At 36.7% G+C, this 72,089-nt stretch overlaps 1 long non-coding RNA gene across 1 annotated transcript; it reads right to left on the bottom strand.

Moving 5' to 3' along the window:
- Positions 1-28,166: 28,166 nt before the first annotated feature.
- On the bottom strand, positions 28,167-56,207 carry LOC104147468 (uncharacterized). Its single transcript, XR_694899.2, has 6 exons — positions 56,140-56,207; positions 43,567-43,639; positions 40,901-41,177; positions 39,915-39,948; positions 29,794-29,869; positions 28,167-28,551 (listed from the first exon to the last, which is right to left on the bottom strand). It is a non-coding gene; the product is annotated as an uncharacterized lncRNA (long non-coding RNA).
- Positions 56,208-72,089: the final 15,882 nt, after the last annotated feature.

The following is a 72,089-nucleotide window of genomic DNA, read 5'->3' as shown; positions in this document are numbered from 1 at the left end:
TCCTAGGCTTTTCTTGGCACATAGTATGTGCCCACAATGAGTAAAAACAATAATGAGAAGGATTAGTAATATTTTAGAATAGAGTGTGAGAACATTCTTAACTAAACATGGGTTGTAAAGAGCTAATAAGTGCAGTGAATCAGAAACAGTGCATACTCAAACACAATCCCACTGTCTCACCTAGAAATCTTGAGGTAAGTGCAAGTCACTCAGAAATGTTGCTATTTGCTGATCCCTACAGCCAGTTACATGCCATTGAAAAGATCAAAGATCTCCAGGAAATAGTAAATGCAAGGGCACATCACTTAAAAATACCATAGAAGAATCACAGAGACACATTCTGTGCTCGAGTACCTGCTTCTAATAGCAGAGGAACTGTGTGCAACCGTGATATATTTGGCCCATATTAGTGACAGAAACCACTTATTAAGCTACGTAAAACAATACATCTCACAGAATTTTGTCCAATCTACTTTTTAATGTCCCAAGTGAAAAAGCTTCCCTTGGAAGATAGCCTAATAGAGACGATTGGCAGGAAATATACCTGGTTATTTTGCCTGCATTTATCTACTTTTTTCAGTTTTAGCTTAGCTGTGCCAAGATTTGTATCAGCCAATTCTCTTCCATCCCCAGCAGTTCCAGTACATTCTTAATGTGTTATGTTCTTCCTTTAAGCATTGCTACCTGTGTCTTCATATTTAGCTTACTAATTTCCACTCCCACCACCCAGTGTCAATATTTTCTTGTTTCCTAATTACTTTGGCTCTTCCTAAACTGTAATTCTGATAATGAGATATCCAGGAAGGAATGCAGCCCCTTAGATGGGATCTCACCAGAGTCCTAGTGAAAAGGAGTACTATCTTCATATTCTGCGGTGAGACGCTTCATTCCGAAATGGGGATGGCATTTTTTACTTATCACATCACAGTTCAAGTTCGTGTTTAATGTGCTGCTTCACCCCACATAAAAGCTTTTCATTTCTATCTTGCGTTTGGTGTTGGCATTTCCGATTATTTTCCTTTGGTTAATTCACACCAGCTCAGCATGTAACTGACTTTGCTGTTTCCTATCCTAATCTCTCTGGGATCCCTTTTATTATTCTTCTGTCCTTGTCATTAATCTCCTCAATGAATTTACTGTCTCTTCCAAATTATTAATGTAAAGTTAGACAGAAAACTGAGCCTAAAACCCACCAGTGTTCCATGAGGTATTTCCTCATATTAGGAAAAAAACAATATCAGTTAGTTGTCTCTCGTATAATTTTCATACAGATCATAATTCACATCGTAATGCTCATACTGGAAAATATTTTCTATGCTATTGTTTGTATCTGAAGTCATAATTTGCATGCATTTCATCTACTGGTCTCTTTTCTTTCCTTCGGACCATTTCCATAGCACTACAATATTTCTCTGTGATTACGCTGCATGTGTGACCTCGAGCAACCTACCACTGTTGTTTCCAAATTAGGACACAGGCAGGCACATGTCTCGGAGGAAGGCAGCAGGCACTGAATTTGCCTCTCACCTGGTAACTGCTGCCTCCCAGGTGAGCCTAGTGCCAACCGAGTAGTATTTGTTTTCTTCCAGAGAAGTTTTTGTGCAGAGAGGCACAGTCACAGTTGAACAGCCGTGCTTTTAGTTGCCACCTCCTAGCCGAGCCTGCTGCGTGGTTGTGTGAGGGCTTCTCATCGTCCGCTCCAGGTTGACGCTCACTCGTCTGACCTTGCACTGCAGTGGAGCAGAGGAGCTGCTCAAGTAGCCAATACTGATCTCATCTGAGGGAAATGGAAACTAACAGCAGCATGTTTCATAACCCTGTTCACACTGAATAAATATCGATATAAAATTCAGCTCATTTTACACAATAGAGATTTTTTGAGTGTAGGGCCCAAAAACATTTCAGGATCCTAGCAAAGGGTCACTATGCCTTGGATTTAGGACCTGATACTCGCATATGCAAATAAAAATTCATGCAGTATACCTGTACCTTAATAACGTTTGGCATTTATAAACTGCAGCAAGCTGCCTCCACTCCCTGTGTCAGTACTAACAGGAATATCTGTCTGTATAAAAATTTAATCCCATTTGGTCACAGAATTGCATGCTCATGACTAGGTACAGGGAGCTGTTAGGACATATCTAGCTTCCCCTTATATACTAGTGGACCTGCTTTCTCTATAGAATATCTTTTCTTAATACACTTTAAAAAACTTTGTATTACTGTTGAAATTACCAAACTAGTATGAACACGTTGTGTGCATTTGGTTTCAGCTCTCCTTTTTATGTTCTTGTTAAGTGTCATGGACTGTCTCACGAGAGCTAAGCCAGCAGTTTTAAATTGTCTCCTCCTGTATGGTGGTCTGCAGCAGAAGTTCATTGTCGTTATTTATTTTTTATTATTTATTTGCTGCTAATAACTTTATGTAAAATATGTTGCTGTCTCAGCAGTCTTCCCATCTGAAATCGTGGCATTAGCGCTGTGTTTCGAATTACAGTGTTGCTTTCCCACATCTTCTTGTCTTTTCACCTCTCCACTGCGGGGTACACCTTCACTTTTATTTCAGCTATGAGAATCACTCCAATTTAGTTCAGCTATGCCCAATTTTTTAATGGACTTAGTGTTTCTTTTCTGTTTCTTACAGATATTTATAAATAGTTCAGTTTATTGATACTTTATATGTTTCAGGGTAATTCCATCTTCTTCCATACTTTCTTAGGTGGGGGTCTTACACTGGATATAACGGGACTCCTTGCAGAGGTCAAATCTGAGTTTAGGACACCTTTCTTCTAAAAGCAAACCAAACCTAATCAAACAAAAATGCTTTCACAAAAATCTCAAACTTGATACCCGTTTCTTTTTATCATTTGCTTAAAGCAAAGCTTAAATAAATGAAGCAAATTTCCTCTCCATCCATAACTCTGTTGTCTACCTTTTACAGTTTTCAGCGTTGGCTTACCCCTTTTCTTACCCACACCTAATACTGGAAGAAAAATTGTGATCCTTAGTATTGCACTATTTTCAGTTCTCTTCTATGACTCCTGAACTCTTTCTGTTTATACTCCACAAAGCACAGTCATCTGTGTCAGAGCTGTCCTGGAAATTCCCTGGTATTACTTAGGAAACCTGACATTTTTATTAGAACATCATTAATTTTGTATCCTGCAGTGGATGATGCTACCCTTTCCTGCCCTCGTTCTTATTTGTTGGCCCTGTATCTGAAGGGCCAACAAAATGACTAGAGCTTTCTGTCTTGTTTCAATATTTGTCTTTAAACTATTTGTTGAGGTTTCCATTTTCTCACAAGGTTGCCTCAGTCTGATTATCTCCTACCTTTTCAATTACAAAGTATCTACAGGAATTACCAAGTTTAAAATGTTCTGCATATGTTCTCTTAATTTCTCTTTTTTGCATGTGTCCTCTCTCATTTCCTAACTCGCAGCCTGCGTTATGCCTTTTGCTCATCATCATACCACTTGCCTGGTCTGGCTTTCTTTACCTTTCCCGTATTCAACTATCTTGTAAGGGTCTGAATGATTTTCCTCTCCGAGGAAACCAAACAACAGATACAGGTGAGGGCAGTAATGACATTAACTTTGTCTCATCATAAAGTTAGGTGTTTAGTCTAATTGAACTGTCTTGATTTCCTGTGGTGTTACCCCAGAAAGAGTGGCACTTCCAGCTAATAATCCGTTCTTAAACAAGTTTCTAAACCAGGTGGTGCAAATCAACTTCTGAGGCAATTTCCTCTGGAGATATTCAGCTCTTTCTATTACTCTTGAGTGAGACTGGATAGTGATTTTATCTAGATGTTTCCTATACATACAACTGAATTTAGAAGAGGCAACTTGTATGCTTCCCATTTTCCTTACAACTTGACATTCAGCAAAACTTACCGAATATAGTAAGATACAAATATGTCCTTTCATGCTTTTAAAATCTTCTGTCAGTCGTTTGACATATGTATTAAAAAATACTAGATGGTTGTGATGCTATCCGCCAGATGAACATCAGTGTTCATTAATTCACCTTTGCGATTCTCATTCTTTTCCTCACTTCCAGCCTACACTGCCTGCCTCCTGGAAGCAGGGCATCTTGCAACAAAATAGAAATATTAACTCAGACACTACACAACTTAGCTTTTGGAAGATGACAAGTGTCAGACATGATGGATCTCATATGGGCACCTGGGGTGGAATTCATCTGAGTGGGAGACATGTAGAGTAGGCTAGAGAGGTCTTAAGACACTGATGCTCTCTACATGCTGAACAAACATTTTTTACATGTATAGCACCCTAATGCTTTTAAAAAATGTAAATAGTAATTCAGTTGTCCCAGTAAGTGGCATTCAATGTATCTAACTTTAGCCATTTAAATGTTAGAGCTTATAAGACTAGGTTAGTCTAGATGCCTATCTATAATGAATAGATAAAACATTCAAAAGACCACAGACACCATGCATGGCAAGGTGAGATGGATCATCTTCTGGAGATTCTGTGCTCTCTGCTGAAGATGAAAAGATCCAACTTTTAAATATCCAAAGTTAGAGGGAATAAAATCACTCTATTAAAAAAAACCCAACAACTAAAAAAACAACTTAAATGTCTAAGCAGGGAAGGTGAGTTTTGTCTTAATGTTTCAGTTTCATGCACACACGTGCTCCACGACTGTAAAAAGGTCCCTTAAACTAGAAGAGATACAAGATTTCATGTACCCTTGCAATGTTCTCCGCTGGCTGCCCTGGGAATCCTCCTGCACAGTGTTTTTACTGCAGGACTTGCACATCATCCTCTCCAGCACGTCAGCTACTAGGAAGCTTCTGTTCCAGGGTAGTGCTCTTGAAGCCAGATACTGAAGTTTTAGGCCTTGCAGCGCCCAAGAGAAAAGAGACACAATGCAGTTGCTGGTCCCAATGAGCAAATGAAAAAGTTTAACAAACACTCATTAGGCAGGGAGGTAAGCCTATTATAGAGCTTGTGAATATTTCAACACTACCACTAGACCTAAGCGAATCTTCTGTTTCAGCCCTAGTGAGCTGCCAGTGACCATGAATGACATTAAGTGAGGAATCGGAAGTGATTCAGTGTTACACGAGGACAGCCATTGGGAAGAAAAGTCCTTCCTTGTCATGCTCATGAGACTTAACCAAGGTTAGAGACAGTACAGCACCAGCGATTGACACCGAGTCATTGTTCCTTTGCTTTTATAATGGATCTCCTCTAGACAGGCAGCGGCTCCTAACATTGTGCTGCAGGTAGAAAAATGCAGTTGCTTGAGAATGGAACTAGTAGTAATATAGACATCTCTTTGGTTGGGTCTAATGAAAGGTCTTTACAAGCCCTTTGGAAGGCATATCCAAGCCTTGAGCACGTATTTCACTGCTGTATCCAAGTGACATCTAAAGATTCAAAACAGAGAGTGAAGTACCTTGGACTGAGAAATACCTCAGCAGCATTTGTTTATAACTCAGGCATAATGTATGATGCAGTTTCTGAGCTGTGTGATTTATCCAAACATCTAAAAGAAAGACATAACATTGCCAGAAGCTTATTCTGCAGTGTCAAAGCAGATTCAAGTTTTTGCATCAATGGCTGACAATCCTGGCTCTTTTGCTGAAGAGGCTGTCAGTGCTTTTCAGAACAAATTCTTAAAAAAAAAAAAATTTCTCTGCACTAGGGGAAACGTCTTAAAAGCAGTTACAAAGAATTTTCTAGGAGTCTTGAAAATAACGTATATTGCGAAATGCTGTTCACAAGAGCACTGAAAATTAGCACTGCTCTGTACAGTGTTCCTTGCAGAAAATCACACAACATGATTACGCACTTCTTGACAGAAGGTGTCAGCTCCTGTGTTTTGGCCAATTCTAACCAGGATAATTATCTTCTGCTTATCTAAATTACCCTCACAACTTCAGCTGAATAAGATCTATTGTTTTCCCTCACACCCGAAAATACTGAGAAGTGCAGCGTTAGTGTACTTCTAACTAATGTTGCTACAATTTGGTGATTACTTTTGTGACAATTTTCACTTTCAGAGAATATTGGGTAGACTATCTTCATATAGAAACTTGATGTAGAGTTTTTTATAATGGCAAAAATGAGAGTACTTTTAGCTAATGGAGGGCACTATTAGATAGAAAACCCAGCGAGCCTAAGGTCACTCAAGAATGTAGAAATGGCAATGATATATGTTTATATATGTGTGTATATATTCTATATGCATTCAGAACAGAACTGAACTTCCTTAAAAAATTCTTTTTGTCTGAAGTAGACTAAAAAGTAGGAAAGGAGTTTGCATTACTGTTTCATCTCTCCTTTTTGTTTTTCAGATAGGGAAAAACTCAGAACTACTTTCCATGCAGTCAAGGCTACAATTACTGATATATATTCATAATTTACCGCTTATGAGCCAATTTTATGATTTCCAGGTAAATTCAGAGCATTGATACATATAAGAAAGAATAATATGCATTTTTGAATTTTTACGGCTAAAATATCTCTCTTGTCCTTTGGATGAGAAAGAAAGAAATTAGCTATCTTAAAGAATATAATTGCAGTATTGCCAAAGGGGAAACAGATACCCAGGAAATTGCTAGCAATTGCTCTCCAAATGTCAGAATGGAATGTGCTTAGTAGAATGGAGTCACACTCCTCTGCCAGTTACGCCATCCCATAGAGCTACTTATTAGAAGGGAAAGGTAGACGCATAACTGAGGACAAAGCTTTTTAGAGCCTTCTGCTGCTATACACCTGGCTAATTAAGTATTATGCCTATATGCTCAGAGATGTACAGATGAAACAGGTAAGACCTATGCTTTACCAGCCAATCATGTCAATTAAGTTATATATACTGCTAGACTTAATCTAGAACTTCTTAACTCAGTACACATTTATGTTATGAACTTGAATGCAAACAACTTGTTGCCTCCTAGCTTTTTTTTTAAAGAAAACATATTTCACAGAAATTTAATTTGTAGTTGCGATTTGAAGTAATCATATACAAGCATAAATCCTGCAGATAAATTTGAAATATTATTTCTTAACACAATTATTTTACTCTTAAAAATATGCACAAAAAGAGATAAATAGTTCTATAGAAAACAACAGATATACTTGGGTTTTTTTGCAGTTGCACTGTGTAACCTGGGTTAGGCCTTTTCCAGTTTTCTGACATCTAGCAACAAATCCCCATTTATACATACTTTCTTCCTTCATCCTCATAGAATTCAAAATCACAGTTAGTTTCTCTATTCCAGTTCAAAAAGATTGGAGGTTCTCTTATGAAAAAGAGGATGTAGGCAAAAAAGGCAATGAGAAATGTAAAAAAAAACCTTATGAAAAGCAGCGGAATTTTGGATGCAGATGTAGCCTTTATTTTGGCACTTCTGTGCTTTACTTCACAATTTAGCCATTGCTTTCAACAAACTTCTTGAACTGTTACACATGTGATGCTGAATCCCAGTTCTTAGCCATGTTAACATAACAAAATATTGCATTGATTTCAGTATTAACCACAACATTTCTGTATAAGAACAGGCAGGATATAGCACTAAGAATGTTTTAGTGAATTTTGTTGTGGCAGTCCGTATAACAGTTCTGATCAACAATAATTTTGAACTCATGAATTCAGGTCAATGAAAAAATTAACACACACATACACACACACATGCACACACACACACACAAATCTAAGTTTTTCTGTAAGGAAAATAGTCTCAGACTGGGCAGGAAAAATTCTGAAAATTAGTATTAAAGTCATGTGTTGACGGCTATAACTACTGGTTATAAAACAGTTATCTTAATGCACTTATCGTAATAAGAACATGCCTCAGAATTATGAGCTTAACCCATAAAAGGTCTGCTTCAAAGTTCAAAACACATGCTCTTTCTTCCTCACACGTGTTGTGGAGAGCACTGTTTTGGAACAGAATTTATGTTACGTGAACTTCATTTAGCCTAACTACAATACTCAAGTCAAGTCTCCAAAGACAAATTTAAACTTTACACATCTTCCTCACTTGACTTTGTTATACAGTTGAGTTTGTTAGTAATTAAATGCTGACAAGAACATCCAATTTAAATGCAAAGGACCAGAGTGTAAGTAGCTACTGAATATGCAAAAAGTGGCAAGCAAAAAAGAGAAAACATTTAGGTACATTTTAAGGTATTAATTTAGCAACAAATGAGCTACTCTGTGTAGGCCATAGGCCACTGCCCCTTGATTCTGGCATAAATTCATAAACCTGTATTATTATTTTACGATCTTTGTGTGATGGAACAACTCCTCCCATTGCTACTCTAACAAGCCAACTGTTAGTGGTAGGTTTGGTCTCCTGGATACACCTACCTGTTTGAGACAACAAGGCAATGCAGCAAGGAACATATGGAAGGGAACTACTTGTGCGTATACAGTTTACTCTTAAAAGCTCACCCGGAAGAGAGAAAACACAATCACTTCCCTAAATATTCTCCTGCTGAGATTGTTCCTACTTTGAGTCTGGACCTATCCAAATTTTCAGTACAGCTCTTTTGTGCATTCTCTGCACAATACTCTAAATTCTATCAATAGAGTAGTTTCCCTTGAGTCCTTTTAAAATAATAGTAATAAAAATAACCTAGCCATCTAGTACCTATGTTCTTAACTGGTCATGGGATAGGTTCCAGCCCCTAGCTTCTCATGACTGTGTGTAAAGAGACAAAGTTAATGATATTGCTACAAGGCTAAGTCAGGAGAACAACTTTATGTTCAGTTCTCCAGCTGTAACATATTTCTTTACCTTATTGGGAATATTGTATGGATAAATTAATTAAAAACCTGTGAAATGCTCAGAAAGTACAGTGACAAGTTCCACAAAAAGGCCAATTAAATAAACAAGTTGAGTATATGAACCACTGCTGAATGATACTTCTTATACCACTCCACTACCACTTCAAAACAGAAAGTAAAACTGAACTGGGGTGAAGAAGAACCTGCTGTGTCTGTGCCCTTTGCAGACACTTAAACAAAGATCTCAAGCTCCAACAGAACTGAAGTGTTCTCATTTCCACAGTTCCTATAGGGTCAAAGTGGTTTTGCACAGTTCTTAATGACAGATTCATACCCAAACGAACCGACCTAGGCATCCCAGAATGATGGGTGGGTTGTGACTCAGTAGTTATGGGTTTCAGTAACTCCTAAGTGAAACACTGTTTGTTGTTTGTAGTTACTTTTCTATTAAATGGAAAATTATGTATACCCTCCCAAAAAGACTGAGTTAGTGGTATTATTCCAATACTGTAGTGACTGACATATGCCAATTTACTTGTCATCATATTCAGCATGCCAGTATTATCATTTTCCTAACCGAATTAGAATTTTTCTCACAAACCAAGTTTAATAACATCACTTTAGTGCTATGAACATGTGTTAACTACTTGATAGGATGAAAAAATAAAAATAAAAGAAAAACCGTAGTTCTTCGTTATCATATACAGAATTTAGGTTAGGTAAGCTGGAAAATGCTTTCAAGAATCAGCAAATATGAAAAATTAACATATATTGGATAAATACAAATCCTTTTTAGAATTTATATTCTATTTTTCCAGATTTCTGCAACATGTTCTGGCTTGTATCAGACTATATTATGGTTTAAATAGAAAAATGTTTTTAAAACTAATCATACAAACCTATACTAAGTGAAATCCTCTAAAAAAGATAAGAAGCCATTCAAATATAAAATGAAAATGTTCAGAATTTTAACTGTAAGAACAGAAAATTGGAAGTAAGTATATTTTATTTCCAGGTTTCAGTAGCAGAAAAGAGGGATTGTATTTGCACTCATTTCCTAAGTATTCTAGTCTGTCATCCATACACTCAGTGCATCAGACCAGCAAGTAGTTAAAAGATCAATAGAAATTTAGAAGCCTAACTGCTCTCTTGAATATGGAGTAATGCACTCAATGGTTTTAAAAAGATGGAGGCGATAAAAGTAAAGGGAGAGCAAAAGGACTCTGAACAAGCATACGCGTTTGCACATTATCGTTCTTTTGACTGCTTTGTAAGGTGCAGCGGCTGAAATACTGTCATTTGACTTGTATTTGGGAAGGGCAAGAACACTTTTTGTTATGGTCAGCTATCTTTGGGAGCAGCAGCAAAACATCCACGTTTCTGGGCTTTACCTCGGTCTAGTGGAAAGCTTTGAATCAGCCATTGTCAAAGCAACTTGATTGGCTGGTCAGTGTAACCTCACCTCTTGGTTACATGCAGCAGTGTGTGGCCAGCCAATCATAATGCAAAATATTAACAAGGTCATAGTAGTATAACACGCTACTATAACTCAGGGATTACAAAAGACATTAAAATTCTGATACCCCATTCATAAGGAAAAGATTGTAATGAGAACAGAAAATGGCACAACATTAATTCATTGTGTGACAAAGAATATAATGAGAATGGGAAATAGTATAAACATAACTCATTCTTGTTACAGCTTTAAGATTGTAATGTCATGGTTCATATCACATACTTAGGAAGAAAGGTTTGGCAGAAGAGCTGCAATATTCAACTTAGTTAATCTGAATTCAGTACACATTATTATATACGCAATATTATGCAAAAATTAAGCACTACTTAGAAATTGTTTGTTAAAATTGCTATAATTTCTCAATACATTTTTGTTAACATTTTATTAATACCATTGATATGAAAGGTTGTGCATATTTATTAACATAGAACTTTGCTCAAAATTGTTTTAGTCATATATATCTTTAGCAAACCAATTAGTATTAAAAATAAAAATATTGAGGACAGCATCCGTATCTTTTGTGACTTTATGAATCTGCCAGCACAAAGACAGTCATATTTAGTCATTTTGCCTCCAATAGTCAAGTGAAATAAGTCATAAAACAAGTGATATATTTACCTCCTGAAATTATTGAATAATTTTAGTTATTGCTCATCTACTACTCACTTAGTGATGTGCAATATCCTACCTAATGTAGTAGACTTTATTGAAGCATTTAACCTATAAGACATTAAAAATGCTTGACCATCCATCTGAGTATATGCCAAAGCAACTTGTTTCATTCATTAGGCCCTATACAAGATCGCCAAATCAATACATTTTATTTTGGTTTTTAAAGTAAATCATTAACTCTGTGGTCATTTCTGTTAACTGAAAAAGGAAATGTTCTCAAAGACACTCCCAGTATATTAAAATTCAGTGCCAAGAGGCGATTTTAATACAGCAGTGATACTGCTAGCCATTATCTACTTACTTGCCTTGAAATCTTGTTCTTTGCCCCCATATATTTTCTCTAAGTGGATACATCCAATACCAGCAAGTAGGACTTCAGCACAAGGTTTATAAATGTTTACTCCAAATTCACTACCGATTGTTTGTAAGGCGAATACTTTCAAACCCAGATAGTCTTCCATTCCCAGTTCAGGGACTAGAACAGATCCTGTCACCGCTGTAGCTTTGGCAATGTGCTGCTCCTACTGAACGCGGTCACAATTTTAAGAAATGTCTTGATCATCATTATATAAAGGTTTCTGATCATCATTATATAAAGGTTTCTCAGACAATAAGTGTCCCATAGTTTGCAGGGCAGATATTGCACTTCTGGTGTAGACAGCCCACGGTCATCTGAAGGGACTTGGGGTCAGATCCAAAGAAAAGGTATTAAAAGTCAGCTTTGGCAGAAACCAAGTATCTTTATCCAGGAGTATGGTTCATAAAATCAATGACAAATCTAATTCTGGTCTAATATCTCTTAAGTTTTTCAAATAAAGTTGCTTTGGTGACTACATTTGGGTTACTATGGGACATCTGATTTCTGATGATCACCCTGGCACGTACCTGACACTTCAAGCCATTTGAGAGGCATTACCTTGACATAACTGATGAAAACTCTAGGACGGTCCATTCCAATAAAGGTATTTAGTCCACTCCTGATATATGATGGTAACACTAGGTTCAGCACAAAGCATAGCAGTTAAGGCTACCTTCAAGAAAGAACACTCAGCGGTTGGCCCTATGCAGGTATCCTAAAAGAGTCAGTATGCTGTTTCTGTGTTTTATCAAGATACCATTCCCTGCAAAATGCATAAGCAATCTTGTGGAAGGAAGGAGGGACAACATTTTTCCCCCACCTCTCTTCCTTTAGAGAAATGTCCACATCACCAGGTTCAGAGCCATTATTCTCCTTACTACTCCATCTCTTTAACTTATGTATTCTCGATGGCACAGCAGTCTACCTACAGTGTAAGAGGTAGGAAAGGCTTTTACCCATTGCAACTCTAGCTTAGTATTTAAGGCAGCCCTCTGGAGGTGTTTGACTTCTGTCAAGCTGATGAAAATGCAGCATCTCAACTTCTCACCTCCTGGACAATTGATCTAGTTAAAAGTTATTCTGATCATGGATACCTTTCTCCTTTTAAAAGCAGAGGCTGTGGTGTTAGTACCACAGCCTCTGCTTTTAAAGAAAATGATATCCATGATTAAAATACCAGTTTAGGGATCCGAGAGGAGGAAGAAATTTGTAACTGTGAATCCCTATTGATAACTATAGACTAAGCCTGTTCTTCAGTTCTAAGGCCTGAACATAGGTATATAAATTCAGTCTTCAGAAACACTCTTTGCAGCTTTGGGGAGTGGTGGTGGTGGTGGGGAGGGGATTGTTTCATGCAGCTCCTCCACTCAACACTCAGCATACAGGCTCCCAGAAATGACACCAAAATTCTTGAAGTAGTAGTTGAAGAGAATTACATATCTACTCAGATTTGCAATGTCAGCCAACACCTAAAACATCACCATACTTGCATATCTTTCTGGGTATTGGCTGCTGTTAAACCCACTGTGGTACAAACATCAAAACAGAATATGCAGACAATAAATAACCACATATCTGTACAACAACCAATGACTATGTTCTAGAAAAAACATTTCCTGTATTGCTTGGGAGCATTTTAGTATCCACATTACAACCAGGTGCATTGTCAAAATGAGATAAGTGTAAAGACCATGAGCAGAGGAAAAATGTGATTGTGTGAGGGATGTTATGACAGTTCTGTATGCATAATACATTCATCCCAGGAGGCAATTGTGCATCTGTTACATATATTTATGGTTTTTTACTTGTACTTTTGGAGGTATTTAAGATTTATGATGATGGATTCTTTCCCCTTGAAGATTATAAAAGAAAAACATGCAACAAGGGTATGATTTTGTTAGTAAGTGAAGTGAGTTGAGTGTGAAAGTTATGCACATGGTAGGCTCTGTGAAGGTTAGGAAATTTCTATATTGAAGACTTAGTAGCCATTCTGCAGTGACTTGCAAAATACTTTGAAAACAAGTCTAATAGGTTTGATCTATGTGCAGCTAAAGTATCTTTCTGTTCATTATAGTGACTGAAAGAGGGTAAGAAAACAATCGGTAGATGTTAAAGACTAACACAGAAATGATGAAGGCTTTTCATGAGTGGAGAGGAAAGAAAAAACCTAAAGTCTCAGAGAATGAAGAAAGTGATGATAGATGAATACAGCAACACAAGGGTAAAGAGACAGAAAAGATAAAATGGCTAAAGAGACAGATGATTTCATACAACTTACTGTTTGAAGAAACAACATGCTGTGCTGTGCTATAATAACATCTCCTGACCACTGAATTTTCTATGAAGAGATAGATGAGCCTTCTACCAGCTTCCATTACACAGCACATATTTCTTAGTCTCTGTTACATGGCAGACTTGAAAAACAACTCTCTTCAGAAAATTCTTGTATTCATTTGCAGGGTAAAGGATAATATTTCTACTGTTTAATTTTCAGTCTTTGAAACAGTGACTTCTGTGTGGCCTTTTTTGAGATTAAAAGGACATCTATAGAAAGAAACAAAAAGAAAGGCGTGCCTCAAGGCACGAACCAAAAAGTTCCTGCAACTTCCAGGTGGATGTTGTTCTACAATTGTCACTTATATGGTTTCTTGAAGTTACTTCTAAGGTATCTTCTATCAGTCACTGTCAGAGACAGGCTATTACACTAGATGAACTGCTCATCTTATCTAGTATGTCAATTGCTTTATACAAAACTAAGAAACTTTAAAGGTAGAGATGTGGAACAAACCCTGAAAGTGAAAATATAAATTTGATGGACAATGTATTCTCTTTCCACCCTTATTTTTGAAGCAATTTTCATTCACCTCAATAAAAAAAGAAACTGAAATTCTTCAAGGAACTTAAGATATTCCAGAAATGTAAGTAAAAAAAGTATTTTTACTATGTTATAAAAGCATATTTTCATACACTATCAATAAAAATTCTCTACTATCTAATAGTTACCAAATATTACATTGTTGACAACAATGTAATACAGTTTGTAAGAGAGAGCTATATTAAAATATAGCAGAACTCTTATCAATGACTTTGCACTGCATTAGTTTTTTAGTAACTAATTAATGTATATAATAGCATATTTTTCAGTTTAAATTTCCAGTACTGGTCTGCCCTTAATTTCTTAGTTATTTCCAGAAATGACATGCTAACAATTTCCTATATAAAGCTAATAATACCTTCCTTATCAAGAAACAGCAATCAAAATACATTATCTCAAAACCTGGTGATAGGTGATAACCAGCTACCAAGTACAACCCTTGAAAAAAAATGTTTGGAATGACAAAAAACAAAATACTGACAAGAAACGTTACAGAATCCTGTGAGTTAAAGGCAAATGCATTATCTTGAGCTGAGACAGACATTTACTTGCACTTTTTGTGAGCTGCAGTCCTAGGCGTTGACAGAGACCCAGTCCAGTCTTATTTTGTCGTTAATGAGGAGTTTGCATCAAAGCCTATTTTATGAATACAGGTAAATTCACAAATATTTGAGGAGTGAACTGGAGAGGGAGGGGAGAGACAAGCACATGCCTTCTTCTGGTTGCCAATCAGATTTCTGTGTCTGTAGCAAAACTGATTCCACTAGAATGCTCAGAAAGGTTTCAGCGCAAGCCCTAGAAGGCCAGATATTCTTACACAAAGTGCATAGCTTGTTTCTTATGTTATTGCAATAAGAGCTTAGGTGATCTTAAGGTAGCTTAAAAATGGCACAATAGGAAAAATAGAGCCTTGTAGCTTGACAACTTTTTAAAACAATTTTCCAGATATATTTGCTTTGGGTATAGTATAATAGCACAATATTTTCTGAAGGTCCCAGATGTTTCCTAGTAGGAGAAAAGAAAAAACTAATTTTACCCATTAAAGTAGCCTCATAAGCAGATTAAAGTTAATTTTGTTAATTTTGAAACCTTGATTTTTCCCAGCATTTTTGTTGAACTGCTTCATTCATCAGTAGAAGATAAATCAATGGGTTGTGGTTGAAGACAGCTATTTAAGATGTTTAAACCTTACACTTAATTGGCATGTTAAAAGTTAGAGTCAGAGTCAACTCCAGTATATAAAAATGTATAAGCACATAAACTATAGCACTCTGTTCCATGGCTCAAGAGGCATCATGCCACCCACTTCATTAATCAAGGGTATGTCCCATGTTTCAGTAGTTGATGATTTGCAGTTGTCCTTTGTACTTGTTCAACTGTGAGAGGACAAAGGTCTCTCTACAGTGAAGTAAACTTAAGATACTGACCTCAAATTTGAAACACTCATTTTAAACCACTAGCCTGCCTATTTTAGTGGTTTCATGGCTTCTTATATCAAGGACAGAGCTGCAGTCCCTGTTGTAGTACAAGCCACAGTGGAGGAAGATAATTCTGGCACTCAGAACAATTTTCTCTCTCTTACTGACAACAGTGTCAAGTATGATGGCTCCTTTTGAAGGAAGGCACCTCTTCTTTAGAAAATGGATTAACACTACAGCTGATTAGTAAGCGTTGCAAAGTCCATCAGACAGGAAACAGAAATAAATGACTGTAGGTTCCTAGGTGAAATCTATTAGTGCCTCAGGGGTGAAAGGGTTCAAAAGAAGATCTGAACAGCAGTGGAGAGTTCTCACAAGAAGAAAGAGAAGGAGAGAAGGGAGGGAGGGGGAAATTAAAAAAGAAAGAACTTTATCCAGTTATTGCTTCTAAATTTTTCTCAGGAAGTAGAATCTTGGCCCACAAACGCTGTTTCTGAATTAATGGGCCATACAACACTTCCAAACTCCCATGTTGATGCATGCCCTCACACATCAACAAGTGTCCTAAATACACAGGGGCAAAGAAAAGAAGTATGCCCTACCCTCAGTGTTCATGGTTGGATTAGAACTGTGGCATGCGCTAGTCAGGAGCAGACCAGGAAATTGTGGTATGCCATGGGTAGTCAGCAAGCAATCAACGGGACTTCAGTTGCAGTTGTCTTGCATGTAAGAACCTGCTGTGGACTACCAAGACTGAGAGGATTAATACAATTCTTCCTTGAACTAAGAATATGTTTTATTTACTAGCTTATACACTATCCTGAAGATATTCTCTGTACTCTTGCAGAAGCTGTAGTGTTTTTCTTGCATTCAATTGTTGAGGAGAGAGTCTGTGCTTTGGCATGAGGAGGAATAGACTGATATCTCCCAGCTGGTCAGGAAGTGCCCAATCTACTGGCTAAATCTGTCCAAACAGAAAGACGATCTCCTTTTGTTGAAGGTAGGTGAATGTCAGTACTAGGTGTTCAAGAGTTTTTATGACTGAAAGGGGGAACATTGATCTAACCCAATAATTAGGCCCTCAACCACTTTTTAGACTACTTAAGTATTTTATCTAATAACTATTTCACACATGAACAGACTTTGGAGCGTTAACCACTAGTCTTAATTCCCTGTTCTAACTCAATGAATCCTAGAAGTTTGAAAGCACATTGTTTGTGAGTCTAGTTTTAAGGTACCTCACTTTTTAACCTGCATTGTGTGGGAAGCCTAAATGCTCCATGGCTGGACCCATGGACCTGAAGTGAGGTATTTCAGTGCTAAGTACTGCACTGTGCATGTTTCTTTTTCTATCTGAGTGCCAAGTAAAATGGTCAAAATTTCAGAGATGAGCTGCCACAACAGCAAAGCACACTCTAGCTTCTCGGCATTTCTAACTGTTTTACGACCTGATGCTCTACATCTGGTTGGCAAACATCGGCCAGAGTTTGTAATGGCTGCAGAGACTACATTGAAAATGGCCAGCACTGCAGGTGAGGAAGTATAAAGCAATGCAGTAATCACTCAGCAGCTACTGGATGAATTGTCAGCTCTGGCTAATATAATCCCCAGAATCAGATGTCTTCTTAAAATCCATTACGATACTATTCCCCTTAGAACAGTAGTTAGTTTCATCAATTCACAGCTTTATGACCTAGCCAATTAATATGAGTGATATCCTGACTTCCGCTCATAAAAACAATCTCTCACTAATGCTAGTATAATTTGGAGATATAATACTCAAAGAACCAACTTTCTGAACAGTAAGGACGATGCTCTATAAGAGCTCATATGCTATTACACAAAACCTGGATCACCAAGGTGATGAATCTCCTATTTAAGACACACTGAATAGCACCCTCCAAAAATATATAAGAAACATTTGAAGTACCTATATGAATCAGCATTTTGTAAAATATTTCATACATAATTTTCCTCAAACTCACTAAGAAAATAATACTGATTTCTCCAGTTTCTCTAGTTATTGCTGCAATTTGTATCCGTAGTCTGTTATAGGGGGCCAAATGTAATCTAGAGGCAGGCATATCCACTTCAATGAGAGTCACGTCTATTTATACCAGAATGGAACATGACACTGAATGATTCAAACCAATAAAGGCATAAAACTGTAGCTAGTTCAAACAAGGCCTTAGATATCATAGCCACAGATCTCTCATAAATTATACTGATTATATTAAATTGTTGCTTTTCATAGTACCCAATTGTTTTGTGAGGGATCTCATAGTGGGCCAAAGATAAAAGCTATTAAAATAACAACAGCAAACAGTGTTGCAGACTCTTTTTGTTCACTGAACCTTTAAGATAAGTAAGAATTCCTGCGGAAAAGTTGTAATTTTCTCATCATTAGGCAGATTCAGTGTTTTTAATGTTGCTGAATTTCCTCAGAGAATTTAACACAAGACTGGCATTTATTGGATGACGCTTAAGAGTTGTCTTTTTTTTAATTCCTATTCAATTACAATGCAATGTAGTTCATTAAAATGGCATGCAGAATTTTTTTTTTTTGATTTGAGAGGCACTACTAAGACCAAAATTGTAAGATGATTTGTGAGAGAGACGAAAATATGGCAGGAGAGAAGACAGGGATCAGTTTCGTTAAAGTAGTACATACACACCTTTTTGCATGGACAGTTATTTTAAGAAAAATAAAAATGACAGATGTTTTTCTTGACTACTGTACACATATCAGATATAAAATAATCAGTTCCCCAGAAGGAGTGTGGTATGAGACACACACAGGGCGTAAGACAAGAGTTTTAACACTGATTTTCGCCCTTTGCTCTTTAATGCAGCCCCTGTCTTTTTCCCAGCTGACTACACCTAGAATTCAGAGATATCAGATTTCTAGCATTAGCACCTTGGTTTAATGCCTGAAGTTAGGTGAGGTGGTTAACATCCTTAGCTGTTTGCTTGATTTCACACAATACCAAGCAGTGGCCATTAATCTTACCATGAAGCAAAATATCTACTTTGATAGGTATCACGCTTTAGTCCATAGCAATCACCCTCTAGTTAGCTAGGCATTACCTTCTAGATAGATCTTACACTCTAGTTCATAGGATCAGTAGTTGATTTTTTAAAATAGTTTTTAATAACCGCCTCCACAAAATGCTGGCTCAGACTATGAAGCCCCTGCATCCTATATATAGAGATATATATCAGCTATCTTCAAAATTCAGCCTTCACTTAGAGACTTTCATTAGATACACTTGGTAAAACAAGTTAATCCTGAACAATGTAACCACAAAGCCTTCTGAATTTCAATTACAATGTTATACGTACTGTACAGAAGTATTTTTTTTCATTATTATTACCCAACAAATATGTTTGGAAAGGCAGCTTGGATTTACTTACCCCTGGTGACGTGATTTGAAGTTCAGCCTTTGACTGCTTGTGCATCAGTAATTTTGGATGATGGAAGTTCACTTTTGTTAAAACTTACAAGGAAAACAAGGAAACAATTAAGTAAAACAATTTTTTTTCAGAAAGGCATCTGAAAAAAGTACTTGGTCAAAAAAAGCCACAGTCCTACCCAAAATTAAAATAAATGAAACCATGGAAAATAATTTAAATCCCCTGGCAGTCTCTTAACAACTTTTCCAGAGAATTCTGCCATTTTCAACCTGCAGAATTAGGATATTTAGATATTAGAAACAAGTCTTCAGCAAATCTTGGCTTTCATAATTGTATATGGAGTAGATTTCCCTGAGCTTATGTATCCTAAATAGCTAATTTAAGGATTAATCTGCCTCAAAATATCTATATGCATTAGATATCGAATTGTAGGAGAGAAAATATATTCAGAAAATCAGGCGATGCAAATACAAGCTTGAGCATAACAAAAAACATGTAATAAATATCCTGAAGAAGAAAAGAGCTATGGAGCTCTCAGCACATGAGCTCATGTAAACTTCATTTTCTATGCCTTTCTGTATTCAGTTCTGTCCTTCCCCTCTTTTAGGGAATAGTACATCCAAAGAAATTATACAAAAGTCTTTGTAATTTTGCTAGGGCAGAGAGAGATCTAATTCATAATTTCTAAAGTACAGATAGCAGAAAATGAAATATAAAATCTCTAGCAAGATTTATTTTTCCAAAAGGAAAATGGTAAGCAGGTAAGGTTATCAAGTATTGCATAGTTCCTGTACTCTCTCACATCACTTTGCAGTTTCTCACACAGCTCTGTGATACTTACACACATGCACAAATATGCTGTCCCTTTCTTCACTTTATGATACATATCTGATATGCATTGACAGCAGAGAATTCAAGTTTTACACACAAAATGTGTGAATTGATAGGCTGATTTCTTTCTCATTGAAATTTTTCACACATGAATGCATGGAGCATTTAGGGAGGATACATCAGCACATCCATCTAGACATATAAATTGGTACCTCCAAATAATTAGCACTTAGCACCTATTTCGTTCTTCCTGTTCACAGAAAGCTGCACCTTTCCTGCTTGCTCCCTGCCCTGCTAATCCATTTCCTTTCCAGATATATCTGATCTGGTCCATGTGGGAATCACCAAAGACATCAGAACAGCTTCCTCAACCTCTTGGGAATCTGGCTGCTTCTTTTTCTTATGCTAGTTCACTTTGTCCTCCAAGTAAGAATTCAAATGTCAATCATTTTTTGTTCAATTTCATGGGGTAGAATCACAAAAATGGCAACCAATCCAATTGCAAATTACTTGATGAATCTTCTTTGAAGAGTTGCCAATAATGCTAATCATCAAATGGTTGAATCCAGCTCTGTAGAAATGCATTTGTGAAGAACAGCAATCTCTGTGACTTTGACAAAGGAACTGCTGACTTGCCTCACTGTTTGTCTTTTGATGTGAAAGAGCAAATCGATTTATAGAGCTTTTGCTTGCAGATGTAGGATATGATTAGTATGCAGAAAGACCTTTCTACAGTGTCATTTGTTTATTTAGCTGTCTCTGCACTCAGCCCTGATTGTGTATACTTAATTAATGTATACAAAGCTAAAAGAAATAAAATCCTGGAACCACGATCATAGAATACTGTACTACATGTCATTCGTCACCATGAAAATGCTATTTATATTTTATTGGCTACAAGGAAGGGAAATGCATATATTTTAAAAACTGTTTCAAATAAGTCCTTACGTTTGCCAAAAGAAGTCATTTATAGCTACGCCAAAAGTGTCAATGAAAGCTATTTGATTTAAGTAGGAGGTTCTTTTTTTCCAGTGTTTAAATTTTTATTCCAAACAGTTGTTGAGTCTTTATAAAAAGTACCTCTGATGCCTTCCTGAGGTCAAAGTACTCTGTAAAACATCCTAAGAGACCTGAATCATCCCGTTCTTCAAGGCCTTCTGATTCTGTTGCTTGGAAATTTTAGCTGAGAAAGAGTTTAAAGAGGAAAGCAGAGACACTAGAGACCTTCATGTCAATAATGAATGATCAATAGAAGTCACACACTAGAAAATTGACATTCAGTCAGCAATTCTGTGTTATTCATGCACATTTTACGTTGTCTATTGAGGTTTGTTGTGGGGAAACTAGGAATTAATAGAAAGGTAGAAAAAGAGCAGGAATCATCAGAATATCAAATAATGGAATCCAGAGTGACATCTAGTGACATGCTCTCTTAGAAGCATGAACATTTAGGTATTTAAGTTTACTGATTTTACTAGTCATATTAATTACAGTTGTCTGGAAAACTTACTTAAAAAGATGTTATAAAACATTCATGAAACTTAAAATAAACCAATAAGCATATGAAAGCCTTCATAATTCAATTTAATAAAATATTTGCTTCTGTTATGAACACCAGCTCACACAAAAAACAAGTTTTTTTTACAAAAGCACTTTACAAGCTTAAAAACATTCTTGCTACATTGTCTGTCAGGACAGAGTCACATTATAAACACTTTCTAAACTCATTTGCAAGAGCTCAAACACTGATATTCTTTAGTTGTGAACACTGACTCAGATTCATAAGCAGGCTCATCTGTTCAGGCCTTTGCATCATATTTTTCAAGATGGCAGAGCACTGTGCTCTGGAGGAATGTCAGTTACATTTGGTCTTCCGTTCTGAACTTTCCCATTGGGCTAACTGGAGAATTCTAGTCACTCGAAGTTCATTAACGAAGAAAAGTGCTTTTACAAAACAGAAATCCAGAACACCCCATTCTCAACTCACTCGCATGGTCAAATACTCACACAGACAATAATTTGCTAAATTGTTATGGTACGTATACGCAAGAGCAATTCATGATATTAAAAGATAAATGAAATTGTTCTACAAGGACAGTGGAATAACATGCATAGGCTTGTACAAAATTCCCCCAAAATACCTTTTTAATAATATAAAAATACGTAGAAAAGTCATTTCAAGACCACTGACAAGTTACTTTATTGATGTTATGCTTTGGTGAATAGGAAAGTACAGAAATCACTGCATGTGACTAAAGTCAGTTTTGAGGGTTATAAGACTAAGTGAATGTAGAAGTTATTTTAATCAATTTTACTGATTTAAATTCATTCATTTTTTTGAACTGCAATGTGTAAGAAATGTTCATTATTTTTGCCTTCTCATTAAAATCATTCTCAGACATTAATTCCAAAGAAGGAAATATCAAGTAATAATTCTAAATTCACTGCACAAAGTGCCAGTCCTTCCTCTCCCTTTCCTCCTCTTTTTTTAAATTAAGGATAATTCAGAAGGTCAAAGTCATTGACTTTCTTATGCTCCTCTAAAGCAGCATGGAACACAGTGCCCTGGCTAGTTAATCCAGATTTAGCTGTTTTGTTTCATTAGTGCAGCAGAAAACAGATGATGTGCACAATTAATTTTTACTTTTTGTCTTCCCTGTGTATATCTTTGCATTCTGTACGTATTTCTAGTATTTTCCTCTCTTCTACTCCTTAAAATTACTTGTTCCTGTTTTCTCTCAGTATGTTCTCCACAATTTCTCTAAGGCTCCTCTTCTCCTCTCATTCTCCTCTCATTCTTCAATATTTCAAATCCCTCTTTCGTATCCTCACTGTTGATTAAAGTACATCTAACAATTGCCAGCTGTTCTCAGTGGGATGAGATCAAGCCATTATTGTTATTACGCCGTTTCAAAATTACTTCCATCGAACTTTTTTCCCCAACAAACTCAGGACAAAGACATCTCCCTTCACAATAAAAAAGATGATAGGGCTCTGTTAAGAAATAAGGAAAAATTATCTTTTTTTGGAAAGCAATTCATCAATTTTCAATAAATTCTTAGAAAACATGTTTGTTTTTTTTTTTACTCAGAACATCTGCTATGGTTTTAGGAACCACATTGTGTTTTTATCTACGTATAATAAAACAATTGCGGCTCTCTTCTTTGTGTGGAGAAACTTAGTTGTGACCTTCCTGATATACAAAATCTTCCCCTATCCTTTCCACATTGAGATGGGAAAACTGTCAGATATGTGAAAATATAGCGGTAGAAGTTGCTACTTTTAATTGAAAAGCCCTGAATACTCCACTGCAAAGGCATGAGTTAATTAGCATCTTGTTCTTAGGATTAAATATTATGCTTTCCTTTCTTTTATTCCCCCTTCCCTCTCACTGAACTTAGTTGTTACGTATTTGACTTCACTTACTCCCTTTTTCCTTTTCCTTCTTCATTTTTTGGCCTTCCCTACTGTGTTCAGAATTATTTCTTCCATCCTCTTGCTCCTTTTCCATTTCCTTCTTCTCCACTCATTTCACTTCTAATGGGGAATTCTGTCATCATTGCTCCACCTAGCTGGCTTCTTCCTCTTGCTCTGATCAGTGCACATATTAAACAAGGTAGTTCCAACACAAAGCAAAATTAACAAGTGCAACAAGAAATCTGAGCTTTAGGGTGCATGCAGCAGCAACTACAGTGACAATTGGGTTGTCCCATGAAATCTGAGACCCTCTGAAGGTGCTCCTTTAACTAAATAGAGTTAGTTCAATGTCTCATGCCTTGCCCTTCCTCTGTAGCTACTGGTGCACTATTTTCCTAAGAATGATGACATAATTAAATATGGCATGTGGCACAGACTAACAAAATCCACACTAATTTCACTTACTCAGGAAAGACCTTTATAATTCTTTCACAACTGTAAGAGAATAACTATTTCTCAATACTTTTTCAATGCATAATGAATGTTAAACAGGAAACACCAGCTCAATGTGCCTTTATTATTTTTTAGATGTTGAAAAGGTGTAGAGCAAGACAAGGATTTATTAATAGCATTTGGATGCCTAATAGCCTTAGGCTTCTTAGAAAAACTCAACCCAGAAGAGAGATGTTCTCAGCACATTTGCACAACAAGCTGATGGAATAAATTGGTATATTTTAATCACAGCCTTTGGATTAATGACCGGCATAAGAGTCTCTAGATTTTCCTGGACTAGTTTCACATTTCTCATTTTGGTATTATTACCATTTATGATCTCTTAATTATCCTTATTCTTATAAACTCTGATAATCTTTCTCTGATCTTGAGAATTTTGATGTCTGGATTCATTCTTCAGCCACAAAGTTATAAATCTTTAAGGAAAAACTGATTATCTAATTGTATGAAAGAAGGGGGAACCATAACTTTTTTCTCTGACCACATTTTTAACCGAAGTATAATAGCTGCTGTGTTCTGCGGGATGCTCCTTCTTTCAAAAGTATGTGTATGTGTACATGCACATTAACGTTGCTCAGAGGATACCTACAAAATTGGTCTCCTACACAAATGATGTGGAAAAATGGCATGTCTGAGAATTCTGAAAGTCATTGGGAAAACAAAAAATATGGGCAAAAAAAGCCCCAAACCACAACACTGTTTTGCAATAGCAGAAGACTGCTCTAAGCATTGTGCTATGTCCTGCTAATCTAGTTTGCCCCTTTTATCCTTCCCCGTTGACTCCAACTCATTGCATTTAACAAAAGGGCAGGAACAGCCTTTAGCTTAAGTAGTGCCTATGCTGGTAGGTAGAACACGCCATCAAAAAATGAATGATACAGGCTTGAAACACTCAGCCTGAGAAACTGTCTCTCATTTTCTAGTAGAAATGACTGCTTTTTCCTCATCTTTTTTAAAAGGAAAAAAAAAAAGAAAAAGAAAGCTGCGAACTGCTCTGCCACAGTCATAGTATGCAGGGTAACAAGGGGATGGAGGTGTGCTGAGAAATGACATGTTGCAAAGCAGGGTGAGAGTCTGAACATGCCTGTGGCTTTCTATCAGAGATCTTTATTAAGAGCTTTTTAGAGCTCATACAGAGCTTGAATGAATCATCTGTAAGCATCTATCACTTTCAAAAGGTTAGAGCTTTGGTGCTGTGATTCACTCAAATGGGGCTGGGTACCTACATTTCAGGTATGGCAGTATCCCAGCTGGGAATCCTAAAGTGTATGCCTGAGTCTCTCCTTTACCACCATTTATTCTAGCCCTCATGCATATATTCAAGCAACCCAGCACTGAGTGTCCATAAATTAAAAACAAAATGAGCTGCTAATGCTCAGCAGTCTTGAAAACCTGCCCAAATATTTCAGTGCTTAAATGTTGAGGAACCTGTTTTGAAATAGGCTTTAAAAAATGCATATTTTTTATATAGATACATAAAACATCTCCTAATTCAGGTGAGCAATATAACTCCTCGAATATATGCATTTTGCACACACACGTGCATACACAGAGGAAAAATAATTAAAAAACACCCAAAGAAGTAAATACAAACATTAGGGGAGCAATACAGGTGCTTAAATATGGGTTTCTAGTGCCAACTATGTCTTAATTACAGAGGAAAGACAGTGACGGACACTTGACTATTACAGCGAACCAGATATTATCACCTAAGTCACAAAACACTTCAACTACTTCTCATCTAGGCTGGCAAAGGCAGCAGTTTACCCATAACCAGAGATTTGCAGGACATTCTCTGTACATTACCCTACTTCTTGAGATGATACTTTGGAAAATCAGATCAGAAATCCTCTATCGAATCTTGCTAGTAATACATCATAATACTAACTTTTAATGTCAACCAAATTAAATAATAAGATTTAATATATTAAAAATAAATGCACATACTAAAAAATTTGTAAGTACAGTCATATTTAAATCATACCCCCCAAAAAGATAATATTATACTTGAGGTCAATAAATCCACTGCTGCAAAAGCAGTACTTGCGATTGTAAGACTGGACTTGCCTCTTGCTATGTTTCCAGTGCTCTGTGAGCATCCTCAGTGTGGTGCTTTGGAAACTACCACTGGGAGCCGTAATAATAACCATACTACAGGAACCAAATGTTGGCAGCATTCACAGCTCCTTTAGGAGAAGCTTTTATGCTCTCCCCAGTACATGAAAGAAAGATGCCCCTGTTAGAGTATCGTGGGAAGATCTTAAATTTAGGTAATATTTCACATAATGAAAGGCAGATTTCTGTGTTTTGAATAAAAAAAAAGAAAGCTTCTCATCAGTCCTCACCTGAGGATCACACACCTCCAGCGGTCTTCAGATGACAGTTTTCATGGCTCGTGCTCCCCCAGAGGCACTTGTAGCACGGCACCCACCTTCCTTCAAAGGCAGGTTCTGCAACATTCTTGTCCTCGGTTAGAAAGGAGCCAGTAACTTCTCTGCATACCCATTATATGCTTTTTAAAAAGCAAGACCACAAGAAAACTAGCAACAATGATGAACAATAGACTAAAATACTGCAATGTATCTCAAGAAATGAAAAACTTCAGTTTCTTACATCAGATATAGCATTTCTGCTTGTTGGATAATGCTTCCTTGGAATTGCCTGGCTTCTGTCATTGCTGTGGAGAGACTGAATTGAAAAAGCAGTTATTTACTTGTTGTATGTTAGTAAGAATAATAATCAATGCAATATCTGTTGCTCTCACTAATGACCCCTTTCCATATGATTGTTTTATCGCACTAATGACAAAATAAAATTGCAACCTTTAAATAGTATTGCATTTAAAAGAAAGATAAGCCATATGGTTTCTAAAACTGGAACTTATGCATGTGGAAAAGATGACAGAATAAGATGAAGGTGGCTCTTACGAGACACTTTCAAAGGCACAGAATTCCTAGTAAAGAATTTTATTTTTCTGTTAAAGATACTAAACTAAACAGAAACAAATGGAAGACAGAAGAAACACTTTAAAAATTCTCTTCAAAACAAGTATGTTGCTAACTAAATTGAAAATAAAAAAGCATTCCTGTTCTATAATAGTTAATCAGAATTTGAGGTTTTAAGAGGAGATTTTATTGAAAATGTATCTGTAAATATCTCAGGTAGTCCCACAAACTACAGATATTCTAGGCCCAAAATGAGAGACAAAGATGATGACTTTTTCTAAAGTATTGCACAGTATAATGGTACCCTCACTCCTTAGCCTATATTATCACTAATTTCTTCTTCTAAATATATATAATTATATTTTAAGACTTTCTTTAGAAGAAGCTTAGTGTAGTTGCTATGATCCCACTTAATAATGCCTTGAGAAACAGAACAACAGATCCAAATAAAATATCCCTCCTTAAAGTATAAGTCAAAGGCTATCTACGTGAAAAATAATCAGATTTTGCATTCCATTCTTTCAACAATACAACGGCACTTTCAAATATGCTTTGTTGTTTTCTTTTAATTCATGAAAATTAATCTTATAGATGTAGATGCCAGATTTGCATTAATTAAAACTCCACTGTAGAAGCCAGGCTTAATTGCAATCAAATTTGCTTAATTATGCATGGCGAGAGATTCCCAAATGAGAAAGGTTTTAGTAAGGATTTTTGTTTTTTATACTGACAAAATAAATTGAAATTGTCATTTTTTGTGTTTTATGTAACACTTGTAAATAATTTGCAGAGCACCTTAAGTCTTCTATGTAAAGCAATGTTATTGCTTAAGTAATTATAACAATCTGCATTTTTCATTGTTAATTGTGGGTGTCAGCCTCATTAATTTTAATTTACAGCCTGTAATGAAATTAAGAAAATTTTGTGCTGATCTGCTGAAACTTGTCTTACAGAAAGTTACTTAATAAAACTGAAGTTTAGAAAAGTAAGGAATTTATCGGTGCGTTGTCAAGACAAGTAACAAATGTTCATTTTTCTCACAAGTTTGGCTTCTAATTTTAAATCAATATCCAGTAAAGCAATTTGTGTCAGAAAGTTTGAGTAAGTTCAATCTGCAAATTTTTCACTTCAAGAGTAATTACATAGAAGAATGCAGACATAATATGCAGTTTTATTGCCAACAGATAGTATGTCACTGCAGTCAAAAACTTTGTTGTAACTCTGTTCTATTGTTCATACACTTTTATTCAGTCTAAGCTGCTTGATTAACCAGATGAATTAACTCACTGAGTAGTGAGCATTGGAAAAGGCAAATATAAGTCAAAAAAGAGCACTTCATAAACTGCATCTGAAACAAATAAACACAGTTGTGCAAATAACAATAAGCAGCTGAATATATTTCCATAAAACTGCAAGAAAACAAAGAAAAACTTGACTTTCATGAGTCTATAAACTCGTATCCTATAGCCAGCTGCTGTCACATCCAGGAAAGAGCATTCTGTGCTGCGATTCTGATCCTTCCGTTGTCTGTGGACATAAGCATGACTGCCGCTGTGACAAGTCCTGCTTTGGCAAGACCTTTACGCATAAACTCTGCTCTAAGCATGAAAATCCCAACCAAAACAAACAAGACTGAAAATTACCTTCAAGCCTGCATCCCTTCTTGTGTTACAATGGCGTGCCACATTTTTTAAAAGACTACAAAAACTTAATTTTTGATTTGTTTATTGCTGCACTTGATGATGGCAATTGTTTGTAGCATGAGATACTCAGCTCAGTTAGATCTTCATCCCTCTGTCCAGCGAAGAGGTTGTTTGAAAGTTTAACTACCAAAGAAAAAGTAAAAACTCCTTACGGTTGTTCATGGTGGGCTGTCAGTTGGCCAAATCTTGTTGCTACTTTTGGGGGTAAATTCAGGACAAGCATTCAGGATATATATAAAACAGAATTCTACATCTGCAAACACCATTCCTTTCCTGTGATTGGAAATTTCTATATAAAGTAAGTTCTTCTTCCCTATTTAAACAAAGCAGTTTCCTGATTTGTAGGAACAGTACTAAAGAGCACAAAACCTCCTCATCATTCATCTTAAACTTTTAAAATATAAATTATTTTTGTGAAAAAATTCACAATTTAAATAATGCATAGGCGATTATAGCATAATATTAATAAAGATTTTTCTTTGCATAATGTAATACTTTTTCCATCTTAATCAAGTGGTTTTGAATATCTGAATTATAATAACTTTTAAAAGTTAACATTTTGAAGACATGAAATTATATGAGAAATGTAATAAAGGGGTCACACAAAAAAGTAGTCAAAATAAAATATTTACATAATGTGATATTCGGGATATCTGAAAGGCTCTGTGGAAAATCATCTGAATGGAGCACATCTCAAAGAGAGAAATAGCAACCAGGTGCCTAATTCTTATTAAAATATGATGGGAGCCAAACATTTTTTTGCCATATTTAAATTTGGTTCCTCAATCATGCCTGCCTAAAAACACATATATTCATTTTTTAATCACTAGTAGTTTTATCTTTCAATTTCTCAATCACAGTCAAGTATGAAAGAAGATTTCAGTGTTACAGAAGTTTCCAGCCAGCAATGGTTGAAGACTTCAAGTAAAATAACCTAACAAAACCCAAAGTCAGCATATCCTATAAGCCTAAAACCCTGCGTGCTTTATTTCTGTATTATTTTACCTATTATATTTTCAAGATAAATTCTAAACATATTGCACCGCCTGCGGGTTTGGGGCAAGGGGTTAAGTTCAAATATAGTAGAAAAAATGTTTCATTCTTTGTTGTTCAGCACCTAAAATTTTGTGCTGTCTCATTCACTTTCTTTCAAAACGCTTTCACCTATTTCACTGCATACAAAAATATGCCGTAAGATCAATTCCTTTTTCTCTCTTCATTGCCAAAATGTGCAGTTCTGTGCAGTTCTGAAACTTTATCTTTCGTAAACTGTAAAGTTTTCAAAATTAAGCATAACATAGCTAATAACCTTTGCTCACATTTTCTATGGCCCCTTTATTAAGATCTGCTTTTTAATATACTCACTCTTTTGCTTTCCACACCTCAGCCCTTCAAACTCTATCCTTTCCTTCCTCTGTTCACCTGAGTTTGCGTCATTGTCCTAGCCATGCAAGAAAACAGAAAGATATGGCTTAATTAGGGTGCAACTTTATTAATTCAATTTATCCAGCAACAATCTCTACGATATAGGTGATAATTTTTTCATTAATTATTTTCACTTGGAAGATGGTGGCTATCAGCTTTCAATCCCTCTGGGAGACAGTCCTCAGCCCTTGGTGGGTGATCCACCAGCCTATTATGGTTGTTAGGAAGAACAGGTTCTCTTCTTGTCACACTAGACATGAAGAGTCCTACTTCCAGTATCTCCCTCCTTCTCAGGAGACTCTCAGTCTTGTCCGTTTTTTATTTCTGGTTTACCAAACAAGTAGATCCTCTATGGTTGTTCAGGTGTCTCAGTTTTTTACTCTATTGGAGCATAGGTACAGGTAGATGACTGGAAGGCTAGGCTAGACAGTCTAAGTTATACCCCCTACACGTATTTACAAGATCTAGTGGCAACCTGTGCTCCACTGACCTGCCAGCCTCTCCATTAAGCTTTCCTCCACCTGGATGATTGACTTCCAAAATCTATGAAGTCAGATGCTTAAAAGAGCTAGAACTCTTTTTTTTTTTTTTTTTCTAGCTAGTCTACAAAAACTAATAAGGAAACAAAGAATGTTGTGGACTCAATTTTTTGTATTGTAGAGCCCACCTTCGAACGTCCCTAAGCTCTTCCCTTATTTTTGCTTTTCCTGGAGACTATCCATTGTTGATTTGCTTGTCCTGTTCTTTTATTGGTATTGAGAAGCATTTATTGTTATGACCTTGCATGCGCTTGCCCAGTGCTTTGGATGAAAAAGCATTATATCATGTCATAAATTTAATGGAAAAAATATGAAGGAACAAAAATGGCAATAGCTAGGCAAGTTGTGGGGAGACATTGTAATTTTTCCGACATCCAAAGACATTTCTTAAATATGTAAAATAGCAGGACCCTGCCTCAAAGAATTTACAATCTGAACAGGTGAAGCCAGTAAGGGAGGGAAAGAATAATAAATCCAAGATGAGAACAACATGAGAAGTACCTCAGAGTTTGTGTTCTGCTCTCTGCCGTTACTGCTCCTATATATAGCTTGTTACTCTAACTGAACATGAAAATGGAAAGCATAATCTTGTAAGACAGATGAGTCCCAGAATATACTGCATGATCTTGCATATGCTTGATCCACCACAACTGTGCAGATGAGAGATAAAAACATTGAAGCATAAAGCTAATGCTTTTTAATATGGCCGAGAAAACATTAGACAACTCTGACACCATGCACTTCTGTTATACCGATATACTTTACTAGTGCAAAGAGTTTTAATTTTTTTTTTTTAATTCTTCACAGTGGCTTGTAGTGAAACAGTTTTCAAGCTGCTTTTCAGCATATGCTAAAAATGCAGAAGAGACTTTAGAATTTGCCAAAGGTCACAGATGAAGTCTGAGGCAGATTCTGAATCCTGGGTTTGAACTAAGTGTTGGTGCCTGTAACGGATGAAAGTCTTTTCAATGTGCAATAAAACTGAGAATGTGATTAATCTGGTGTGTTATAAAAATGTACAGAATTAAAACTGGCCAGTAATAATCTAGACATCTAATATCCAGGAACTAAGCAGGTTTTCCGTCTTACAAGGATAGGAACTAGTGCTTATACACCTCAGAGATCTATTCAATTTTGACATTGCTTCTGAGGGATGTATACAGAGCAATACCAACAGGAAGAAAAACGCCCTTAGGAAGTGAATTTCGATTTACATTCAGCGTGCAACATATTTTTGCAATGCTACTTATGATTTTTTACATTGTCTTGCGGTAATAAACTTTTCTTCTGCTGAGAGTGGGAATAATTGTGAAGTACAGAGTAAAGTCGATTCTTTAAAAAGCTGAAAATGATTGCACGTTTTAAGGATATCTACAGGTCTAAGTCTTTTGATGATGAATATTGCCTGATACTCCCCAGTATCGTAGTGAGTTGTAAAAATGTAGGGATTAGGTTGTCCCAAAGGAAGTATATACTACCACTACCACTACCACTACCACTACCACTACCACTACCACTACTACTACTACTACTACTACTACTACTACTGCTGCTACTGATAAAGTATATAATGTGAAGTAGAAGTTCTCTTTTTACCTAGTTTCAGGTGATGGTTATAAAAAATGTTGAGTTCACGAAGAGGAAGACTGAAATTTTTCTTGAAAAATATTGACAATTAACTCTCTTTGCTGTCATTTCTACAGCCTGGAGGCAGGGCTAGCTCTAGAAGGGGGTGATGAACATGCTTATTTAAAGAATGGGGCTGCCATAGCCTGCTAGATGACCTTACTTACTTCCTACATGACCAAGCACAACAGCTCAAGCACAGTGGGAAGCCAGGCCAGTTTGGAGTGGGATTGGGGAAGGCCGGTTGTGGGTCAAGAAAGCCAAGCCAGTTCGGGCTGGGGGAAGGCAGGACAGTTTTGGTTGTGGGGGAGGAAGCAGGGTCAGTTTGGTGGGGAGAAGCTAGGCCATTTTGGGCTGAGGGATGCCAGGCCAGTTTGGCGGGGGATTGGGGAAGGCCGGTTACAGGTCGGGGAAGCCAGGCCTGGCCAGGGTGAGGTAGAAGCCAGTCCAGTTCAGGCTGAGGGAAGCTAGGCCGGTTTGGGATGGGGGAAGACAGGCCATTTCGGGGGTGGGTAGACAGGCCATTTTGGGGTGAGGGCAGGCAGGCCCGTTGGGGTGGGGGAAGGCAGGCGATTTCAGGGAGGGGAGAAGGCAGGCCATTTTGGGGGTGGGGGTAGACAGGCCATTTTGGGGTGGTGGTAGACAAGCCAGCTGCCTGTCTGGAGGGCCAAGTCCGGCCCCAAGCAGCACCTCAGCCTCACACCCTGCCAGTGGCAGCAGCTCTTTGTAGGGCTCACTTTCTCTCTTTCTCTCTTGCTTTTTTAATTTTGAGGCTTTCTGTGCTGTCACTGCTTCCTCTTTCTCCCATATCCCTCTGTGTTTCCCTGAGCATTAGCAGCTCAGGCTCAGCCCCTCTTTTCTGATGCAGCCAAATCCTGGTTTTTGCCAAGCGGGCTAGGAAGGCCTAACATCAGCTCTTCATAGAGGGCCTGCATTTAATCACTTCCAACATGGATCACCTTTAATCTTGTCCAATACACCCAGATCCTTACTTAATAATGTTCTGCTGAGGTACACATGCCAGTAGGGTTCATTAGCAAATTACAAAAGAGGATTTGAAACCCTAGGTCTAAGGTTTTCCTTACGTTTTGATAACAACTGATATGGCAGATAAAATCTTTGCTAATAATTGTGACATTTTCATATAGCTTGTATGAGCCAGTGTGGCACACTAGCACTTTGTCCTAAATATGCAAATAAAAGTGTCAGCAATTTTCTTAACCACTGAGCTAACATTCAAACACCTTCTACTGTTCCAGTTCTTCCTATCTCAGGACAGTAGGAAATTAATAGTTGTGAAAAGTGAATGAGTGACAGAACAGAAGTACAAGAAAGTAGAGTAAAGTAAAACGAAAGGAATAAGAATAAGAAGAAAAAGAAAAAAGAAAAGTAAAAGAAGAAGAAAAAGGAAAACTAAAAGGCAAGGAGAAAAAGAAAAATAGCTTTCTGGGAAAGGAAGGTCTTTGACATTCTTCTTTAATTATCAGTGGATACACAGGATAGAGGAAAGAGTTCTATTTCAAAACTCTGACTTAATGACAAGTTGATGTGTAATACTTTGCCTGAAGACCCAGACAACATCGTTAAGAGAGAGACAAGTAAATTTGTAGGTAAGAAATAAAAATAAATGTTTCCACACCTCTGACATAACTGTAAAAGTTAAAAGGCTGCTGATAAATTGGAGACAAATGACTATTGTTCTGGCAAAATATGGAATCTTAATTCATTTTTGGATAACAATATTGCCAGCTCTTGCAATTTTATTATGAGCCTCATGATATTTGATGCTTTTCTTAAAGATCCAGCTCCTAGATTTATACTAATTAGGAGGCTATTAACTTTCATTAAAAATACCATGTTTCCAGTCCTGATACCTAAGCAGAAAAGTGCTTTTCCTAAAAGTATGACTGAAAAAAGTCAAACAAGGAGAACCCTAAACAGGTTCTTTGAAAAAAATCTATGCATTCTGGAAGTCTTGCACATGATTTTTGAATATTTGGCAATACTATATTAACTATAATTAAGTTAGAAATCTATTAAGTAATAAAAATAGTAAAGCTAATAAGAAACTTCTGCACTGAGAAAGGAGAACCTTCTGAAAATCGGCCAAAAAAGGTGAAATTCAGAAAGATTTCAATTTGCAGTGAAAAACCTTCACTTTTTTGTTACTTTCAATAAACTATTTGCATAGTGTTCCATAAAAATTTTTTTGACTATTTTTAAAAATTAGTTTTCAGAGCCTGAATTGTTCCACTGGAAACAAATTGAACCTATTGCCATAGTTTTCACCTGTTAGGAATTTATCCCCTGCCATCCCTTGAATATTGCTGAACCTGTGTCCATCACGATTTTAATCTTCTCAGGCTTCACTGAGTTAACGTTGTTTTGTGTTCAGGCAGCGTGAGACCACACTGCTAACAGGTGAATTGAGGAGACAACTCTAGTAAATTTTTTGTATTAGTTTCAGTTTTCCTAAATTGCAGAATCACAGAATCACAGAACGGTTGAGGCTGGAAGGGACCTCTGGAGATCATCTAGTCCAACCTCCCTGCTCAAGCAGGGTCCTCTAGACCATATTGCCCAGGATCACATCCAGGCGAGTTCTGAATATCTCCAGCGGAGACTCCACTACCCCTCTGGGCAACCTGTTCCAGTGCTCTGTCACCATCACAGCAAAGAAGTTTTTCCTCAGGTTCAGATGGAACTTCCCGTGTTTCAGTTTCTGCCCGTTGCCTCTCTAGGTGTGATCTGAGATCTAGTTTGCTTTGCAGTTTTCCCCAATTTCAAATTTCCTGCAGTGACTTATCTATGTATCCATGATTCTGTGGCAGACCTGCAGCTGCATGCAAGTCATCCAAAGTACACCTAATTCCTTCTGGTCTTCGAAGGAGAGAACTATTTGACACTTTTGCTGGCCATGCACTGTCCTTAATTCCATGCCGTTCTGTCCCAGACTCACTTCCTGATCCCTACATTCAGGAAGAAAGAGGGAGGAAGAACTCTGGATCTTCTATGCCCCCCTCTGAACAGGTAGAACATTGTTTTGGAATCATTACATCCCTATCCATTACTTTCCCATTTGACCTACCTGGAAATATGCTATTTGAGTATTGCTGCTTAGTTCTGCTAATCACTGATCTCCTCTCTGGACCTGGCATCAAAAGGTCTTCCCTGAGGTGAACAGAGCGCCGTAAGCTCTCCTATTTCTTTACCCCTTTGATCAGTGTTTTCTCATCCAGGGCCCTACGTGAAGAAAGGCTAGGTTAACTGATCTAGAATGGTTTTGCTCTCTCTTGTAGGAGATAGACCCTGATCACAAGATGGCAACTTTGGAAGATAGATAGCAAGTACTAAGAATGTGCTAGGTGGGGAAAGTTTCCTGAGTCCTCCCACTTCATTTTTATAAAGTAAAATTTTTGGAATCATCTTGTCATCTATTTTCAGCTATTAGAAACAGGAAATATATGTGAAGACTAAATTCCTTGGTATTACCAAAGAACTGAGGATAACTGCAGGAATTGGCTAAATGACCTTAGAAGTTATATGTATTTCAGCACCATGTGAGAAATAAGATGAGAAAGCTCCTCTTCCAAGCTATTTTTATGAGAAAATACAGTGTGGCTTTGACTGCAAGTGAAAATTTTTCACAAAAACATCTGAAGCCATTCTACAAATTATTCGACTATTTGAATAGCTTAATAAGGAATCTCAGTATATCCTTACCAATTGCATCACTTCCTGGGAATTAGGAAGTCATTAATATAAATCTTATTTTGTAAAAAGGATTTAGGGGTTATCTTGTGAATAACAGTTTTTTACAATGACTGAAATCAAATAGAACAAAAAATAGTGCAACATTTTGGAGAGGTGTAGTATGTATGGCAAGGGAAAAACCAACAAGGTTTCTGTAACAGAAAATTGTGCCTCTCTAATGTGTTAGAAGGTTCTGAAAATATTAATAAGACAGTAGATGAACATGACCCAGTGGACATAATTTACTTGGATTTCAAAAAGCTTTAGAAAAGGTCCCTCATAAAAGAATATTAAAGATAATAAATAACAGTGAAGTAAGGGGCAAAGGCTTGTCATGGATTAAAAAGTGATTAAATGATAGGAAATAAATAGTTATAACCTCAAAGAAGAGATATATTAATAATAGAGTGTCTCAGGGGTCAGTACTGTGATCGAGTTGTTTAATACATTTTTTTAATAATTTGGAGGAGTACGTGGATTGCAAGGTGGCAGAGTTTGCTGATGACATTATACTATTAAACAGGTAACCACTTGGATAACCTCCTAGTACTCATGACAGCTATGATCCTTGCAGATAATTCTAAAGACCAGCCTACAGTGATGTGAAAGTCACAGAAGAATCCCAGGGAATGCCAATAAAGAACTTTAGCAACTTGCAGGGAGAGTGGTACAAATTCGTCTGTACGCCAGTTGTTCTACTGTATCTCAAGAGTCGCATAATTAATGGATGTGTTCTGACAAATCTAAGGTAGAAATGGGGGTAGAGAAAAGTGTCTGCTTGACCTCCACAGTGAAATGCTTGCACGGCATGCCTTCTGTAGACTGTCTCCAGTGAACTCTGAAGTTTGTCTGGACGGTTGCAGAAAGCTCGAATGATCGTCATGGTGTTCAGCCATCACATGTTAATTCTACAGATGAAAACTGTAGAATTATTTCTTTCTGAAATTACGAACAGCTTTGAATGGCTCCTAGCCAGTCCTTACTCCTAAGATGCAAGTAAAACAAAGGCATTTGTGCCAGAACTAAACATGCTAGGTCAAGTTCTCACTTTCATAACCTTACCCTCACCACATCAGTAAGGATCAAATACCCTATGTTTTTGCCTCCAAGCTGTCATGACCCCAGAGAAATGTTTCACTATCTGAGAGTTGAGTGGAAAAGGTGGCTGCTGCTACAGGGAGACCTTCAAAAAAGGCAGTGCAACTTTCAGCCCAGGAACAAATTACTATGTTCATTACTAACCCTAGCTTCCTATAAAAAGTAGGAATAACAGAAGAGAGTTCTCAATACCAAGAATGAGATGGATGAAAAGAATTACCTTCCGGTAACAGCATTTTCTTCTAATTCTAATGCTTCTTCCTCTAATGTAAAGAACCATATATTTGCAAACTAATCATGTCTTATCTATCTCATGTCCCAAGATGGTTTTGTCTCCCAAAGGGCACTAGCTCTGAAAAAGAAAGGTCAATATTCATCACTATTAAATGTGAGATGCATTATAGCTATTCCAGCTACATTTTATCCACAGTGGAATGAAAAGTGTGTGTCACTAAAAAGGAAAAGTTACTTTCCATAGCCCTTCCCTGGCACATGAAGAAGTAACAGTAATCACACAGATGAAAACCTCTGGCCAAACACAGTTCCAGCCCCTTCAGAATTGAGCTTGCTTTACTCTCAGGCACAGAGAGCCTGAAAGAGCCACAGAACTTCACCTCTGACTGCCATCCTTTCATAAAAAATTACCCTGACACCAGATGGCTGAAGGAAGGAGAGGAAATGACGTAGACCTTGTAGAACTTGCTGCTGTTGAAGCAGAGTGTTAATCAACAGCTTCTATTTTTAAAGGCCAGTGTAAACATTTGGACTGATGCAATTTGTATTTTATGTGATACAAAATAATGGCAAATAAGCCTCATCATCATTAAATCATTACTATCGAAGTTTCAAAGTATTTTATCCTTGTTAAAAACTGCAGAATTATCTGATTGTATTAGGAGGATATCCGGAAGTATCTGGCAGTGGCTTCAGCTCTAAGCAGAACACTAGCTATGAAAGGCCATTCATTTAGTCTATTATAGAGTTTTCTATTATCCCAAATATCATGGGAGAAATTGAGTTCATGCACAATTTGATGCAACTTGGAGAAACTTAGCTGATAGGTATAACCACTTAATGATGGACCTGACTTAATCTCATGTCTTTTAGACAGCTGATGAAATGTATAATTTTAAATGCATTAAGTTTAATCAAGCGATTAGTTCCTGAATTTGCAAAAAAATAAATTGAGGGTTATTCATATAAGTCTTTGTTTTTATTTTATGATAAGACATTAGGTAGAAACCCCGGTTCATTGTCAGCTGGCTGAGAATTACAGTATGTTGCAGTATAATCATAAACAAATATTATAATTAGAAATACCAAGGGAAATTTAGGCTATAAGGCAAAACGAAAAGAAAGAATTTGACTATGGAAAATTAAATTAATAAAACATTAAAGCATTAAAAAAGAAACCTACTGCCTATTATAACTAAATTGTTTGCATAGCTAAAATAAAGAAACAATCTCGATGTTTGCATTTATGAATGTTACATGACAATGAGAACAGGTATAGGAGAGGATCAGTGCAGTTAAGGTTATGGTCTCCTATCCATTTCTCCTACACATTTGCACCCTGTAATTAATTTAAACTTAGCATTTTTATTTAAAGCAATGAAATTAGGGATTTATTATTCATTCAATCTTACCTTTAGTTTCTAAGAGACAACACAGTGCTAGGCTACCAATATAGCCATGGTATGCCATGTCATAGCATATGCTGGGAACTCTTTTTATGTAGAAGTCAATGGGAGCAGAGTTAGGCCAATGCTAAAAGCTTTTGAAAAATCTCTCCCAGGATGACTTTCTCAACATCACATAGTAAGTCTGTAGCAGAACTGGGACTGGAATTACATTCAGATCTTCTAAATTCGAGTTAAGTGCCTTAATCACATGACTTCCTGGATCTCTCCTAAATGTATTCAAGTATGTTCCCATCACTTCTTCACCTGTAGACCCAGAAAGTCTGGTCTGAAGCAGTTTGGGATAGCCGCGGTTATGAGTCACCTGCTTGTCAACTGTTCTCTGCCAAACATATGCATGAAATGATTCCTGTCAATCCCAAAGAAGGAAAACAAATTCAAGTGGAGTGCATCAGAATACAAAAAATCAACTGCCTTAAAGGCATTTGTTCCCCTTGTAGCCCTTTTTTTCCATTTTTCCTGTTACCATTCACTTCTTATGTGACTATATTGTTGCTTTCTTGCAAAATTGGAGTAAGAAAAAATACAGAAGTGTTAACTTCAATACAAAATCATCTCTCTTAAAATAAAAATCTTCAGAAAAAGACAAAGCTTCAAGGACATTTTTGTGCATGTTTGAGGACCACCAAGACCAGCTGTGACATCTGTACTAATTGAAAAAGCAAACGAGGCCACAAAGGACTGTTCTTTGACCATTTAATCAATTTTGCACTCAATGCATTGTTCCTTCTTAGGGACTTTAATGCTAGAATTGATTTTAACAGCCATTAGAGAAATACAGAAGTCAAAGGGCTCTCAACCTTTTTTAGCTTGACCAATGGGAAAAAAAAGATTATGGATATGTGAATAAATCAGTGAATTCAAATGCCTTAATAAAAAACTTTCTGTGAATCGTAGTCTACCCATGTAGTAGTGGTCACATGGACTAACTAGAAAACAATGTCAGAAAAAGCAACATGATCATCTCTGATAATGGCTGATCTAGATTCTTAACTGTACAATTATCTCTTATACTTTCAATAATTCCATATAGCTCACTTCAGTACAGAAAGAGGTTAGCTGTCAAATGTTTATAAACAGCTATGGAAACTGGGTATTTCACTCAAGCAAGCAGAAGAGTTCTGAAAGATGGAGAAGACCATTAAGACCACTGTCAAGATGCTTTCAGGCTTGAGTAGTAGATATCTGCTCTGGAAAATGTAGGAAAAGTAACTACTGAAATTTATGCTTTACTTTGCAGTTCTACATTCATTAATAGAGAGGAAAAAACCAATAAAAAATAATGCTTAGATAATTTTCTCTTATTTCTAGGAACTTCTCAAATAGAAACACATATTTAACCTACCACTTGCACAGCACTGGCCAGAACTCACATAGAGCTGAAAAAAGCAAATAAGCCATGGTTAATCCAGTGAAAACAGAACACACAAAAATGCACATATAGGTTGAAAGGCCAACTTCTTATTGTCCTACTTGTAGGTTTTTATGTCATCTGTAGCAGCAGAAGAGATTTCTCCTCACCCAAGCTGAAAACAGAGCAGAATTTCCATGCAAGGAATTTTCTTCTTCTTCAGTGACAAATATTTATGATGCACAGGACCCCTACTGTTATGAAATATAAGAAGTTCTGGGGAGATGAAAGAATCTGTAAGAATTATTTTTTTTCTCAGTATGAATATATAGCAAGAGGCAGCGATGGCTACGGAGTGCTATATATGGGGAGTGGCTTCTTTGTCTTCTCTAACTTTAGTGATTGTCTCATGAACTGCCTTCTACTTCCTCTATGTTCTGGGGCAATAAGAATTTGGCCCTAATGAAACAGATTTACAATATGACCTTTGCATACCTGCATGATATATTGTGATGACAGCCATTCCATTGTGAAATATGGCGCTATGATCTTTCAGCTGCTTCCCTTTGTAAGATGAGCCTTACATGATTAGATTGATATGCATCAGTGTATCACAAATTGTGCCAAAATAGCAGCTACTAGTGTGCACTGTAGTGTACTTTGAGGATATTGACATAGTTCTAGAAAAACAAGCTTAAGGACAAGCTGAGCCACAAAAGTCAAATAATGTAATTGACAGATTATTTGATGCAGTTCCTGATTAAAACTTTTCTGTTTTACTGAGATACACTGACTTACAAAAGACCTTTGACACTCTACTGTAAAGTATATGAATGCTTTAAGATTTTTCATTATTACGGTCCACGCCTGAAATTTGTTCAGGTTGTCAGCTGTTTGTATGGACTCCTCAATACTGTTATAGTAAAAAAGAGCATCCACCAGGCACATTCAACACCACGTCTGTTCTTTAAGGAGATTACCTGTATCTGTGACATGTTGCACTGTTGACACAGACATGACATCCAATTTAGCAATCCACGTTTAGCTGGAGATTTGCATGCACCATAAAGCAGAGCTTTAATTTTGTTTTTCTTTCCAACTTGGAAACAAGGGAGGTAGGCAAAGGGTGGTGCATTTTACCATCCATATTCAGTGACATTGTTGAGCGTTATTCATCTGAAAACGTGGTTCTTGTTTGAAGTCCTCCTCTTTGTATTCTCAAAGATCAATGTAGGTTGTGCCTCATTTGTACAGCCGCTGTTAAAAAATAGGTAACAAATCAGTCATTCCCTCAGAAAGCTCCAAGCAGACAAAATATAACTGACGAATGAGAAAAAAGAGGCAGATAAAGGTAGGGTGAGAAAGATGAGTCAAGAGAGAGCAGAATGTGTACTTACACAGTGCCGTAAATTCTTCTCAAACAAATACTTTAAAGTTTACAAATCTACCTTTCAGTTTAAACCTGATAATATTCTGAGATAAGGTTTTTGCAATACTTATAAACTTTGGGTATATGCCAGGTCTTTACGTAATCTTAGAATACTAGATAGCGTAACGTCTATACTAATTTTGAATATTGTAGACAATGTTATACAAAATAATTCTATCTTATTTTGTAATAACATGGTTCTGTGAATTTTTTTGAAGTCTGCTGTAATGCAATATTGTGCCTTAAGAAGAGGAAAAAAAGAATGATACTCAGAATAATATGGAAAATGTGTGTGTGTGTGTGTGTGTGTGTGTATAAAAATTATCTAGTGTTTTTTTCTTACTTGAACCTCTCAGTGTTATAACAATAAACTTAAAAAGCCAAGATGTGGGCCAAGGAATAGGCATACGTTCTTGCACGTTAACTAGTTAGCATAGTAGGCCATAGTACGGTTTCAAACTGTGGCAAATAGCACTACTGTGCCTGTGCATTACTTGGAGATTATTTCAGCAAGGAGTATTTCAGCAGGTTGTTTGGAGGTGGCCACTCTGCTGCAAAGCAAGATAGTTTTGCTAATATAGATGTGAGATGTGTCATGCAAGTTTTTGTTTTACTAATACAGAAACAGCCATAATCCTATGCAGTACTATTCACCCTATCTCAGAGATAATTTTATAGAACAGAAGGTTCAGAGAAGAGTGATCAAAGGAATGGAAAAATATCTTAAGGAACATTTGAAAAATTTGGATTGATTAACTTAAAATGGAGACCCAATAAATGCATGCAAAATAGTAGGTGAAGAGTAGAAGGTAGATTGGGGAACATATAGAATTGGTAATAGGAAATACCTATGTATATACCCTAGTCTGCAGAACTTATTTTTCAAGGAAGTTCACAGATCTTGAAATAAATTATTGAAATACAGCTAAACAAGCAGACCCTTTGAAAGACGAACATCTTTTCCCTTTTCCCATATTTAGCGCATGTCTTGAGGGCTCTTTTTACATCTAGAGCAAACAATTGCTTCTCTGTTAAATTTGAATACTTGGAAGAGAATAGGGCAGGTATCATTCTTAAATTCCCTGAAAAAAGCTGTGTACACTTCAGGAATAAAATTTATGTTAGCTTAAAAGATTTCACCATGAAAGGAAATGTGTTAACTTATGACACAGGAGCGCTAACAGTCCTACCTACACACAACGCAACACCCACTGTCATGGCTCCTATTTGAAGTGTTAATTCCTTCCAATGTTCAGTTAATGTTATTAAGCACAAGATGTATTCACACTTTGAAAGGGCAAAAATGTAATAGCCAAAAATGAAAACTAACATTAAGAGTTATAGGAAAACAATTTTTGAGAAAATACTGGAAACATGATAGAAACTTGACCTTTCGGGTTGGATTCTTACAATTACAATGACAGCCCCTGAACCGCTTGAATTAGTATTTCATTTTCTCAAATAGCTTGTTAATCTGTGAAATTTGCACCAACTGTAAATAGTTGTAAGTGGAACAAACTACGGGTTTTTTCATACATTTCTGGGATCCAGGTTATCATGAATTGGGTTATCTGGTTATCTGTTTTGGTGTGAGTTAACTTCTTTCAAATAGCAGTCATCTAGGTGGAATTAGTTAATTCTGGAATGCACCTGAGCTATTTTAGACATTGTAGTGCTTTCTTTGCTTTTATACCGATAATCACCAGGATTTCCTGGGGAGAAACAGGATTTAAACGTCTACAGTTCTGCTATTTTTACAAATGTGATCTTGTTAAAGACCCTAGGCAAATTGATTAGCTCTGAAAGCAACCTTCCATCTGCAGAGTGGAGAATAATCTGCAAATGAAGATAAATCTGTTAAAAAGAATATTTACTCTTGCCAGTTTCTGAAGTACCCTGTTAAAAAATAACTGTTCACCTCCATCTGAGGAAGTATATTGTTTGCTAGGACTGATGCAGAGCGATTTCAGGATACTGGACAAAAAAAAAATCTTTCCTCCTATTTTTTTGGTTTGGTGAGGTAAAAGACCAAACTTGCTGGGGAGAGGTAGAATAGTCAGTGGAGCAATATTATACTGATCTGATTTAAAAAAAAAAAAAGAAAGAAAGACAAAGAAACTAGACTCAGTTGTTATACAAAGTGGGCTCTGCTAATGGAGAAGCTTTTCCTCTGGGTGCTTTGCCATCTAGATGAAATGTCAAGTGAAATTTCCTCACCTTTTCTTTTCTCCAGCCACTGTTCTTTAGATTCAGTGGAGCCCTCAGTCTAGTTCTGAGTCTTCAGGCACTACTGGAATGGAAATAACAAACAAACTTTTTATTTTTACTATTTACTTCCCTTATATTTTTCACAATTTATTTCATTATGTAACCTCATCACTTTAATGCTGAAGCTATTTTAGAATGTAGTTTTTAACAAAAGACTGTACAAAATACTGCATCGTACAAGTACAGAATTAGTCCGTTGTTGCTTCTCCATCACTGCTAGAAGTACTGCACATGCATTTTTTCCAAAGGCTCGGGTCATGTTCCACGCAACTTTCATACTTAAGTATCTTGACTGTCTCCCATGGAGTCACTCCTTATCTGCAAGGCGTTTGACCTAAGAAACAAACCATGTAAAACAAACGGATACAGAGACATAGCAGCTGACAACAGCTCTGTGAGAACACAAAGTAGATTTTTAAATTCGTTTTCTCTTTCCTTTTGTTTGTTTTTTTTTTTTAATCTTTCTAAAAACCTGTGCCTGAAGAGATCTGAATGAGAGCAAGCATAAAGAAGAAAGGTTCGACTCTGCTCTAACGGGGGGTGTGGATGAGGTCACTAAGGCAAGGATAATAGAAGGATACAAAAAGAAAGTGGGAAAGGAGGGCTGGGTTAACAAAGTCAGAAGAAGGACAGGAGGAAATGACCATAATAAGGCAGAGATATGCAGAATCTTGAAAGGACAAGTCAGATGCCGTGCAGCACATCCAAGACTACCACATTAGAGCAAACAATCAGAACAGGGTTGGTAATGTGCATTTTATCTTAATGTCAGAGATAATATTTTCCATCCTTTGAGCTTGTCTCAAGCTTTATTAATGAGCTTTGCTAATTTATCAAAAAGAAGGCTATTTGGATGATAAACATGAATATTAAAACAAAGAGAAGTATGGTTTGTGGAAGTTCATTGCCCAAATGTCTAAGCCATCGATTGTGAAGCAAAAGTATTCATTTGCTCTTTCAATTGCTTGGTTAAAATGCTAAGTTATTCCTGGTGCTTTGTAGCTGATCAGTTAGCATTACTTTTAGTTTTATTCAGACAGCATGTTCTAGCTCTTCTTTGTATACAAGGCACTGGCAGTTTGACCTTCCTGTTTATTCCTTTATGAGACCATTATCATCAAAGTTCTGTGGCCGACAATTCACAATTTTCAAATGTTAAAGTTAAAAGACCTAGATTTCTGACTGCTGTCAAGCTTTATTTATACATTTGGAAAAGCAAAAAAAGTTCTTATCACACTTTGAATGCATAAGCTCTAGATAAATTGTAAAATACAGCTTGAAGTATTTATTATCACATTTTTGAGAAAAGCAAGATCACAACACATGCTTTGGGGAACAGAATCTAGATAAAATATATGTTGCGAGTCTATTGTGTGAGAGCCAAATGCCAGTACTTAATTTCTTTCTTAAAACAAAGCTATTTCAAGGCAGGTTTAAAAAAAGCAGTTCCACTGAAAGGCTCTTCAAAAGCAGTTCCTTGTTGCACCAGTTCAGATCCTAGCTTCACACAGAGCACTTGTGGTGCTAACTAGACTAAGCAAATAATTAATGAGAAGTAATTCAGCTGATGAATTCAGCCTTTTCTGTTCCTGTAATATACATGACCAGGCAATGGTTATTTAAAACATGCACCAAATTACTGAATGGCTTCCTTTTGTAATTTTTTAAACTGTGTAGATTAATCATAAACAGCTTCCTCTGAGTTTTCAGTGCTCATATCTCTAGTGGTTAGTTGTGATTGGTCAGATAAATCATGTAGCCATGTTTCTGTCTCTTCACTGACAAATGTGTGAGGCTGCTCATGGCTAAAACATCAGTTCGGATAAGGGAAAACGGGGTTTCCATGAGTCCTCAGAATATAGGTTTGCCATTCACTTGTGACAGTAAAATTCTGCCCTCATGCCAGAGCCTGGCTACCGCTTCAGGTGACAGAGGTAAAGGAGCCTCCCTTCTGGTCTAAACAGGCAGAAAGAACTAAGGCGGTTTTATTAGCTATGTGGAGTTTTTTTCACACAAAAAAGTGTCCTCCCCAGCACACAGTCAAAGAAACAGTTAAGTCAATTTGTACCCTATTAAAAGCTATACGGTTTGTGCCTTTTATTCTGTTTCTGTGTTTTATGAAAGGGATTTGACAGTGGAATGCTCCATAAATGTAAGAAACTGCTTGACATACCTAGGAACCAAAAATATATTGATTTATTTGTGGTTCGAATTAAAAGCTAAAGAGGTGGATACTGACTTTTAAAAATCACATTCGGTGCAAAGCTAATAACATGACCCTTATTTACCACACCATGCATTCAGCTTTAATTTTTTGTGTTCATCTTTTTCTCCGTAAGCTGCAGTATTTTTGTATTGAAAGTAACAGTGAAATAGGGGCTAGACAGGCAGTGTTATTCAGTTTTGCTGGCTGTTCTAAGTGATGAAACAATAATTCACTGGGTGATAGATAACAGAAGGTAATTTAATGGTTACTAAGAATGAGTTTGCATTTGTTGGGATAGTTACTATATAAATTTATAGATCTAATTTGTATGTACCGCATTTTAAATTTTAGTGGCAGCACAAGGAATGGTATGAGAGCAACACAAGCAGGACCGTCATGAACTCCTACTTTAGCAGCCACTTGAAAAGGTGTACTGTAATTCAACATGATATAGGTTCAGAATGTTCTCACAGTCTTGTTATAAATCATGGTCTTTGGAAGGGAAGGTGTTATTAAGTTTGTTTTTTGATTTTCTCTTGCCCTTCCTCCATCATCTTATCTAGGGAAAGTGTTGAAAGGTAGAAAAGGTAATTCTGTACAGGAGGTCCTTTTAAGTGCTGGATTTAAGTGCTCTTTCGGGATTTAGCACTTTTCTAAGCTTAACTGACAGGTCACTTTGCCCCTTGTTATCTGGGCAGATAGAACCAGAGACCCTCCAAAGACAATAACATTAATTGTGGGGCAGGGCGTGGACAGTACAGCTTCAAATCACAACATTCAGACTAGCCTGAGCACCTGTCAAGATATTATGACATTTACATTCAATAAATACAATGTCTCCAGAGAACCAGAGCTGTTTTTGTCTAAAGATGGAGATTGGGCCCCAGGGAAGCCATTTTGTTGAATGTGCTATTCTGTGGTATAGAAATACCAGCTTTTGTCATATTTAATTGTTGGAAGAGCTATTAGGATTTCAGTTCAAGTTACAAATCTGAAGGAAGCCTAGACTGACAGAATGGTGGTTGATTTGATGATCATGGGAGTAAAAGAGGAATGGAGGTGGTAGATGAACTAAATTTGCATTTTAAATGCTCACCTAGAAACTTATCAATTAGACTTTTAAATGTAAAAATGTAACTTCTGAGCGTCCCAGAAGTATCTAATGTACTGAATTATGTAATGGCCAAACCAAGGACATTCCTTGGAAGTTAGGTTGTCTGCGAAGTGCTTTAACAGAAAGTAACAAAATTATATGGAAATGCAACCATGATCTTCAGGATTTCAATCAGGATTTTTTATTCTATTTTTGAAATTAAAATGGTCATTAATAAATGGTTTCCTAAATTATAATAGAAATCATTTCTTCTTTCCAAAATAAATTTTTTATTTACTATAACGGTATACCCCAAAACAGCAGGAGAACTTCTGGAAAAAGATATAAAAAAATGGGGAAAAGTTTGATGCTGACAAATGGCAATGTTATTCCAAATTCTTGTGTGCTGAATCAAATTGTAATGATATTTTTGTCTTGTACAAGATACCCTAAGGAGAATAACTTGGGATTTTCACAGAGGAAAAACAAGAAGGAAATGATTCAAAATATCCTTATATTGCTATTAATATTACTAGGTGTCAAAATTCTTGGTAAGCACTGGTTGTTTCGATTATAACGCAGGAAAATTTTCAGTAAGACAGCATGAAGAAGGAGTCAGATATAAGAGTGCTTTCCATTGCTACATGAAAAATCCACCCCTTTTCTCATTTAGAAAGTGAGTGGAAGGTATTCTGCATTTATATCTGCATTTTGAAGCTAGAGGAAACCAAGATGCCAAATTTCGGATTTATTTGTCCAGACTGTTCAAAATTTATAGGGCAGAAGTAGGAATAGAGCTCAAAATCGTATGTGTCACTGAAAATGTACATTCTTTTGGACTGCCTGTATCCTCCAGTTTACATTGTGGTAGTTTTATTGTGTTACATGTGAAAGCAGAGTGTAAATAACCAGTGGGTGAGAAGTCACTTTGAGAAGTACTTACAGGAACATACATACATTCAGTGACCTGAAAAATGAGTAGAAGCAAAATCAGTGCTGATCTCTTGGATCCTCTCCTAGCTGCGTTCACAATAGCCATAACTGAAAGACAGTCACAGAACTGAAGGATAGTCACAGGAGATTTTTTAGTGAGATCTGCTTTCTTACTAAAGTAGAGACATCCACAGATCCACAGATAGGAAGATCCAGAGGCAGCTCCTTCCTGTGAGAAAGACTTCACGCTCTGCTTCCCTTCAGCATTTAATCAACCACAGAAGCAGTTTATTGCTTTGTATATGCCAGTGCCAGAAACATTATCACTTAATTAAATTGTTTCACTGTTTTTTCTATAACAGGCGACATGTCTCTTTAACTCCCTTTTTTATTTAGTAGTGAGTTTGCTTTAACATCATCAGAATGGGGCATTAAATTGAACTGGTGGCTGTTTAAACTGAAGTTCAAGTCAATAATAAAGGTAACATTTCACTGCCAAATTCTAACCTGATGCTTTTCACTCTTTTTGCAGTCCTGCATTTGAACATCATTGACAGCCTCTTCTTCTTCTGCATATACATTTGATTTATGACTATTCTTGTTGCTGGGACTTGTGTTTCAAGATCTTTCCACTGTTTGGGCCTCATGCAATCAATGGAATTTCCCTTTTCTGCCTTTTTTTGCCGAAACTGCAGAACTCAGTTTCATTATGTTATCAATTCAATCAATAGAATTAAAAAAAAGTGTTGAAGCAAATATTTAAGTGTCTCCATAAAAATTGAAATTTTAAATACACATCTTGAAGCCCTTCTAAACAGAGATTCTTTTGCAAATACTCCAGAGTAGCTTTTTCATTTTTGCTTAGGTTTTTTAGTTTTAGGAGCTTTAAAAGGATGATAGTTAAGTGTTCAAATGCCCTCAAGGTTACTCAAAACATTCTAAGTTGGTTCAAGCCAAAAGTTTCTCATTCCTGCAACTATAAATCATCAGCAATGTTACATTGAATTTTATTATTGAATTTGCATAATGAAGATTACTATATAAATAACATTATCAAAAAGCTTCATCTCACAGTATAAATAATTGCTAGCTATTTAAAGGAAAGAGAAATGGAACTTTGTCACCCAGTAGGTCCTAAAAGTTATCCTAATTCCCTTGTTCATAGTAGAAGAGTTTATTGCCTCTGGTAAAATTTGGAGTTACATGGATAACAGAAAAAGAAAAAATACATAAAAATTGTTTGGCTTTTTTTGGAGAGACTATTTTAAGGAGAGAACGCCTGTAGGAGTACACTGGTCCAAATTCTGTCCTTTTAGCTGTAGTAAGGAGTATTACAAAAGACATCTTCTTTACCTTCTGTAAGTTCCCCCAGAACCTGAGGAATTCATAATCCTTCTGCCTTCAAGTGCCAGAAACAGAGAGTAACCCTGAGCTCAGCATCCCCCTGGTTGCTGCATATGCCATGTGTCACACTTGTTAACCCTTCGCTGATGAAACAGAGATCTAGAGCAAGGCAGCTTTTTCAGCACTGACAGGGGAAAAATGTTGATCTTGCATAGGGGAGGGCATAGTCTGTAAGCACAAACAGAGGACCCTTTGGGGTTTATAGGGACCTGTATTATATCCATATTTACATTTACTTATCGTATCTTCATGGTAACTGATGAATGTTAACTGATAAAATTTCTCTCTCTCGCCTCATAACCCCAGTAAAATGCAATTGCTTCCCATGACCTCCTCACTGATTGTTCCATTCGCCTGCATTAAAGAAATAAAAAAGTATGCTTTACTGTAATCCCAAACACTCTATTTAGTTTGTTCTCCATTTATCTAATAATTATAAAGCCCCCAATTTTTCTAGAATTTAAAAGCTGCTCCTTGGAGATAGTCTATTTGCTTTTCAAGGGCATAAATCGTAAAATTAACCTAACATCCTAATTCTCTAAGTTCTTTTACAAATATCTGAGTAGTCAAGGTAGTTTGTGACCTTGTCATCCCACAGGTAGAAGCCATATGCAAAATTATTAGGAGAATCACATCTTTATCTGAGTTTGCATAGGTGCCTTTTGAGAAGTAGCCTTCTCTGTAATAAATAAATAGTTGAAAGGGGAATGCAAGGTCAATACAACAAAAAAAAGCAGTTTCAGTCACAGGTAATATGGTTTCTTTTTTATACATTGGTTATGCTAAGAGATTATGATAGGACTGTTTTTATAGCTGGTTGACTTAGATTTGATAACAATACAATTATTGAACATCTATCAGTCACCATCTTTTTATAAATCAAAAATAGTATGTCCAAATGGATGTTGACAAACCAGAGAGAAGGAGTACAAAAATAGTCAAGGGAATGGCATATAGCGAAAAGTTCCAGCTCCATCTGTTTACCAAAGACATCATTAAGAGACCGTCACGGCCTAAAATAAATTACTTCCAAAGCAACAATTGCATGTTAGGTAACTCTTCAGTCTGGTAGCCAAATATTCAGTGGCTAGAACTTGAAGACAGAATTTCTACCTTCAGGCAAGTTTCTGAATGTTTTGGTAGTATTCTGAAATGTTACCAAATTTCCATGGTAAAGGTAATTAATTGTTCACCGGCAGTTTGAAAGGCTTCTTCTTTAATAGATGTTCCCGAATCTTGGGGCAGGGGCAAGAGCAGGGGCAAGGGAAAGGACAGGAGAGGAGAGGAGAGGGTTCAGGGCAATTCCATGGCCTTCGTTTTATCAGATATTAGAGTAGATTATCACAGTGTTCTTGTTGGATTTTCAGTTCAGAAGAAAACAATAGTTCAATATGTTGTCATAACGTAATGAAAATTGAGCTAAAAATGCAGAATTAATGTTTATACTTCCTTTAAAATGGCTTTGGCAGAGGACTTAATCTTTACAGAAACTATAACCTCATGTAAAAATGGGACATAATCACACAACTGAGCTATGTACTGGATGGGCTAGACCACACCTACTTCAATATATCAAATAAAAGGAAAAAATGTTAAAAAAAATGCACAGAGTGAAAAATGTAGAATCATTACCTTATGACCAAAAAAGACTCACAAGTCTCTATTTCTTATATCTCAGAACTTCTATTTGTAAGGAGGGAAATAACCTTTGCTGTATTGTTGGAATAAAAGGAACTAGATGATTCATCTCTGTGAATCTGCTTGTTGAATTTGATGGATCATTCTTAAAAGCGACGTTGCTAATCTTCAGGTTTTCTTTTTTAGGTTATTCACAGATCAGTGGGTTTTCCGGCTAATACAGGTCCTGATGCTCTTCTGTCTTCACACATGGTATTCATCATATCTTGACAAGAAAAGACCTTCAGTCTACAAATAACCTTCACTGAAGTAAGACATGTAAGTGGGTTTCTATATGAAAGATAGATTTTATGGCTGAATAAAAAACAACTGTAGTTAAAAAGTGTCGTTGCACGGCCTTATTTGAAGATTTTCCTCAAAAGAACTTCTAGTGTTTGTTGTTAAAAACACTAATAGACAAAAAAAAAAGGCTTAAATTTTTTTTATCATTAACCACAAATTCAACAGGAAAGGAAGATCAGTTGAGTATTTTATCATTCTGAAATGTGCAGCCTTTAAAATATTTAAGCATCCACATTAGTTCTTGTCAAACTAGCACAAAGCAGTGCATAATATGACCTATGTGTAAGAGCAGAACAAGATAAGAGGCTATGGTGAGGGTGAAATATTCACAATGTGGCTACTATGTGCAACAGTTAAAAATTTTGTTTCCTAACACTGTACAATTACTTTTTTTAAAAAATCCTGAATAAGATGCCAAAATACCAAATTTCTCCTCCCAGTCTTTACTATAGAGTTCCACATCAATACTACTACAATATATTAACCCCTTATCAATGACAACAGAACTATAGCACAGTAGAAAGCTGATTAAATTTTATTGTCTGATAGTATAGAGTCAGTTTGGGTTTGTATCAGAAGTATTGATAAAATTTTCCTACTTGCCACCCCTGCATAACCCTAGTGAAATAAACAGATCTCTCTCACCACAGACTAGAACCGACTCTTCCTGAAGTGATTTACTGATTTCACTGGGTTTATAATAGTGCCAACGAGGGAAGATTTTGGCTCTCTTCAAAGGGAACATTCAGAAATGTTAAACAAATAGGTCCACCAGAAGAAGAAATAAGGAAATTTAATTTCTAGCGTCTTTCATGTATCAATTCTGTGAAGTCTACTACAGGGAGTTTTGCTACATTTTCCTCATTAGAAATGCTAATAAGGTCTCCCTTCTTTGCCAGCCACGTATTTCATAAAACATGTAGAAGTTTAGTGTCTTCGAAACATGCATTTCCAACAAGTCAGCTATAAACTGGTCACTCGTTTCCGAGAAGGTGTCACTGGGTGGGAGAAAATGCTGGTCAACAGGGAGACTTGTAATGGCAGTTATTTGTCTGAAGCTTTGAACTAAAAACAAATAACTAGGAAGAACACCTCAAGCAGGTGTGATCTAAGCTGTGATCCACACCAGAGCATAATATTTTCATTTTCAGGCTAATTTAATATTGTCATGAAAGAAAAATTATGTTAATAGAGATAAAAACATCAGAACATGCACTTTCACAAGGTAAACGCAATGTTAACATTTAATTGACAAAGTTGCAAAGCGGAAAGGTAAAACACAACAAAATAAAACATGACAAATTTAAGATCATAATAGTTTGAACATTCTCACAAGTAATTTCATATCATTATCTTTATTGTAAATATCTGAAAAAGAGTAATGGAAGGAAAACAACTCAAAGCACTAAAAACTCTCTGAAAAAAAATCTGTTATAGCAAGATATTTACTAAGAATAAACAGCAACCATCTTTGTTCAATGCCTCAAGATATAACTGCAGTTCCAATTGGGATCAAAACACTGCAGAAGCAGTTAAACAGAGATATGAACACATTCAGACAGTATGATGTAGGTCAACAGAGCTGATGCTTTTGATTTTGCCTGTTTTTTTTTTAATTATTGGACTTTTTTTCCATTAGAAAAGAATAGGCTGTTATATGTTTTCAGCTATTTGATTTGAAGAATTGCGTTTTCCATACCTCCAAGTTTAAGAACCTGTAGGCGGACTGGTTAATATAGACTATTATAGCTTATCCAATGTAAAAATTTCTTTAACAATTTTTTAAGTTTTTGCTGTGGAAACAATTGAAGCTATTTAATAAGTAAGTATATGTGTAAGTGCTTAAGCTTGACAAGAGATGGACCTCATGGACTTAAAAATTTAAATCCCTTTACAAAATTAAACTTTTCTCAGGAAACACTTTGCGAGGTAAAGCTGGGTCTGTGTGATGCCATTTCCAACCTCAGAGCTGGAATATGAGAAATCACATGAGACATGAGATCATCACATGAATACTGTGTGAATGCCATTCTTTTATGCGAGTTTTTTAAAAGGAGCAGAAACATTCAATCATATTTGAAATTCATGATCTCAGTCTTCAGTGCAAAGGACATTTTTTACTGATGGTTATTTGAAAATAATATTTAAAGAGCCAAACATTATACTCCCTACCTTCAGCAAACTCCAACAGAAGTCAGTAATGTGTGTTAGTAGTATCAAAGACTTAGAATGTTATCAGTGGACTGATACTCCACTGTATTTTTAAAATTAAATTAAATTTAGAACAAATCAGAACAATAATAAGAGTTCAAATTAAATTTGATAGTAGTGTACTCCAAATTTAGTTCAAAATGATTTTCTCATCAAAACCCAACAAAAACATAATCATTTATTGCACTGGAGCACAAGCCCACCAAATGCTATTACAGTAAAAGCTAGGCATTATTTCCATCTGGCTTTGCGCACACAGGATGTTGTATAAACTACCAGAAGAGCTCTATTTCATTGTAATTAAAATTTAGTGTTACACTTAAGCAATAAGACAACTCCAGGAGATGTGATTATCACGAGATAATGACCTTGGGGTGTTGCAAGGCAAGGAAGCAACCAAATGCCTCTAATGCTCCAGGGCGTACGATTATTTTGGAATAACCACACCTCCCGAGGTTGTGCGAGTAGTATAAGAGACAAAGCCTGTACCGAGAATACAGATAGATATGATTTTGTAGGGGAGTGTTGGGGGCTGGTCTCGATGAAGCTGGTAATGAGGAGTGCTGAAACAGCAGTTTCAGATGAGTTGCGTTGCTCACGCGCTAATTCCGAAACGGCTTGAGAACTCTCTAGACACATATAGAGCTGACAGTGATGTCGTACCTGTATAAGTAATCCTCTGTAAATGCACAGATCTAATCTTTTCCTCCTTTTAGTTTCATAATTTCCATTTCATAATAGCAATAAAACATGGTAAGCAATGCATTTCTGGGGAATTATTCCACTTCTCAGGTGGCTGAAGTCACTCAACCTTTAGCCTTGTATCTTTTAGGGCATCTGAGATGTGCAATAATTCCCTGGAAATGCACTGCCTGTCATGTCTTATTGCTTAATTACTTTGTACTTATCAAGTAGTTGCTCTTTAAATGAATGCAAAAGCACAGTATGTTTTACAGTTATGGCGTGTATAGGAGCAGTATAACACTCTTATTGCAAAACATAAAATAAGTAATTGTTACAGCATAAGTACAAACCAAAGCCACAGTACAAACTACAGTGCAAACTATGTAAGTTGTAGAACACTTTATTATTCTGATAAGTACCTTGTACATGGTTAAGTAATTGCGACACATTCAGCTTTAGTAAGGATGCAAAACAAGCACCAGAAGGAAAAGAGAAAAACAGATCACGCAAAACCAAACACTAGGTACAGTGAGGTTTTATTTCTCTTGCTATTGACAGCTTTGGAAATATTTTAACATTTCTGAAACCTACAAGTGACTCCGGTAATGAAAAATAAGTCAATTGGCGAGGTGTATCACAAAGGAAGGAGAGAAACCACACTTTGCTATTATTCCAGAAAAGAAAATGCCCCAAAAGTGGAGTAGAGAGGAAAAAGAGCTGATTTTGCTTGCAATAAAAGAATATCATCTTTGATTTTCGATAAAATACTTAAAAGTAACACAGTGTGAACAACATGAAAACATGTGGAATTGAAATTATGAGTATCGTTAATTTTCCTATATAGATAATATTTTTGTCCCATTTGTGGCTATCTACCCATACACCATCTTTCTAAATGTGCCACAAATAATATCTAACAGAAAGTTTGAGTGGTCTGCTATACCAAATGATGGTAGATGTGCACTGCAATACATGTTATGCCAATTAAATAACACCCTGTAGAAGAACTGCCTCCATTCAGCTATTGAAGAAACATCCTCTTCAGAAAAGATCCTTTGCATCTTTACAATATGGCAAAAAATGAAAATTAAGTGTATCTAGCCAGTAAAACAAGTAGACAGTAGAATCAGTACAAATTTTAGAAGGAAAGAATACTATACTGTCCAAAAGTATTTCAAAATTAAACTCCACTTGTACAATTCTTAGGAGAACTATTCTTGAAAGTGTCATGGCTAGTCACTGTAAGCTCTCACTTCTATTTCTCACTGAATCAGTTTCCATCCTTCCCTTCCTACGGTTTATTTAAAATAGAGTCCTCTAGGAGTAACTCTTTATCTTAACTGGTAACCACAGAAGCCAAGAGTGAGCTTTTACATGCGTGAACATCTATATAAATTCACAGTCTAGTTCTGAGTAAATGCAAACAAACCAAAAAATCTTGAAGAGTGAAGATAAGAGTTATTACAGATGCAGTTTATGTCATTTGTTACGACAAAAAGCACCTCCCCTTCCTGGTGCTGTTAAAAATAATACCCTTTTCTTAAAGCAGGAGGCATAAACCCTCATAACAAAATCTTCACAGGTTTATCTACTCAGTGTAGAGTCCTACCTGTTAGGAGAAATCACACAAAGATTCAGCCTGCACAGAAATTCTGTTGCACGATAACAGTACATTAATACAAAAACAAAGACATCACTTCACTCTTGGCTGAAGCAACTTTCAAAAACTTCATGCAAGGATACTAAGCCTGAAGACAGCCTTAATGGTCTGGAATTACGAAAAAACAGAGATATAGCCATGTAATAAACAAAATAGTATTTATTCACAACTATTTTTGTCTGTGCTGTCTACAACGTGTAAATAAACTATTACGGAGAATAGATATGATTGCTAATACTGATCGTCTCATTCATAAGTGCTTCTTTATGCTAATGTAATATTATAAAAGCAGAATTATAAGGCTTCATTAAAGGGAAAAATGTCTGAAATTAAATTTTACTTTGCACTTACCAAATATCTGTCTTACATTGCCTCATTTTGGTTTGCCGGCGGAAATTAGTGCCTGGGCTTGCTCTGAGAAAAGTCCTTCCCCTTCAAAGAAGGAGTCCCACCCAAGACAGTATTGTGAAAGCAACTGACTTGACAGGCTGTAACATATGTTTATCATCCCAGAGTTTCAGAGGAATTCGACACTGATGCAATACGTACTGAAGCAAATTCCTTTTGCTGAAACTAGGCTAAATTCAAAGCTCCTTCATTACCATGATAATATGTGATTCAAGGAAGTATAACATACATCATCTATGAATCTGTAGGATGTAACTATGGACTGATATACATTCCCTGAAAGAAAATTAACTCAAAAATTTCCACTCAAATTCATAATATAGCACTATCTCAGTCCATTGCAGCACAATGATCAGGTTCTAACCAGCTCCTTCAGTTTCTGTATCCACTTTAATGCTAGCAACTCATCTACTAATGGTGAATACTTGTGGAGAGAAATTTGGATACTCCACCATGCTAAAAAAAAGGCTTCCCAGGCCAGCATCCTAATTTTCTCGATGCTTACAGTCACTGTAACCATTAATTTAGAGCAGAGAATTGGCACAATGGTAAATCATAGTGCTCTTCAAAAGCTTCACCTTCCAACCCTTGCACAGTGAGCGTGTCAGAATTTGAGAGACGAAGAGGAGATTGTTTCTCAGTGAGTGTGATGTCATGTTGAGCAAGAAAGAACACATGAAGTGAAAAGATTTACAATGCCAGTGTGTTAGTTCAGAGCTCATCACTCGCATTTGAATATCAGCAGTACAATTCTTGGCAATTTTTTAAACTTATCACTTCAAACCTTCCTGAAAACAGCTGTTAGAAATGGTACACTGAGCTGGCATAACAATGACGCCATTTAGGCCTAGATTGCATTTGCTTTATCTGTTTAGAAATCAACTATTTTTATTCCAAAGAGAGGCTGCAAAGAGAAAATACCGGGTTGAAGCAGAACAGCATTGAGAAGGGTTTTTTTCCTTAACTGTTAGTGGATTTATTCTGCATTGATCTTACCTGGGTGCTTTACCTTTCATTCTTCAGGTAAAGATAAGGAGGGTGGGTCAGAGCTGAAGTTATGTAAAAATTGCAAATTGCTTTTTTTCAAAGGCTGAGAAAAAAATTGTCAAAGTACTTCCTGATTAGTACTAATCATCAGAAATACTGAAAATCCAGACTGGGACCATGCAGAAAGGTAGTCACAAAGCTAAAGAAGCATGATACATTATCCCAGAGGATGGTATCATTTGTGTGTTCTCCGTGGACCTGAAAGACCTTGTAACTCCCAGTATGAAAATGTTTAATTAATCAACCTACCTGGGTCCCCTTTCTCTCCTCAGCTGTAGCTGAAACTTTAATATACAGACAGACTACACTGAGTCTGAGTTCCTCCCCTAAGCAAACACCTTAGCTGCATCCTGACCAAAACGTGCCAGTCTCTGTCTTCTCCTTGGTATCCAGGAGCACAAGAAGAGGGGACTCGCCGCTTTCTCAGAGAAAATTAATGGGTTTAATGGGAGATGATTGACTCTGGCATGCACAGCGGCACATTTCTGCAAACAAATCTAGACTTGGCAATATAGCATTAACCTCTTTTCTGGCCTGTCAGTAGTCAAGAGGCAGAACAGGCACCCAGCAGCCAGAGGAACAGACAGAATGGGCCTCACTATCAATCAGCATTTACCTACCTCAGGGTCAGCTGGCTAAAGAGCACATGCTCCCGCATGCCCAACTTGCAGACCAAAGAGAGCTGGAGAAAGTAGTAAAACAATATCTCTGAAATATTGCAAGAGAGAACAAGGCGAACTGTTGAAATGGAAGAAGGCAGGGATCTCTGGGAGATCAGCAGGTTAGCACAGGGAAACTTGGGTTACTAAGATAAGAGTTATAAATACAGTGGGAATCAGGGAAAGTAAGGGCCTCCTGCACTGAGCAGGAGGTAAAGAAGGAGAGGATAAACTGAGCCCTTTAATGGCTCAGGTAAAGCATGTACAGCTACTAGAATTAATATCATTTTAATACATCTGTTGTGCATTTTGGAACAAATAATGAAGATTGTCTATAGACAAAAGAAATCTTTCCAGAAAAGTTGCTATACTATACTCCCAAGCAGAGGAAGTCATTTCTTCTTATCTTTTCCAACCAAATGCTGAATGGAACTATCTCTGATCAAAGGCATGATTTGAATGAAGAATGGTACAGTCAAATTAAACAAATTGAGACAACTAAGGCAACAAATAAATCTGAGGGGAAAACTGAGTCAACTCAAATGTCGAAGTATTCACAAGAGAGAAATAATTGAAGAATAAAAGCTATGAACTTGGTGAATTTCTTAAAATGTAGTAATTTAGACATACAAAATTCCCCAGTTGCAAAATAGAGCATCCTTCATCCCACCTATAAGGCTTCTTCTTACTGTAACTTTTGTATGTAACTGGTCCCTGATAAATTCAGTTCAGCATTTGCAAGCAATATACCGCAGAAATCTATCTTGTTGCATTCTGAGTACCCGTCCCCAAATCACAAGAGACATTATGTTTTTGTTTTCTTAATGATAGATAGCAAAATATTTTACTAGAATATTCAGTTTATAAGACTAAAAACCTATCATCGTTCCTGATGCCTAACCCAGTGGAATTCATGTTTTATAAATGAAATGTTAGATCTTATTTCTTCATTGACTCTCTGCAAATGCCAGGTAGAACCCCAGAAGAATACCTACAGTACATCTTTTCTGACATGGGGCAATCGGTGTTTCATTACAGGAAAATCAAACCAGATGTAACCTGATTTTTTATTACCTTCTTGTAGAGCAGAAATGGATCAATCTTTGGAGGCCAGTATGGATGATAATTTAGATAACTTGAAGTGAATATATTTTAGCGTGTAAGTCCAGATCATGAAATTTATTTTAGAACATTTAAAACTTAGTGAAGGGCACTGCTGCACATTTTCAAGCATTTAAAATTTAAGGGCCCCCTCAATATTTTAAAGTAAACTTCTACAGCATTTTGTTTCATTGTTGCTTTCATAGCATTTTATGAGGTGAGAGCTGGAAAATATTTAGTGAAGTATACAGGGATGTTATCGGATGAGTAAATTTGTGTGGCTAGTATACGTGTTAGGTCACTATCACAACACATCCCCACTTCTCCTTATTTGGGGTGACTGCTTCTGTATCTCTGGCTGTTAAATCTGAACTGCTCATGCAGGTTCCATCTGCAGTCTGTCAAGAGCAACAGGATCTCCAGAGGATGATTCAGCCTATGAGTTTAAGATATATGTCTAAGGATGGAATGAATCATGCGTTACAGGTCTTCCTTTCCCTTAACTCTTCCTTGCTTACCTAAGTTAAACTTCCTTGAGTCTATAACTAAGGTTTTAACTTGGACTTGATAGCTAACTAGAAATATTTAAATTAGGTGAGAAGTATCCTAGTTCTACTGATTTATTTTTAATTTCCAATCTATATCAAGAAAGCACATAGTGTAAATAATAAAGTGATATTTACTATGCACTGACTGATACCACACGGAGCAGTATTAAAGTAAAATGATATATTAACAAGTAGATTAGGGATACAAGCTTAATTATTTTCAAAACATAATAAACTTTGCTAACAGGAATCTCATAAAGTTCAACAAAGGGAAATGCAATGTCCTACAGCTGGGGAGGAATAACCCTATGGGCCAGTATCAACTGGGGGCCGACAGGCTGGAAATCAGCCTGGCAGAAAAGAGCCTGGAGGTCCTGGCGGACACAAGGTGGAACATAAGTCATCAACGTGCCTTCACGGCAAAGAATGCCAAAGGCATCCTGATCTGCATTAGAAAGAGCAACGCTGGCAGGTCGAGGAGTCTTGTGATAGTCTACAGTATCCCAGACTTCATACATCTGTGTCTTACATATATTAACAAGAATGGGAGACAAAGAGGAATGACTACTATGGCTGAGGATTGTATATTCATTGTGCTGCAATCTTAAGAGCAGAAACATCACAGGGCAATTGAAGAACAAGAGCAAGAGCAGATTTTTGCTGAAAGTAGTAGCAATTTCAGCTTAGGTTTCAATGTGCATAATGACTTGATAAAACTGAACACGAGATCTTCTGAAAACTCTCACAGTGCTGAGCCTTTCCTAGCTGTGGTGAATTAAGGTCTATACTATAAAATATTCTTTTTTTTTTTTTCCATAGCTAGAGGCCATCCAAGGCCTGCCCAGATCTGAAGTTTTCTTATCTTGAGCTATCAAAACTAACAACAGTTACATAGGCAGCCCTTCTATATCTGTTCATTTTCAATTTATTTAGCAGAAGTCATGAATCCCATGAGACATGAATCCCATGATCCAAATACCACCCTTCGAAAATAAAATGTTTCTATTTAAGGAATACTGCGTAGCCTTAGAAGCAACAGCAGACTTCAGCATTTGGAATCCGAAGTTCGCAGCAAAGTTCTTCATGGTTAGATCCTTCAGTCTTTTATATACTGAATGTTTATATAAGAAAGTAGGATATAGGCACGACTTCTACTTTTGCACTGAAATTAGCACACCTCTGAATATTCTGTTTCTAAAAAAATCAAATTTTTTCAGTATATTTTCAATGTAAGCGAAGTGGACATTTTGTTCATTGCTGCAAAGAACACAAAGAGCCGTTACCTCTCTGTAATACTTTTCTGGGACCAGTAGCCTCTTATTCTCCTTGTCAGCATGAAAACCCTTCATGTAATATTGAATTAAGAGCTGCCTTTGACAGCCATCTTCATGTAATATTCAAACACCTTTTTCACCATCACAGGTACAGGACAAGCCTGAGATCTTTTCTTGAAGAAGATGGAGAAGTTGATTCATGCCTTTGTCATGTCTAGCTTGGGCTACTGCAATTTATTATTTTAGCTAAGTTGAGCTAAAATGCCTGCTTCAGCAGCTCCAATTTTGTCAAAACATCAATTGCTACAAATCTACCCAAACTCAATACTGTTTATCAGCCTGCTTGCTTAAGTGTTTCCATTTACTTCTAGTAAAATATCACATTTATTTAAAGGAAAGCTTTCAACTGGAGAACCATACTAGTCTCACTAATTTGTGTGTTTATTTAATAGACTAAATTTTGAAAGGTGCTTTCAAGTATGTAGGCATAAGCATTCACATATAAAGTAATAGAGCTTATGCTTGCAAAGCCCATTTTGACAAAAGAGATTTGCTTCAGAAAATTCTATCCCCTGTGTAGGTAAGTGCTAGATCCATCAAGGGCATGCAGAGATGACAATGTTTTTAAAATATATGAACAAATTTTTGCATGAGGAAAAGTTATGTGTGCACCCATGGAGACAAGCCTTTCAGAATTTGGCGTAGAATCAAAGTGGATTTTCTAATAGAGCTGCCATTGTTAAAGCAGCAATTTCACGATGATATTGTCACAGCTCACTTTCTGTTTTAATAGTTTTGAGGGAAACAATTCGGTATTTTGTACCACCGTTTGGTTTCTTTTTTTTTTTCTCATAACCTTATTTAGCATAAATAGCTAAAAGCAAAAGGGGAAACTGTGGTTATCTGGAACAATTTTCTGCATAAAACTGTAGATTCCTTCTCCCTCTTTGTGCATATAACCTAACAAAGTGTTATTGAAGTAGGTTACTTCTTTTAGAAAGACATCTGACATTGATAAAAGGACTCCAAGTGATGGAAAATTTACCATATTCTTCACTAATCCGCTGCGAAGGTGATTGCCCTCACTGTTATAAATGTATATGTTGCATCTACTCTTTCAACTGAAATCCCCTGCGATTGCACGTTGGTTCAAGTAAGATGCCATGACTTGTGTAAAAGCTTAATACATCAATGACTGCTCCAAGTGCTGACAATACAAAATGAGTGAGCTTTCCCCAAGCATCAGATCAGATACAATAATCTTGTTACAGAACATTTATGCTTAAATTTAAATTTATAAAGCATTGCACAGGATTTTAACCATGCTATTTCACTGACCATAATGGAAATTGTCTGACTGCATGCCCTACAAGCTGCTTATAAAATGTATGTGTTAGACACTAAGGGCAAGATATGTGAAATGAATTGGGCACTGCTGTGATGGGATTTGTAATGCCTAAACTTTTAAACTGCTTGACTTCCCCTGCTTGACCCTGGTATCAGGGTCCTGGATTATATGGACATGTCACAGCAGAAGTAGCAGCATAACCCAGTAGGAAGACACAGGTGCCTCACAGCAGCCGCCATGTTCTGTAGGAAGCCCCTTTATTCTAGCCACTTGCAAAGCTTCAATTATTGCTAAAGAAATAGAACTTGAGTTACACTTCTGTCCAGAGTTTAGCAGCATACGCTGCAATTAGAAGGTACTGCAAACGCCTTCTGTACTTCAAACTATCAACCTGAAAGGTCTCCGGGATGTATAGACACTTAGCCCTTTCTGAGTGAGGGGATGAGGCTTAAAGTGAGGATGATCACTTAAAGAGAAGGCAGCTGAAGGTGATGGCTGGTGATGGCTCTTCTACGCAAGGGCCCTGTAAATCACCTCTCTAGTACATGCGGAACCTGCAATCATCTGCTTCCTTTGCCTGAAATAACTATATTCTCCAACACCTAGAAGACTAATCTAAGCACAGCAGATGCCATTGGACTCCTTTCTGAATGGCACTGCAAAGTTTTATGTGGTCACCATCCCTAAGCCAGGTTGACAGCTTGATGCTGCCTGGCATCCGCATTCTCCATCCGTCTATCCCCAAATACATATCTTTATCCCAAATGCCACGTCTCTCATCCTTTCCACTCCCCTATTTACATACTTCCTATTTTTGAAACTCCTGAATTATGAACATGCATGATGCATCTCAATCTATGATCCTAATTTCCTGAAGCTTTACTTCTGGCCTATACAGATTGCTGTTTCCAGGAAGCAACAGCAGCACCACGAACTTTCAGAGCTAGGACCTGTGAGGAAGTGAGGAAAAGAATTGGGACAGGAGGAAGGAGAGAAAAATGAGAAAAAGTCTAGCATGTATGGCTAGACTGTTGGACAGGGAAACACAACTTACGCACCTTACATAAAATGTCATTGGGACAACAAGCCACTTCACATTCAGATGTAAGAGGCCTCTCCACTAAGTTCAAGACCTCTTTTCACTTTTATCTTATTCATTTGCTGAGCAAATTAATTTCAAATTATTCCACATAAAAACGCCTTCAAAATGTAATTCAGGAGTTATTTCTGCATTTTCTAGTAAATGGATTTTATTTTAAAATATCAAACAAACATTCCTGAAATATGCAGCAATGCAGGGAGAAAAACCTATGTTTATTCCTTTTGACATAGATGCCAATCAAAAAAAAGAGCAGCCTCTTTAAGAAGAACCAATGATCTATACCCAAATGTGTAACTTAAGCATCCAAAATTTAAGGGTGTAACAGGGTATTTTAAGGTTTGAATCACACAGAGGTAAACAATTACAGTCCTGAGACAGTTTCATGTTTCTTGTCCCATACCCCTGGTGTCTTGTTTAGCACTGCAGATATAACATTAGTCACACAGTGAAATTTAGTTCAAAAGTGTAGTTAGGAGGAGCCAGAGTAGAAGTTGAGATCTATGCACTATTTCAAACTCCATCATTTCTGTCCATATGAGCAAATACCTCAACCTGCTTGTGTCCTAGAGTTAGAATTATGTACATCTTTTTTTAATAATAGAAGAGATGTTACATGGTCCATAATTTACTAATTATAAATATTGTTGGTATAAGCAAGACAGCAAGACATTTCCTGGCTGCATGATTTACATTTTGTGATAATCCCTTGAATGACTTCATTGTACCGGCTGTTTAACAAAGGAGCATTCATAGTCCATTACAAGGTACATGGCTATAGTTTATGACCTGCTGGGGTAAACTGAATAATACATATATTATTCAGTTCAGATCACCTATATAACAGTGATCTAAAATATAATAGATATGTTCTTGAAAAATGAGTTTGCAGAATGCTGTGTTAGGTCCCTGGCTGGAGGCCTGAAAGTTTATACACAAATCTCATTGCCTCATTATAGTTCTTTGTTGTTACATACAGAACCTTATGTTATTCTTTCTGTTTTGCAGCTAAGAAGAGAGATTGGAATATGTTAACTTTTCTTGCCTGCATTAAGTTTGGAATGTGGCATTCACTCCTGCAAATCAGCAAGAGAATTCAGTTAATATTTAGCTCTTTGGGTAACATCATCAGCTCTCTTACCATACTTAACATGGAAAGATCTTGTTGTTGACTCAAGACGTTGATGTATGCTGGTGAGAAAGAGGTACTTTCTGAGGTATGTGAATTTTTGAATGGCTGCATTTCATTTTACACAACCGTGACATTCTAAAACGTGCTTATGGGACATGGCTAAGGCAAAATTTAAGATTCCGGAAGTAGCTGAGTAAAACTATATATAAAAGAAATTTCATCACTCTTGCGGACTATACTTTGGAGGATCAATCTCTAACATATCTGGAGGGGGGCTGAGGGCCCTCAAGTAGCACCTTCAAAATCTATTGCTAAACGAAGCTTTAGATTATTACATTACACCCCAGCTGAAGAAACTCTCTCCTTGCTTTTTTAATAATCTAAGAAAGCATTTTTGTGTGTCTCAGCATTTAACATTCAATTTGTTAAATGTCACTGAAGAAAAATAAAGTGAAAAAGACACCCGTTAATAATGTACTCTTTAATGTTTCATCATCCCATGACTCTGTGTTTCGCTATGTTGACCTAATTTGCCATGACAGGAACATGGTCCTTGTTTCAGAATATTCCAAGTGTAGAAATGACTAAGTCTGAGTGAAAATTGTAGTTACCTTCGCAAACAGAGCTAGCATTAATGACATTATTTTAATTGTTCATAGTAAAGATATATCATTAAAAAGACATAAATATACTAAGCAGAACATGATTTATTTAGCAACCTAATGTTTTAATTGCCATGGTTAGGGAATGATCCTTCCTCATATAGCGCTCATACACTCTTCTCACATCAGACCTCATTATGGTTATTTAGTATCTTGCCAGATTAGGCAAAAGTTGTGCTATAAATCCAAATTTTGTTAGGACTATTTGACACTCTAAATGAATCTCACAATATAAATCATTCAACTGGAAGAGAACAAGTAGGCCAGGGGGTTAAAACAATAATATACCTTCCATCTATTAGTCATTTATTTAAATACATTCGTATCTGTTATTGATGACAGTCCTTACGCAATGACAGGAGCGGCTACTGTAGACCATTTCAGGAGTTTCAGTTTTGGTGAACAAAAGTTCGTATCACAAAACCGTGATGTGCAAGCGATGTAATACAGTAGCACCTAATGATCTTGAGTGAGAAGATGAGAACTGAAAGGCTGTTAAAATTAAGGTTCTCCTTCATATTCAAAGACGGTCTTCACAAAACAAGCTTGAGGTATTTTGGCATTACTGTAAGATTCTATTTCTATATTTAATTATCCTTTGGACAGAAAAAGGCCTACAGTGTTCATTACTCAGAAACACATGGATTCAGAAGAATGGAGGAGAAAGAAGAGCAAAGAGGTGAAGATATAGGTTATATGCCATACTGAAACATTCTGCTGAAATTATTCCAAAATACTTGCTGACAGAGAGCAGAGTAAATCTGGTTAACCAAATTTAGTAGGAGTATTCTGTACACATTATTTATTTACAAATAATCACCTTCCACATAGTTAAATACTAGAGATAGTCTATTTTTCCCTAGAAAATTAATTAATTTACAGATCCCAGGATAACCCATTTATCCAATTTATCTTCTTTTTCACTCTACAAGCTACCTGCAATTTGTGCTGTCAAATTAATACGTACTGATTTCAGTGCACTTAATCATGACCTTGTAAATGTTTCTGCACTTCCTTGCAACTTTATTCTTCTAGCATTGCCCCTGATTAAGTGCATTGAAATCAGTATATCCTTTTATGAATGAAAGTATCCTATGAGGCATGCTTTAGCCCTAAAAGACAAGGCCAAAATGAGTATATTTTTGTTTATTCTCACATGCATAGGCTTAATATGTACTACTTAGTATCTGCTATTCCTACATTGAAAATGACTAGTTCTGAATGCAGCACCATAAAGGGGAGTAAATTCAGATAAGTATTTGGTTTTTCACTTTTGCAATCAGTTTCACACCTGTTCCTCCTTTATGAACCCATATTAGTTCTGGCAACCTCCCCATGATTACTGTGTACTCTCATTTCACTTTCAAACATGTCATGTTGATTCAGAGGAATGGTTCATTTCCCATTACTTGCATTCTCAGAAGCTTGAAAATACCTTCAAATATGCTTTTTACAGTGTTCCTTTTACTTCTGGTGCACATCTATTATGGAACTTAGAAGGAATTAAGTTGAGGATGTTCCCTGATCTGGTAACGTTCCAAAAACCTCTAACAGCGAAGCACATTTCCATCAGGGGAAACAAACAACAAAAAAAATGATCTAGCAGTGGGGATACAGATTTTATTATTCAAATCAAAGCAACTTTACAAAAAAGTGAACTGATAATTTGAAGTAATTTGTTTAAACCTAGCACAGCTGGGTAAGAGTATATTTATAAATGCAAGGAAAGAAACTCTGGTTCTTCCAACAAAGATCATAGGTGAGGAAACAGATAGCCAAAACAGAAGACAAATCCATGACAATTTATGAAGGGCAGAACTTTTTTTTTCTGCTTGAGTTCCTGCCTGTAACGCTGGACTCCTAAACGTACGCTAAGGTGCAGCCTGCAGTCTAGGTGTCTGCTTATTCCAGACGATAAGTGATAGTAGGTAAATGCGGGGCAGTGAAGTATGGAGATTTTCATCAATACCTCTTCAAGGGTAAGCAAGATATCACTCCACTTTCTTTAAAATTTATTTTTTGCTGCAGTAACCCATGGCTTTGTCACCTCCAGGTTAAGTCACAGTATATGACCACGTTCAGAACTACCCAGAAAAGGCAGAATTTGGTGGGTTGGATTATTAAGCAATATATCTAAGAAGGCACATAAACCTTGGCTACACTAGCTATCAAATGATCAGAGTATAGTTTAAAATATTCTCTTGAAACTCTACAAATTGAAAATAGATATGTTTCTAGCTGTGTGAGAGGCCTCTTAGCTTACTCAGAGATATCACAGTGACAAAGCTGGCCACAGGTGTTTGTAATTACATGTGTGTGCCTTTAACAACAGCAACATGTTCTCTATAGGAGTTGATCAGTATCTGATTTTTTTTAGCTGTTACTATGTTATTAGCTAACTTTTCTGGTTAATAAAATATTAATAACACAGACTTTTATTCCTCTGCCTGCTCAATGCTAGGCTATGACCGAGACTCATATATGGCACAGAACAAATTTCTCTTTCAGGCAAAATTTATAATTACTTCAATTAAAAATGCAAACAAAGATATACCTTGAGATCTACTATGCTCTGGGATATTCTTTCCCTCTTGATTAGACTGGTTCTTGTTATTTTTAATCATCATTTCTTCTAGGCTTTTTTAAATACAGTGCTCGTGGAGCTGTGAAGGGTTAGTAGGAAGTAACTGTAAGGAGTCCTTTTGAAATTAAAAGGCTTTATAGGAGTATCCCTTTTCAGTATTTTATATATATTTTTATAAGATATCATTTTAATATTATGTGTTATATTTGGAGAATTGGCAGTGTTTGCATGAAAAACTCTTAAGCATGAATAAATGAATATATATATCCCATGGAACTGAGTAACTCCATGTCTCCATATACTAGTTTCATGCCATGGATGCAGTCCAGCTAGTTAGGCAGTTGCAGTGTAATGCTATAATTACTATAATTCACAATTACCATTTTTAACTGAGCTAGTTTTTAAAATCTCTTTACAGCCATAAACCAAACATTGATATTTACCATGAAGTCTATTTACGTTACATTTCATCCCCTCTTGCCCTGTCAATCAATGCCTAATGCAGTGTTAGTCTAATTATATACATGTAATGTAATTATATTGTAAGACGAAATCCTCCTATTAAATATAACAAGGCTTTAGAGATGGGTAGACTAAAGAAACAATGCTCTACAGAGTAGTGTACAATGATTCTTATCTAAACAAAGAGCTGAAATGTCATATGAAGATGCAGCACAATGAAAGTGATTAATAAGTCTTTTTTTTGTGCTAGTTAAGATATTGTATGCCCTCTGATTACTTTACAATGCACTCTAAATACAGAAACTTTGTGTTATAATCCTCGTAGAAGTTATATATTTCTATCGTTGATTTAACCTGTCTAAATTACACTATTGTTTTTGAGGAAAGCTTACAGTGCCTCTCGGGTGAGTGACATTTTCTTTTTACCTTTAGCACTTTATGGAAGTAAAGATAAAGAAGAAAGAGCATCAGGTCTAGGAAGCATGTGCATCAGCTGTTATCAGGCACCTAGCTCATACTTGTCTCGCTAATGTGGTTTTAGAAGGTCAGACATAGCAGATATACTATTCAGGTAACAACAGGATCATCAACATTGATGCATATCACTCAAAGACAGCTCAGCTTAGGCCATTGCTGCCCAATCAGGACATCATTACAAAGAATAATATGATTTCAAAATTGTTATACTTAGACTCATAGGTATATGCAAAAGAGCACTGTCACCACTGTACTTCTTTCAGATCTCCTGCATAGACTTCTACAGCTCCAGACGAAGGAGGAATTTTGTACGGGGAGACGGAAAAACGTTAATATTTTCTATGTGGGTCATGCTGGGGGGGGTGGGGGGAGTGGAGAGAAACCTTACATGCAAGGCTGATGTGTTTCCAAAGTATGAAACGGATAACAACAGTTGTCAAAATCCGCAAGAGGTGTTCAGTTCAGATTACAAAACCTAAATCTAAGTGTCTAAATGCCAGGGCCTATCCATAAATTCTCTTTATGGCCAACTGAACATTAGCCAACACAAGCAAGAGGGCTGTACAACTGACCAAATGTCATTTGCTACTTTGGGGTGATCTTAAGAGCTCTCCAAGATCCATTAATAATGTTAGCTAGTTGGGAGCTTAACTACCTAATTCACATCTCTGTGCTTGCATTTAGAAGCCTAAATTTAGATTTTTATAATTTGAAGCTGAGTATCAGCTGAGTATCAGCTGAGTATCAGTGTTTCTAACTCTGGGGACAAATGGTGATTCCTGCCACAGGGATCAAAAGTATGTATAACGGTCCTTGTCTGTTAGCTGTTCAGGATGGACACAATACATAAATGCAACTCACACGGTGTAAAATCTTATGGTTTTACAAGCTTTACTGTAGTCAGGGACAGACTTGAACACAATGAATTATAGAATTTTAGGGGATTTCTTTCTTCTCAGAGTTCCGTAGTACGGCCCACCTAATGCTCTGTTACCATACAACAGAGGCTGTAATGTATGTGGCAGTCTTCTAGGTCTTGCCCCATGACACATGCAAAGTAGCTTACTATTCTTCTATAAAAGAGGGAATAACCTCATACTGCCAGATGAACTGGGGCAATAAAGAACCTGTACGCAATCCATTATCATGTAGCAAGTGGCCTGGTGTGACTTGCTCCTGTGAGCAGTAGTAACTCGCTGCTCCCAGGCATATTTGGATGTACACTGTGAGGAAACTGAGTTTACACTGGGTGTTTTTGTACGAGAACGCAGAACAGACCGTAGGAACTAAGATGACAAGGAAAGAAGGTTACAGAAATGAGTGTATGTGATATCAACTTCACTTGAGAAGCTTTGGGAGGGCTCTAAGGTTGAAAGACAAATGAATTTTTTTTTTGAATAATTTAGGGCTCTCCCTCTAAATCTTTCCATCTAAAGGCTAGCCTTCCTCAGCAGAGACCAAAGTCAAATTATGCATGAGTGCTGAAAAGGTTGAACTTGATTCAATTATTTATCACTCTTAGACCATTCCTTCTTTCTATCACACACTGTTCTCAAAATCTTTGAAATGGTCTTCAATTTTGCTGGGAATGTGAGCTTTTCTGGGTCTTCCTTTATTTTAAAGATAGGGATACTTGGGGTTATGCTGTCAGATATCTTAATTTCTATGGCATATTTGACATATGAGGAGAGGCTGAGTGAGCTGGGCTTGTTTAGCCTTGAGAAGAGAAGACTCGGGGATCTTATTAATGTATAAATATACCTAATGGGCAGGATAAAGAAGATGGAGCCAGTAAAAGGACAAGAGGCAATGGGAATGAATCGAAATACGTGGAATTCCATTTAAACATCAGAAAAAGTGTTTTTACTGTGAGAGTGATCATACACTGGAACAGGTAGTCCAGAGTTTCCATTCTTAGGGATGCTCAAAAGCCACCTGGACATGATCCTGAGCAACCTGCTGCAGGTAACTGTGCTTTAAGCAAGGAGGTTAGTCTTAACAATCTCCGGAAGTCCCTTCCAACCTCAACCATTCTGCGACTCTGTGATTTCTCAGTTCCATGCCTGATCAGCAGAAGTTTATGAAACAATAAAAGGTTTCAAATAACTCCTGCAAACTTCTGAGACTTTTGGAATCATTATTGTTTCTACATACTAGACAAGACCATTTAGAATCTTAATGGTACCACAAGTTTAACTAAACACAACAAAATTTAACCTTGATATACACAAACCAAAATTTAAAGCACTGATGACTTTCCTATTCATGGATCCCTTTTCGTTTCTCTCTTCAAGCTTTAATTTCCTTACTCTTTTATATATTTTTGCCATTGAGTTTGAAGAACACATTTGAGATGAGAAAATGAATCCCTATATATCTGTCACAGTTGCCAGCTGATAGTCAGTAACTAGAATGGAGATAATTTGTTAGTGAAGTCACCTTCATCTGCAAGTTTAATGGACCTTATCCATGGATGAAGCACACTCAGTAAGCTGTGATCCTTTATAACCCAATCATGCAAAGTTCTGGGCATCAGCTAGGGTGTGCTACATGCCCTCAACTTTTATCTGTACCCCAGCTCTCTCCCTCTTTGAGGGCATGAAGCACCTCTTGGAGGTACACCACGATGCACCTTGAGGCACCAAGTCCCCATGCAGTAATTTTAGCCTACTGAGCCAAAACTGATTCTCTGTCTTTCAGCTGTACAAAACGTGGTTTAGATTGAAGTAACTCACTGAATATATTGAAACAGTGCTTTGAAAATATGTCCGTATATTTTCAAAGTGAGGCGAATTTCCATGTACAACTGAAGCAAGATTTAGAGATCAATGGATCCTCTCTCAGCTGATATAAAAAAGCTTGTGTAGACTTTATAACAATCAGAAAGTTAATCTAGCTTCACTCTTACACGACTAAAACTCACTGGCAGGCTTTTATTATGTTAATTTTCCAAACTCACAAAGCAAAAAACTCAGTAAACTGAAAGTAACCAAAGGGGATGTTTGGTAGAGACAGAAATGAACTGTGTCTTTTGAAGTGTTCCAAAGGAAATGTGTTCAGAATATTTAAGTCTCAAGTGAGTTACCAAAGGTTATTCATTCACAAGTGAGATAAATTCATACCTGTCAAATTGTCTGCATCCTCTGTCTGATCACTAGGGCCTCAAATCATTTATTTTTGTCCCCAGTGAAAGTTCAATATTTTCACATATCCAAATTTAGTAGCATTTCCTATGTCTGAAAGTAAATTAATTCATTTTCCTTTCATGTTACTTTACACTTTCACCAGACTAGTGCAGAGAAAAAAATTTAAAATACAAGTTGGCTGACATACTTTATTTTTAAATACAATTTCACAGTGCAAAAAGCATGCAACCTCCTTACAACAGATGCAAATAGAGTCTATTTAGTACGATATGACTGTCAGTGATTTAAAGTGGATGCGCAAAATATTATTCCAATCTCATTCAAGACACTTGCGCTCTTTTCCACTGCTTAAGT

The sequence above is a fragment of the Struthio camelus genome, chromosome 1 (genome assembly GCF_040807025.1).
Source record: "Struthio camelus isolate bStrCam1 chromosome 1, bStrCam1.hap1, whole genome shotgun sequence".
Taxonomy (NCBI): Eukaryota; Metazoa; Chordata; class Aves; order Struthioniformes; family Struthionidae; genus Struthio; species Struthio camelus.
Note: the sequence above shows the minus strand (reverse complement) of the source record. Positions and strands in the feature narration are given on the sequence as shown.